This window comes from Miscanthus floridulus, chromosome 7 (assembly GCF_019320115.1).
Source record: "Miscanthus floridulus cultivar M001 chromosome 7, ASM1932011v1, whole genome shotgun sequence".
In the NCBI taxonomy this organism is placed as follows: domain Eukaryota; kingdom Viridiplantae; phylum Streptophyta; class Magnoliopsida; order Poales; family Poaceae; genus Miscanthus; species Miscanthus floridulus.
Window position 1 is genome coordinate 30176844 of NC_089586.1, and position 72089 is coordinate 30248932.

At 42.8% G+C, this 72089-nt stretch overlaps 1 protein-coding gene and 2 pseudogenes across 2 annotated transcripts; all 3 read left to right on the forward strand.

The window, feature by feature from the left end:
* Positions 1-29006: 29006 nt before the first annotated feature.
* LOC136466795 (uncharacterized) lies at positions 29007-39654 on the forward strand. Of its 2 annotated transcripts, none has more exons than XM_066465307.1 (14): positions 29007-29356; positions 30508-30589; positions 30705-30808; positions 30992-31118; positions 31207-31301; positions 31542-31665; positions 36483-36563; positions 37544-37642; positions 37801-37971; positions 38133-38220; positions 38313-38380; positions 38459-38533; positions 38801-38929; positions 39099-39654. In XM_066465307.1, the coding sequence occupies exons 1-14, from the start codon at positions 29316-29318 to the stop codon at positions 39324-39326; spliced, it is 1512 nt and encodes a 503-aa protein (XP_066321404.1). In that variant the 5' UTR covers positions 29007-29315; the 3' UTR covers positions 39327-39654. The 2 variants fall into 2 exon arrangements, with proteins under 2 accessions (XP_066321404.1, XP_066321405.1); XM_066465308.1 differs by having other exon boundaries at positions 38465-38533.
* Positions 39655-48223: 8569 nt separating this feature from the next.
* On the forward strand, positions 48224-51412 carry LOC136462956 (probable calcium-binding protein CML21; annotated as a pseudogene).
* A 2659-nt stretch (positions 51413-54071) lies between these two features.
* LOC136464938 (uncharacterized) lies at positions 54072-54727 on the forward strand (annotated as a pseudogene).
* The last annotated feature ends 17362 nt before the right edge of the window (positions 54728-72089 follow it).

Genomic DNA, 72089 nt, shown 5'->3' on the forward strand with positions numbered 1-72089 from the left:
GAAGTTTTTGCAAATGTGCTGGAGCGCACGGGCCTTCCCGTTGCAGGCCGTTGTCGCACGGTTGGGCCGTGCCCACATGGGCCGTGCCGCGAGATAGTGGGCCACGGGTTGAATTCATTTTTCTTTTTCCAAGGAATTAGTAGATGCTTTTCTAATTTAAATTGTGAGCTGATCTTTGGAAAATTATAGTAAATGTTGTAGGTGTCCAAAAATAGTGAAACAAAATTTGTTAGGTTCATAAAAATGATATCTATCTGTTGGTGTATTTAGTTTATAGTTATCTATAATAATGATAGATTCATTAATTCATTTAGGAAAGCTTAGCATTATTTAGCTTAATGTTTGTAGGAATTTTTGTGGAAAATTGGTAATAGATTTAGCCATGAAATTTTTACAGTAGGTTCATTGTATTATTATGTGCTCACTATAATTTTTGTAGCCTTATAATAGGTTGATAAATAGGATAGCTAATACTCCTTATTTTATCATATATATAGTAAATCGATATTAAGAGTAAGAATGCCTTTAGTTGCTAAGTTAATACATGAAATGTTTCATACCTATTTAGTGGAAATCATTGGCAACTTATCATCTTAGTTGGTAGAGCTAGCTTAGTGGTTTGATAGATGTATTCTTATTTTAAGAGTTGTTGTTGCTGTATTATTAAGTGTTACATCATCATTTCATGCATGTAGATACCGAGTTGATAGAGTTCATGCCTACGGGTGAGCAGGAGTATGAGGAGATCATTGAGGAGTATGAGGAGGAGATTCTTGTATAGGAGGGAGCCCCGGAGCCATCAGTTGCTGACTTTGTTGACACCCCGCTTGCCCAAGGCAAGCCCGGTGCATAACCCTTATTTTGAATGATATATATATATATATATATATATGATGTGCATTTATGTTACAAGCACTTTATGGAAACTACATGCAGAGATATACCTATCTATGAGTCCTACTAGCATAGGTTGAGTAGTTGTTATGCTCAGGATTTCGGTAGCGTGAGTAACCTGTCGTTGTTCACAATAGGTGATTATTATTATCACTCATGATAAAAATGGTAAAAGGGAAGTTGAGACTGGGCAAGGATATGATTTGGGTATTGGTGGGTGTGAGAGGTTGTCCCGCGACCAACGAGGCATAGCTTGGTTACACTGTTTCCCTGTCTGTGTCGATTAAGAATCGGCCATTGCATTGGATTCTAGGTAAGTCACAGACTTATTATCCCGAGCACATACTTGCATATGGGCGTAGGGAAGGCTTGTTGCTCTCTTGTCATGGGTTTCAGCTCTTTTTAGACTGACTAATTGGAGGCGGGATAGTGGAAGTCTAAGCACCTCACTGAGTCCGGAACTCAGGAGCAGGGGCTTGGAGTCCAAGTTTGGACGGGGACCTAGACCCTGTGATAGGAGAGTGGTGGGTTGGTCCTGCTTATGCCTAGGGTACAAGCGAGGCGTGTGTTTTGGGGTACCCAGCTGGGGACATTGATTTATGAATCGTCGGCGATCCAATACGGCTTGTCTACAATCTAGCACCGTAGTAAGAACTAAAAGAGGAAAGGTGGTGAAACGAAACTGTTTGCTCAACTCTTGCTTGAAAGTAGAACATGTGCTTACATAGAATGGTTAGATAATGAACCAATCATGAATGCTAATAATTAACATACATAAGGATTCACTATTAGTATTGCTTTATGTAAAAAGGAACCCAGCAAACCATAAAGCTTATCATATCCCTTGGAGTCGGGAAATTATTCCCACTAGTCAGATAAGTCTTGTGAGTATATTATGTACTCAAGGTTTATTTACCCCTGTTGTAGGTACTACTTGAGGAGTAGCCGTTGTGTGAAGGATTCTTCTGGTGGGCACAGGCAAATCCTTGTATATTATCGATAGATGTTTCTTTTTATTCCGTTGTTAAATTTTCGCACTCTGAATTTGGTACTGTAATAATATATTTCTAAGAACTCTGGATGTATGAAATGGACTAAGTAATATAAACTCGTTCTCATTATTAGATCCTGAGGGGAAAATGTGGATTATTCGGGCTCTCCCTTGGGGTGTGCTCGATAGAATCCGCCCACTGTAGCTCGCTCTCAGGGTAGTTGGGAAATAGGGAAATAACTCACACTAAATTTACTACCGCCGGTGCACCAAACGATCGTGTAGGGCCAGCGGCCATAACGCCTATCCCAGTTGGCTTAGCTTTTCATGCGATAGAGAAAATACCACTGCTACATCTATTATTAACCCGTCGATGGTAGAAGTTTGAACTACAGATTTTTAGGAGGCCTAGCTATCGGTCCAACCAACGGTGGAAGTATAACACCGTCGCTTCTATCGCTACGATAGTGAAAGTGGTGGTAGTGATAAATCAATCTATAGTAGTGAAGGAACAAAACAAAATTGGTAGCACAAGGTTACACTCAAATGGAAGGTCTTGACTTTAGAGAAACATATGCCCCGGTTGCTAGATTGGAAGCAATTAGAATCTTGCTAGCCTATGCTTGTGCCCACAACATCAAGCTCTATCAAATGGATGTGAAGAGTGGATTCTTGAATGGCTACATCAATGAGTTGGTTTATGTTGAGCAACCGTCGGGCTTTGAAGATGATAAGAAACCCAACCATGTGTACAAGCTAAGAAAGGCATTGTATGGTTTGAAGCAAGCACCTAGAGCATGGTATGAGAGGTTGAGAGATTTTCTCCTCTCTAAGGGGTTCAATATGGGAAAGATTGACACCACTCTTTTCACCAAAAAGATTGGAACTGACTTGTTTGTGTTGCAAATCTATGTTGACGACATCATATTTGGATCAACCAATCAAGACTTTTGTGAAGAGTTTGGAAAGGTGATGGCCAATGAGATTGAGATGTCCATGATTGGAGAGTTGAGTTACTTCCTTGGTCTTCAAATCAAGCAAATGAAGAATGGCACATTTGTGAGTCAAGGCAAGTATATCAAAGACATGCTCAAGAAGTTCGGAATAGATGAAGCTAAGGCAATTAGCACACCAATGAGAACAAATGGCAATTTGGATAGTGATGTAAGTGGCAACATGGTGGATCAAAAGTTGTATCGATCTATGATTGGAAGCCTACTCTATGTGACCACATCAAGACCGGATGTCATTTTTAGTGTGTGTGTGTGTGTGTGCAAGATTTCAAGCCTCACCAAGAGAAAGTCATTTGAAGGCTACAAAGAGAATATTGAGGTACTTGAAGCATACACAAAATGTTGATTTATGGTATCCCAAAGGAGCAAAGTTTAAGTTAGTTGGATATTCAAACTCTGATTATGCGGTATGCAAGGTTGAAAGGAAGAGAACATCAGGCACTTGCCAACTATTGGGAAGATCACTTGTTTCTTGGTCATCAAAGAAGCAAAATAGTATTACATTATCAACCGCTGAGGCCGAATACATATCCACCGGTAATTGTTGTGCATAAATTCTTTGGATGAAGGCCACCTTGAATGACTTTGGAATCAAGTTTAAGAAAGTGCCATTGCTATGTGACAATGAGAGTGCTATCAAGCTCACCAACAATCTGGTTCAACATGTAAGAACAAAGCACATTGATGTCCACCACCATTTCATAAGAGATCATCAACAAAAAGGGGACATTTTAATTGAGAGTGTGGGCACTAAAGATCAACTTGCTGGCGTATTCACCAAGCCACTTGATGAGAAGAGGTTTCGCAAGCTAAGGAATGAGTTGAACATAATGGATTTCTCAAATGTGTTGATGCAACCCAATTTATATGACATGCCTCTCCTTTGAATTAAGCAAGGTAAAATTGGTTGGCATGACATACATCCTTTGCTAAGGACTTGTTTAGTGCATCTAGTCATTCCTATCATGTCTTAGGCTCATTCATGAAAACCAAACTAATTTGATGCTTGTATGGTACCACTATTGCTTATGTGATTGACTTGATCTAGTGGTAGCATATGACATGTTTATGGGCTTATGAACCTAGTGTTTGATCTAGAAAATGAACTATAAATATTTAACTCAACATGGACAAGATAACCCTTGCTATGAGGTCTGAAGAAGCTTGTCCTTGGATTAAATTGAGCTAAATTTCTTTGGTAAATAATCTAGATTGAACCAAATTTAGGAAAATGATCCTCACTTTCACTCTAACCTATCTAAAATTGAAACTCACCTTTTGTGGTCATTGATGCTAAAGGAGGAGAAATAGATCACAAAGATAAGATAGGATGACAAGGGGGAAATATAAGTGATAGATGACAAGGGGGAAATATAAGTGATAGGGGGAGTTTGGACAAACAAAAGGGATCATTAAAATTTGAGCACACAAGTAGGGGGAGAAAGCTCATGAACTTGTTTGATGCATTTGAATGTGCATTCACATATGCTTGCTTGCATTTGTCAAATTTAAATTCGATATCCATGCTTGTGTAGTGTATGCTAGTTGTAGAATTGATTGATGAAATGAAAAACTAGCATGCTTAGGGTGATAGTTAGATGTGCCTTGCATTTGTTTTCACAAGTGGTGCTAGAGCATTGCTTATAATGTTGATCTCATGAGGTATATAGTGCTTGTGTTTTGCAAGAGCTATCTAACTAACCATGGTGCTAAGGATGGTATTATTTGTGCACTCCGATTGGTATCACGCTTTAAAGGTCCATCTTTTACACCTTAGCATCATTTGGTAGACACTACTCTCTCACATTTCCTATCTATGCATATGTGCAAGCTTCTATCCAAACTCTTAGCACATATGTAGGGGGAGCTAATGCTACCAAGTCGAGTTCATGAAACTTGTCCAAAATCCTTTACACATGGTAAAAAGCTTGGGCAAGAAACATGGATTCAAATTAAGTTTAATTCATATCTTTGTGAAAGGGTTGTCATCAATTACCAAAAAAGGGAGATTGAAAGCTCTAGTTTGGTTTTGGTGAATTGATGAAACCCATTCGGACTAACCCTATGCTCTAAGTATGAAATTGAGAAGGTTGGTTCAAGCCAAGTGGTGGAGCAAAGATAAAGTCCAAGGTGATGGTGTTGGACATGTGATGATGATCAAGCTCCGGACTTAGAAAATAAGAAAGAGAAAAATAAAATGGGCTCAAGGCAAAGGTATATTTGATAGGGCTATTTTATTTTGGTGATCAAGACACTTAGTCATTGTGATCATATTTAGAAAAGATAGTTGTACTATTAAGAGGGGTGAAACTCATCATGAAATGTGGTTATCAAAGTGCCACTAGATGTTCTAACTCATTGCATATATATTTAGATTCTAGTGAGTGCTAACACCCTTCAAAATACTTGTGAAAAATGCTAACACAGGTGCACTATGGTAAGACACTTTGTGGTTAGCAATATAGAAGCAAGGGTGAAGTGAATGAAGTTATCTGTGCTAGTCATGAGGTGACCGAATGCGTCCGATATTAGGACCTGACGTGTCCGGTGTTTAGCCTAGGCACGAGCAGAGTGGCCAGGTTGATCGGACTCTTGCTCAAAGTTGTGATCGAACACGGGTAGGATACTATTCATGCATCAGGTCCATGTGATGTGGCATGACGGAGGGTAGCTGGACAGGATCGGACGCCAGGCGCATTCGGTCACATGCGACCAGACACGTTCGGTCATAAAAAATGCTCTATGGACCCTTACTATAAACGACTGGACTCTAGGTGGCACAATGTTAGGTCAACATAGTGGTGTGTCTGGTCTCAGTATCGAAGGAAGTGGCGTGTAGGTGATTGGACTCGATGACGGTGCATCCGGTCATAACCCTGTGTGTACGGTTGGGGTCTGGCAGTGCATGTCTTGGGTAGCCATTGGGCACCAATGGTTACATACGTTTGAATGGGACATGTGGTGTGAGGTGTGTGATCGGACATAGCGACTGGATGCGTCTGACTAGTACGAAATCAGCCTAGTGAGGGGCATAACGGTTGGTTTGTTTGGGGCTCTATAAATAGAGCTTGGCCGGCTTGGGCTCACTCTCTTAGCCATTTCTATTGAGAATGCATCCTAGTGAGCCTAACCATTCCTCTCTAACTCACCTTACTTGATTGATTCATCATTTGGTGAGATTTGAGAGCATCTGCAATGCTTTGAGTGATTGCATCTAGAGGCACTTGGTAGTTGTGTTTTGTTGTAGGATTCGCTTATTACTCTTGGTGGTTGCCGCCGCCTAGATAGCTTGGTGCAGTGAGGATCGTCGAGCAGAGGAAGGTGCTTGTCTCTGGCTCTGATCGTGGTGATTGTGATAGGTTCTTGACCTTTACCTGACAGAGAGCCAAAAGGTACTCTAGTGGATTGCTCGTAGCTTGTGGATCCCCATCTTGTGTTGGCTGTGCGACATTTGGTTGTGGGTTAGGCGTGTGATGCCTATTAGCGTGTGAACGTCTAAGTGGGTGAATCTCTACAACGGGGACATAGCTTGCCGGCAAGCAAGTGAACCTCACTAAAAAAATCATTGTGTCAATTGGTATTCAGTGTGATTGATTTTTTGCTTGCCCGGCTCGGTATTCATCCTTCTAGCTCTCTTGTATTTATATTTGTAGAGATATCTTGTGTAGAGGTAGCTTAGCTAAGTAGAGTAGCTCTCTAGTGTAGCATAGAAATAATTAGTTGAATTACTTGTTTAGGTTGCTCACTAGTGGTAGAATTAGTGACATAGCCTTTGTGTGGTATACTAGAGATCATAGAAATTAGAATTGGTTAGGTGGCTTACAACATAAGTGTAGTGCTAGCATAAAATTCGCTTCGCCATCTTATTTACTAATCACTTGTTTTAGTGTTGTTGTAGAATTTTTAATAGGCTATTCACCCCTTCTAGCCATTAGGAACTTTCACCTTGGTGTGGACCGGGTAGGGGGTAGCTGTGAACCTACTAGGGGAGAGTGATGGGGGGTTGGCCATGGGGTATCATGGATTATGGACTCCGGGGGCGCTGGCGAGGCCGGCGGCCAGCGGAGGAACCCCACGGTTACTGCGCCGTGGAGCGCGATCACGGTGGAGCACAATTTTATGGCACTGCGCCTGCGGTGGAGAGCCTTCTAGAGAACAATGGAGCAGCAGGATAAGGTTAGAGGCGAGTGGACAAGGGATATGCCAATTGGGTTGTTGGTTTGGTGCCGTGGCTTGCAAATGCAACGTCCGGATGATCGAATGTCTTGACTAGAGCCTTACTGAAACCTTACGCCCCACGATAACTGATGTGTTAGAGTTATCCTAAATCAAGCTATTTTAAGTTCGATCATTTATAGAAAATAGTATCAGTATTTATAACATAAAATAGGTATAATATAAAAATATATTTTGTGATACGATAATTATTGAAATAGGGCGTCTGTCCACTCGAACACTTTCGTTGATGGGCTGCGACACCAGCCCAAATGATCCCCTTCTATCTGCCTGTCAACGTTGTTTCTAAAAAATCACCAAAGTGGAGGGCACATTCCACCCACGAAGCTCGCGGCTGCTGGCCAGGGTGGAGGCCGTCCGCGCTCATCCCGTGCTCATCGTGGCTACCCAATGCCCATGATCATCTTGGCCATTGTGGAGGTTCCCTAGCTCGCCACAGCCAGGGTGGAGCTCGCCCATGTGTAGGTCATGGTAGCCTGGATGGAGCCTACATGCACACATCTCGCGCTCCACCTGCCCAACTCGCCCTGGCTAGGGCAGAACTCGCTCACTCGCTTCTTGCGACGGCCGGGATGGAACTCACCCACGCACAGCTCACAACGGACCTCAACCCGCGCACAGCTCATGCTCCACCTGCACAGTGTGGAGACCCGCCACAACCTTCTCCACCAGATTTATCGTGGCCTTCTCCATCGGACCGGTAAGGTCTACGCTACCGGCGAGCTCTACACTAGTGAACTCCACACACCGACGAGCCTACATTCTCCCAAGCAGTAAGGAGATGTTGCACTAAAGTCACATGTTGCAAGCATATATTTTAAGCTTTTCATATATTTCAAAGGTATGTTGCAATTATTTCATATGGATGTTGCAAAAGTAGATTGGGATGTTGCACATATTGCAATGGTTATACACATATGTTGTAAATATTTCATCTGTTTTTTTAGACGTATGTTGCAAGTGTGTTATTTGGATGTTACATATGTTTCACACATATGTTGTAAATATTTTATCTGAACGTTGCATATGTTTTGGAATGACTTTTTCAAGTGTTTTATGTGCTTTTTGCAAGTGTTTCAGACGGGATATTTCAAGTGTTTCATCTTGATGTCTCAAAAGTAGATCAGCTGTTGTTGCTAGAACCCACCTACCTATTGATGTTTGACCACTAATAGCCTGCCATGGGGGTGCCCAGGGCAGTATGTTCAGACTTTAGCGTATGCGGAACTCGACGGTTAACGCAAGAGACAGTCGATTTATCCTGGTTCGGACCCTCGATCTTTGATCGAGTAATAGCCCTACGTCCAGTCGGCGTTAGCCTTTGTGTTGGATTGATTGTAAAGTGCGTTAGCCTTTGTGTTAGACTGATTGTAAAGTGTTGTGTTGTACAATTATTGTCTGAACTCCCGATCTAAGGAGCCTTACCCTCCTTTATATAGTTAGGAGGCTAGAGTCCTAGTCGGTTTACAATGAGAGTTCCTAGTAGGATTATAGAATAATACTACTACTAAGATTACAGGGGAAGAATCTTAGTTAGGCTAGTTCTTCTCCCTTCCTTACGGGGTATCCCATGGGCCCCGCACCGACAAGCCCCTGAGCACTTCATGGTTGAGTTCTGGAAGCCTCGTCTTGTTCCTTCAAGTCTTGTCGAGCAGGAACAAGCGTCGTCCGAGTGCTTTCTTGAGCGAAACCGTGTAGCGCTTTGTGAGATCTTCACGTGGTGTGTACCTTTTTGAAGAAAAAAGTACCCTCATTTGGATGTAGCCCCTGAGCCTCTTGCTGTTTGGCACAAGGAGCTTGAGGGTCTTTTCTTGAAATCTCCCTAATTCTTCGTTGAAAGGCTCCCGAGCATATACCCGGTTTCCTTGTTGAAAAGAGCTCTGATTTAGCTATGTTCGGGTTCTTTTTGTCGAAAAGAGCTCGGATATAGCTATGTCCGGGTTCTTTTTATCTTATGGCCTTGAAGTCATTTGTCTTGAAGAAGTGTTCTAAGTGGTGTGCGCTTTTTTGAAGGAAAAAGTGCACTCACTGAGTATAGCCCCCGAGCCTGTTGCTATTTGGAACAAAAAGTTGGAGGGTCTTGAATCTGAGTTATTCGAAAGAACTGTATACCTTTCCTTTTGCAGCCCCCGAGCATATATTCGGGTTGTTTTGTTTAGGAAGAAATCAGATGCAGGGTCTTGATGTATTCTCTGATAATCTACTGTTGTCAGATGTAGTTGTATGGTGGTGGTTGAGTGTAAATGCCTTTTGTTCATAGGTTGTACTATGTTGGTATATTCTTCCTAATATGCTCGTCTTTGAGTACTGTTCCCTCTCACCTGAGTCTTTTATTATTGAGCCCTGTCTTTTCACTGTGTCCTTTGTTAGGATTATTTCGTTGGTACTCCTAGTCCATGTGCACCGCTTCTTCGATCTATAAATACCCTCCTAGAGTGCTTATTTTCATCCATTGAACATTCTGTTAAAACTTTCATAGTCATGAATATGGTAGTTTATGAAGTAGAGTAGCCCCGGGCGTGTTTTGTAGTTCCTGTGTGTCTTGTCGTAGCTGGAGGAAGTCTTGTGATAAGGATTAGAGGTAGGCTAATCCCACAGCAGTAATGTACCAGGATGTACGTGGCGGTAGTTGGAGGAAGTCTTGTGATGTGGGCTTCGTTCCTTCATCTGGTAGTTATGGGTTGATCCTCGTCGCCTATCCTGAGACTATCTGGTGCAGATCAACACCATATCTAGCATCACATCGGTCTTGGGTAGATAAATGCCTACTGGCCTTCTCTGCTCCATGTTGTCCTGCCGTGCTGCTGATTTCCGCCTTGGATGCACTGCGTTCGTCCTTTGAAGAAAACAGTGTAGCCAAGGGAGATTTGTCCTTCCGAGTAGCAATTTGAGACACATAGTCATTCTAGAGCCTAGCCGTGTCGGGGTTCCTCTTTGCTACTTTGCTTTTCGTGGTACCGAGTTCGTTGGGTCTTGTAAGATTTGTAATCTTCTATTTTTGAAGTCGCTTGCAATGGAAAGAATCTTGTCTTCTGAGTTGTCATTTATTTTTCTACTGTAGTCCTGGTTGTTCATGAGATTCCTAAGTTCTTTCCGTAAGAACCGAGTTCTTATGTTCCTTGTAAGGTAGCTCTTCTTTTCTTCACGGTTGACGGGTTTTTTTGCAGTAATCTAATAACTCCGCCGTAGTGCTGGATGGATAAGTCTAAAATCTACCCGTTGAATTGTACTATTGTGTGGATTTGTGCCCTCCATCATTTTAGCTATGTCAGTAAATGGACTGTTATGTTCTCACACGGTGCTTTAACAGGCCTGGTGGGCCATTTTTATCGCTGTAAAATCTATTTAAAGACCCTTCATCTTCTTTTTCTTTACTGCCCTTCTCTTGCCTTGAAACCCTAGCTTTCAGAAATGCGCCATCGCCATTGCCGCCGCCATCTTAGCGCCGCCGTCCAAACCTTCTCTTCCCCTAGCTCCTTCTTGCCTCCATTAGTACATGGGTAGGAAGAAAGCTGCGAGCAAGTCCCAGGCAACCTCCGTGGACGAGGAGTCATCTCTTTCCATGATCGAGAACCAGGAGTTCATGGCCATGAGGGCTGCCTAGAAAGCTTGGCCGGCTCTGACAACAACTAAAGACTAGCTCTGCGAGCTTGCCAGTGATGGTCTAATCTAGAGCAAAGGCATTGCTGAATGGAGAGTTCCAGGCGAGCATTGGGTCCCTGCTCTAGGTCCTGGTGAGATTATCCTTTTCGTCTCTTTTATCCGTGCCAGTCTTTGCCTTTCTACTTTCGCCTTCCATCATCAATTTCTTGGTTATTTTGGTGTTAGTCTGAACCATCTAACTCCCAATGCCGTCCTCCATCTTTCTGTTTTCATACATCTCTGTAAAGCTTTCTTGGAATTTCTCCTTCTCTTTCTCTTTTCCGACACTTCTTTCGTTTGAAGCCTCAACCCCACCGTGAAGACACCAACGTTCTTGGTGGCTGTGGGATTCAGTTTCGCTAGGGTCTTAAAAGCAAGTTCTTTGACTATGACCTGGTTGATTCTATGGGGGATTGGCGTGCTGATTGGTTCTATGCCGCCAATTTGATTCGTTCTCTGGTCGTACATTCTAGATCTGGTCCCTCGGTTAACGATCAGTGGGAAAATGTAACACCTCTGGTGTTTTGACCTAGAACTAAAACTTGACATGTCATCATATGCATTGTAAAGCATTCATAAAGTAGAAAATTTTGAATGCATTCACTAAATAAGCTTTATTTCATAAGTTGTTATTTTATGTGATGTAATGTGATCCAAAACACTAAAAAAAGATCATGACCACAAGGGTCAAATTTCATGTGATAATGTGAGACCATGTGTCAATTGACTCAAATAACCCTAATGGGCCATGTAAATGGTCAAAAATCATAGTTAAGTAAAAAGGTAAACAAATTAAATTTGAATTCAAATTCAAATTATAACAGTCCCTTTTTGCCCCTTCTGTCTATTTCAAAATCCATTTAGAATTTGGGGGTGTGACAAAAAGCAAAGTTGAAGCTTATTTTATAAGGTCAATTTGGTATTCAAAGTTTTTAAAGTTTACATATAAAATTTGGAGTAATTTTGAAATGATTCAAATGCTCAAATGCACCCCAAATTCAAATTTCAAAATGGAGGCAGAATTTGAAAATGTTCATTTAAGAAAAGTTGTAGAACTTGAAATGTTGAGCAACTTTTATTTTTGGAGATTTTCAACTTCTTTAGAAAATTTGGGAGTAATTTGAATTTTAAAACGGATGGCAATTCTATAAATATGAGGAACAGTTCCACGACCACCGCCCCATCGCCGGCATTGTTTCTCTGGTCTTCCAGATGTGCCTGTGGTCGCCCTTGGCTTCACGCTGGCGCGGTGAAGGTCACTACGTGTCATCTCCTCGCTCTCTTGGCCACGCTATAAAGCTCCGACGCCATCGTCGACTTTCCTTTCTCTGCTCTGTTTTTCCCGTCGCCTTGCTCATCTCTTATGAGCCCTCATCGTCAAACCAGTGCCTCCTCCATCACAGCAAAGCACCCAGTAGTTTTGCCTACTCCTTGTGCATCCATCCAGCTAGCTTGGGTCATCTAATTTCATCGGGAACCCACGGTGTGAACTCTTCTTCCTCGCGGCCGGCAGCCTCTTCGTTGTGGCTATGCCGTCGCGGCCAGCGTCCTCCGGTGAGCCGTTGTCCTTGATCAGTGTACCTACAGCTTCGTCTCGATGATGTGGTGCTTAATCCATTGTTTCTTGATCGTTTTGTCCACTGCAGTCACTGGAACAACGTCATCGACAAAGTTCGCTCCGCCGTGTTTGCTCGGACCGTGGAACCACCATGCTGTTGCTCCTTCGGCTCGGTCTTTGACTCCAACGAGTTCGGGGTGAGCTACTGATGCTTCCTGGACTCTTTGTTTCACTGTTACTAGCCTTGTTTCGCCGGTGTAGCGTCGCCATGCCACCGCATCTGCCATGGCCGGTGTCAGCCTTGTATCGTGTCATAATTAGTCTTCGTAGTGCCACAAATCGGTGCGCCTAGTCTTTGTGAATGTTTTGATACTTTGGTCATCGCTGTTGGTCTCACCCTCGGTGAGTTTTCGCCGGTCAGTGTTGTCGCCGTCGTGGTCAGAGCTAGAGGTTAGGGATGACAGGTGGGACCCGTATGTCAGCGACTGTGCAGTTTGAAAATGATTTTTTACTTTTTCAGAATTGAATGAATAGTGTCTATTTTTGTTATTTTTGTGTAGATTTATTTAGAGCTCTAAAAATTATGAAAATTTTGTGTGGCCTCTCTGTGATGAATATTATTTAGGAAAAATATGAAATATTGAATTACAGTACGTTTTGAATGTGATGAAAATTACTCAATTAATTAATAAATTGATTTCTATGATTTTTCTAGGCTCAATTAATTATCCAAAAATTATGAAATTTGTTTTGCCACTTACTTATCATGTGATGAATCTTTTCTAAAATTTTGAGCTTAATTAGAATAAGTTGATTTATTTCATAATTTTGAATAAAAAATAATTAATTCATAAAAGCAAATAGTAACCTTTAATAATTTAGGTTTTGTTTGAAATTTTGGATTGAGTGATGACCTTAGGTCATTAGTTGATAATGATCCTTGGCAAGTGATGTATGTGTTATGAAAAAGATTTAGTTAGTTTGACTTGCAACTGTACCGCAAAGAAAAGTTGTATCCGAATTGTTAATTTTGCATCCATCATCGAGCATCATGTTTCGTATTCCGCATCATGTTAAACATAGCATTGTTACTACGTGTAGTGAACGAAGGTGAACACGTGGTAGTTAATCAAGTTATAGAGGAGGTTACTCCGTCTGTTGAGGTCGGATTAGATACTTGTGGAACGTCGCAGGAACCTAACTTTTCCATCAACAAAGGCAAGCCCCGGATGCATTTAACCCTACCTTGTGTTTTACAAATTTTATCGCTTTTGCTTTTCTATACTGCATTAAGTGGTTAGGAGTCAAATGGAAACCTAATTGGTGCATTACCAACCTTGTTTTTCCATATCTACCTTGATTACCTGTTTTATTCGTAAATGTTTAGTTATGCTTAGTCGGGTGATTACCTGTCACCTAAGAATTTTAAATGGATCTTTGGTTATTTAGGTTATCATGGGATATGAGCATGGAAGTAATAAATCTAGACCGGGCGGACTCGGCGTGTAAGAGCCACAAGACATGGAGGTCTTATGAGTGGCTTCTTTCCGCCTGTGTTGATTAAGGTCTGTCCATTGTTGAATTGCATGAGATGAGACTTTGTAGTACTAACCACATACTCCGGTAAACCTTAACTTGGTGATTCTATTATGAGAATGGCTAATCGCGCACTGGGAGTGGAGAGATGGCGGGAATAGCATGTACCCACGTGGCAATGGGCCAGATTGATGGAGTACTATATTCTTGGGTGGCGCAGACCCATTCTTGTTTTAGAAGATCTGAGGGTAGGTTGATATATGTAAGTCAGGGACCTGCATATATCGTGTGGTCTGGAATCCCCAGCTAGGTTTATAATCGATTCGAATTATCATTGCTCCTCGGTTATGGAGACTCAACTCACTATTCATCATCGTAGTTTAATAACTGAAACTTGAGAAAGGTTTGAGAAGAGTTTGATATGAAGTTCATGATCTCATTACAGATCATGGCAGATTCATATATTGTTCTTATGAAGTTTGAATATTGAAATACTAAAATTTTGTAAAGAGCTCTTACACAAAAGAACTTTGATTACTGCTAAAGCCAAACCTTGAAACCCTAAGCCTGCATTCCTGAGTCTTCTCAGTTTTATTTTGATTAAGTCTTGTTGAGTACTTTTGTACTCAGGGTTCTTTGACCCTTGTTGCAGGTGAGCCTCATGAGCAGGTCTATTTTGGACCTTGCTGCATGACTGTTGTTCCTGTCGATGACGATAAGTGAATGTGTGATCCTTGGGTAGGATGCTTATTTTATGTGTTATATTTATGTTAATTATGCCACTCCACTACTACTATGGTTTATAATAATTATCGAACTTAGTTTGTAAGGTTTGAAATAACTGGTTTGTAAATTAAGTTATCATAAGACTTTTGTTATTTTACTCTGATGCATATATTTGAATAAATGTTATAATACTGCAATGACTCTGTAATGTGATCCTTCTTGGAAATCGTGGATGATTCGGGGTTCCTCGAGGACACCCGACAAACTTCTTAAGTTACCAGGAACATATGCATAGTTGTCAAAGGTCGTTGGACAATGACAAGTGCATGTGGGTCCTATAATTTAGGAGGTTCTGCCATAGAATAGTATCAGAGTGATTGTTACAAAGTCTTTGTTGTATTATTTTACAAAAACTTCAAATGATTTGGGACAAATAGATATAACTTGTTAATTTGGTCCAAATTGCTTCTGGCTTATCTTATTTCATTCTCACCATTCCTTAATTGATTAAAAAAATTGTGTGGTGGAGTAGTAATCTTATTATGCCCTATATAAAAATAACTGTGGTTATGTGCCTTATAAGCTTGGATGTTTTTGTTCGTAAGAACGATTCATGCATCATGCATCATGATTAATTCATTTGTTACTTCCTTTGCCCTGCGTCTGGGTTGGGTAGTGAGTTTGGGTTGAGTTATGTAATCCATCCTGGCTGCTCTTTAGATTTTGGTCAGATTGTCTTAATTGGATTAATCTTGCTTCCTATAGTATGGCTCGCACCAAGGTAACGCCCCGTAAGTCCGCTGGACCTAAAGGAGTTCCTCGTCACCAACTTGCCCCTAGAAATGATGGTGCTGGCAGTAGCAGCTCTAGGCCTGATCCTCAGGCAGAGATATAAAGGCTTTCAACAGAGTTAGCACAGGTTACTAGGGATAGAGCCTTGGATGCCATTCGGGTGGGCAAGTTAAAGGATCAATTGAAGTGTAGCACCACCGCTCAGAAGAACTACGAACATATGTTAGTTCGTACGGTGGAGGGAAGAAATGAGGCTTGGCATAGGGAAGATATAGCTAGAGCTAGAACGCATGAGCTAGAATTTTATGTAGAAGATTTAGAAGAACATAATACTACTTTACATGAAGAAGTCCATAGGCTGAGCAACCTCCTAGACCCAAATCATGAACCTCAAGCTGATGCAATGGATCCTGGTGTCATCATTGCTGATGATGATGAACTTGAAGAGGAAGAAGAAGAAGATCTAGAAGAATTAGTGATGGTTGATGAAAGTGATAACGAAGGCGGAAATGTTTCTAGAATGGATACCGATCACGAGGATTGATGTGGTCGAGGAGAAGAGTAGAGTTGTTAAATAGGAGATCTAGTTAAGTTAAGTAGTCTTGTGTAGGTGTGGACTTGTACTTAAATAAGTAAACCAGTGTAATGTATTGTAGTACGCTCATTTATCTTTAATAAAAGCTTATGAGTAAAGTTTGGTTTGTTTTGAACAGATGCCTCATACTCGTGCTTCGGATATTCTAGGCTCTTCACATGAAGAGGGTGGCGTTCCTGATCCACCACTAGTTCCACCAACTTTAGCTGATGCTATAGCAGCACTGGTCCATGTGACGGTTGAAAATGCTCGATTGCTTTGAGAGATAGCTCAGAGTAATCAGAGTATGGTGCATAATCAGAATATGGTGCAAGGAAACCGTGGCCACAATCATAATAGGCAGGAGGCTATGTATGTTGATTTTACCGATACAAGCCCCCCAGTGTTCACTAAGGCAGATGAACCACTAGAGGCTGATGATTGGCTTAGGACCATGGAGCAGAAATTTGATCTTATTCCATGCACGGAGATGCAGAAACCTGTGTTTGCTGCCCAGCAACTTAGAGGTGCAGCAGGTGCCTAGTGGGCAAATCTAGTAGCTATGCAGCTAGCTAGCATTCCAATAACTTGGGCTGAGTTCTGTACTGCCTTCAGAGCTCATTATATTCTAGAAGGGGTGATCTCCATGAAGTTGGATGAGTTCCTTGCTTTGAAGCAAGGGGATCAAACAGTTATGCAATATGTGGGTAGATTCAATCATCTATCATAGTATGCAACTGAACATGTCAATATAGATGCCAAGAAAAAGAAATGGTTCATGAGAGGATTGAATACCAAATTATAGACAATGATGACTGCATGTGCCAATGTTACTTATCATGAGGCAGTGAATATTGCGATTGCTTATGAGGAAAAGTATCGGCAGCATAAGGAGAACAAGAAAAAGAAGAGTGCGTCGTCTGGATCTTTTGGTGGAAATCAAAAGAGGCAAAAGATAGTCTATCATCCAGTCAATCATTATCGTCCTCCTTATCGTCCACCACAATTCCAAGCTAGGCAATAGTCAAATATCCGTCCTGCTATAACTTACCCGAGTGCACAATAGACTAATGCTTCTAGTGTCAATGCTCCAACGTCCCAGGATCATAATTATCCATGTTACAATTATGGAAGGACCAATCATTTCTTCAGGGAATGTCCGTATCCTTGGTAGGCTAATCAAAATTACCAGAAGGCCCCTACCAATCAACAACAGGGTCAAGCACAGAATATGAGCCACAATCAGAATGCTCAGAAGGGCAAAGATGAGCGAAAGATAGGACAGGTGTTCCATATTCAAGCTAGAGAAATTCCAGAAGGGGAGCCAGTGATGATGGGTATGTTTCCTATCACCGATCACCCTGCTGTTATGATTTTTGATTCTGGTGCATCTCATTCATTCATCAATAGAACCTTTATCGTAAAGCATGCAATTCCAATTGGGGAAACAAAGAAAAGTTTCTTTATACAGTCGCCTGGGGGACATCTGTGTACTAAGAAAATGGTATACTAGGTACCCATAAACCTAGGTGGGCATATTTTTCCCACTACCATGATTATTCTCAAGGATCAAGATATAGATGTGATCTTGGGAATGAATTAGATGTATCAGCATAAGGCTGTTATATATGCTTTGAATAGGACATTAAGGGTGAGTTTGCCTGATAGTAGTTCTCAGCTTCTTATCCAACTTCCAACCTTAAGGAGATTAGTGGAAAGAGTTTATGCAACTTTTGTGAAGGAGATTAGGGATATCCCGATAGTTTGTGAATTCCTTGATGTTTTTCCTAAGGATTTATCCGGTCTACCACCAGATAGGGATGTTTAGTTTAACATAGAGTTAAAGCCTAGAACAGCTCTAATCTCTCAAAGAGCTTATAGGATGCCTCCAAAGGAATTAGCCGAGTTGAAGACTCAGCTGCAAGAGTTGATTGAGAAAGGATTTATTCAACCTAGTTCATCACCTTGGGGATGCCCTGCAATTTTTGTGAAGAAGAAAGATGAGACCCTAAGGTTATGTGTTGACTATCGCCCGTTGAATGAAATGACCATTAAGAATAAGTATCCCTTACCTCGAATAGACTTGCTTTTTGATCAACTGGCTAGAGCCAAAGTTTTCTCCAAGATTGATTTTAGGTCAGGCTATCACCAAATTAAGATTAAGCCTGAAGATATTCCCAAAATAACATTTACCATGAGATATGGATTATATGAATACTTGGTAATGTCTTTTGGTTTGATAAATGTCCCAGCTCATTTCATGTATCTAATGAATTCAGTGTTCATGCCTAAGCTAGACAAGTTTGTGGTGGTGTTTATTGATGACATCCTAGTTTATTCCAAGAACAAGAAGGAACACGCAGAACATCTCAGAATTGTCCTGGCCCACTTAAGAGAACATTTACTATATGCCAAGTTTAGTAAGTGTGACTTCTGGCTTAAGGAAGTACAGTTTCTTGGACATGTCTTATTAGCTGAAGGAGTTGTTGTTGATCCAAGCAAAGTGAAGGATGTGCTTGATTAGAAACCGCCAACCACAGTTCATCAAGTTCAGAGTTTTCTGGGATTAGCGGGGTATTACCGTCGGTTTATTCTAGATTTCTCTAAAGTATCAAAGTCTATAACTAAATTATTGAAGAACCAAGTCAAGTTTGTCTAGTCATCTGATTATGAAGAGGCTTTCTAGACCTTGAAGAGACTATTGACCACTGCACCAATATTAGCCCAACTTGATATTGAGAAGTCGTTTGATGTTTATTGTGATGCTTCAGGTATTGGTATTGGATGTGTGTTGATGCAAGAAGACGGAGTTATTGCCTATGCTTCTAGACAACTCAAGCAACATGAAGAGCACTATCCCACTCATGATCTAGAGTTAGCAGCTATGGTCCATGCTCTGAAGATTTGGCGACATTACCTGCTTGGTAATACGTGCTATATTTACACAGATCACAAGAGTTTAAAGTATATCTTTACTCAATTAGATTTGAACATGCGACAAAGAAGATGGTTAGAATTGATTAAGGATTATGACTTGGAAGTAAATTACCATCCTAGCAAAGCAAATGTAGTTGCAGATGCCCTTAGTCAAAAGAGTCATTGCAATTGTCTAACATTAAGAACAATGGGTTTGACTTTATGCCAAGAGATGGAAAAGTTGGGTATAGAGGTAATTCAACAAGGAAGTTTAACCAATATAACTGTTGAAGCCACTATTTGAGATCAGATCATTGCTGCTCAGAAAGAAAACAAGGGTATAGCCCATATCAAGGAAAGAGTTAGGAATGGAAAGGCGGAATGCTTCAGCATAGATGATGAAGGTGTGTTATGGTTCAAGAATCGCTTAGTGGTGCCAAAAGTTCCTGAGTTGCGTCAGTCAATTCTTGAAGAGGCACATACTACCAGATTATCTATTCATCCAGGAAGTAATAAGATGTACCATGACTTGAAACAAAGGTTTTGGTGGACCAAAATGAAGATAGAAATTGCCTGGTATATAGCCAAGTGTGATACTTATCAAAAGGTGAAAGCTATACATTTGAGATCTGCTGGAGAGTTACAGCCATTACCTATTCCAGCTTGGAAGTGGGAGGACATAAGTATGGACTTTATTGTTAGTCTACCCAAGACATCAAAAGGATTTGACTCAATATGGGTTATTGTAGATCGACTAACTAAGTCAGCACATTTTCTTCTAATCAAGAGTATATATCCTACTATCTAGTATGCCAAGATGAATCTAGCAAGAATCATGAGTCTACATGGAGTACCAAAGACCATAGTGTCAGATTGGGGTACACATTTTGTTTCCAGCTTTTGGAAACATTTGCATACTTCATTAGGTACCAAACTACTGTATAGTACAGCTTATCATCCACAAACCGATAGTCAGACTGAAAGAGTCAATCAAGTACTTGAAGATATGTTAAGATGTTATGTCCTTAACTATTCCAAGAAGTAGGACGAATGTCTGCCGTTGGCTAAGTTCTCATACAATAATAGTTATCAGGAGAGCATTAGAATGGCTCCATTTGAAGCACTCTATGGTCGTAGATGCAGAACATCACTGAGTTGGTCTGAACCTGGGGAAAGACGATTCTTTGGAGTTGACCTTGTGAAAGAAACAGAAGACAAGGTTAGGCAAATACAAAGTAATTTAAAGATAGCTCAGTCCCGACAAAAGAGTTATGCAGATAAATGACGTAGACCATTGGTGTTTAATGAGGGAGATTTTGTATATCTGAAGGTATCACCAATGAAGGGAGTTACCCATTTTGGTGTAAAAGGCAAGTTGGCACCTCGATATATTAGACCATTTCAAATTTTAGAGAGGTATGGAAAAGTGGCATATCGCTTGAAGCTACCCAAACATCTTTCAGTTGTACATGATGTGTTCCATGTTTCTCAATTGAAGAAGTGTCTCCGAGTGCCTGAGCAGAATGTTGAGGTTGAAGGAGTGGAACTTGAACCTGATTTGACTTATTCTGAATATCCTATCCGAGTTCTGGATTAGAAAGATCGTGTCACACGAAGAAGGACAATCAAGTTTTACAAGATACAATGGAATCAACATTCCAAAGAAGAAGCTACTTGGGAATCTGAAGATTACTTGCTAGAAAAGTTTCTAGAGTTTCTTGCGTCAATATAGAGTAATGTTAGTTGAACTCGGTTATTGCAAGTTGTGTTTGTAAAGAGACCTTAGCTGTTTTATGGACAGATTTTATATGTGTTCTCACGACACATTTCCTTTTCCATTACTTTTCCTATGGCTTTGAATCTCGGGACGAGATTTCTTTAAGGGGGAAGGGTTGTAACACCTCTGGTGTTTTGACCTAGAACTAAAACTTGATATGTCATCATATGCATTGCAAAGTATTCATAAAGTAGAAAATTTTGAATGCATTCACTAAATAAGTTTTATTTCATAAGTTGTTATTTTATGTGATGTAATGTGATCCAAAACTCTAAATAAAGATCATGACCACAGGGGTCAAATTTCATGTGATCATGTGAGACCATGTGTCAATTGACTTAAATAACCCTAATGGGCCATGTAAATGGTCAAAAATCATAGTTAAGTAAAAAGGTAAATAAATTAAATTTGAATTCAAATTACAACAGTCCCTTTTTACCCCTTATGTCTATTTCAAAATCCATTTGGAATTTGGGGGTGTGACAAAAAGCAAAGTTGAAGCTTATTTTATAAGGTCAACTTTGGTATTCAAAGTTTTTAAAGTTTACATATAAAATTTGGAGTAATTTTGAAATGATTCAAATGCTCAAATGCACCCCAAATTCAAATTTCAAAATGGAGGTAGAATTTAAAAATGTTTATTTAAGCAAAATTGTAGAACTTGAAATGTTGAGCAACTTTTATTTTTGGAGATTTTCAACTTCTTTAGAAAATTTGGGAGTAATTTGAATTTTAAAATGGATGGCAATTCTGTAAATATGAGGAACAGTACCACGACCACCGCCCCACCGCCGGCGTTGTTTCTCCGGTCTTCCAGACGCGTCTGTGGCCACCCTTGGCTTCACGCTAGCGCGGTGAAGGTCACTGCGTGTCGTCTCCTCGCTCGCTTGGCCACGCTATAAAAGCTCCGACGTCGTCGTCGACTTTCCTTTCTCTGCTCTGTTTTTCCCATCGCCTTGCTCATCTCCGACGAGCCCTCATCGTCGAACCAGTGCCTCCTCCATCACAGCAAAGCGCCTAGTAGTTTTGCCTACTCCTTGCGCATCCATCCAGCTAGCTTGGGTCATCTGATTTCGCCAGGAACCCTCGGTGTGAACTCTTCTTCCTCGCGGCCAGCAGCCTCTCCGTTGTGGCTGCGCCATCGCGGCCAGCATCCTCCAGTGAGCCGTTGTCCTTGATCAGTGTACCTACAGCTTCATCTCGATGCTATGGTGCTTAATCCATTGTTTCTTGATCGTTTTGTCCACTGTAGTCGCCAAAACACCATCACCGACGAAGTTTGCTCCGCCATGTTTGCTCGGACTGTGGAACCACCTTGCTGTTGCTCCTTTAGCTCGGTCTTTGACTCCAACGAGTTCGGGGTGAGCTACTGATGATTCCTGGACTCTTTGTTTCATCGTTACTGGCCTTGTTTCGCCGGTGTAGCATCGTCGTGCCACCGCATCCGCCATGGCCGGTGTCAGCCTTGTATCGTGTCGTAATTAGTCTTTGTAGTGCCACAAATCGGTGCGCCTAGTCTTTGTGAATGTTTTGGTACTTTGGCCATCGCTGTTGGTCTCACCGTCGGCGAGTTTTTGCCGGTCAGCGTTGTCGCCGTCGTGGTCAGAGCTAGAGGTTAGGGATGACAGGTGGGACCCGTATGTCAGCGACTGTGTAGTTTGAAAATGATTTTTTCCTTTTTCAGAATTGAATGAATAGTGTCTGTTTTTTCTATTTTTGTGTATATTTATTTAGAACTCCAAAAATTATGAAAATTTTTGTGTGGCCTCTCTGTGATGAATATTATTTAGGAAAAATATGAAATATTGAATTACAGTAATTTTTAAATATGATGAAAATTGCTCAATTAATTAATAAATGGATTTCCATGATTTTTCTAGGCTCAATTAATTATCCAAAAATTATAAAATTTGTTTTGCCACTTACTTATCAAGTGATGAATCTTTACTAAAATTTTAAGCTTAATTAGAATTAGTTGATTTATTTCATAATTTTGAATAAAAAATAATTAATTCATAAAAGCAAATAGTAACCTTTAATAATTTAGGTTTTGTTTGAAATTTTGGATTGAGTGATGACCTTAGGTCATTAGTTGATAATGATCCTTGGCAAGTGATATATGTGTTATGAAAAAGATTTAGTTAGTTTGACTTGCAACTGTACCGCGAAGAAAAGTTGTATCTGAATTGTTAATTTTGCATCCATCATCGAGCATCATGTTTCGTATTCCGCATCATGTTAAACATAGCATTGTTACTATGTATAGTGAACGAAGGTGAACACGTGGTAGTTAATCAAGTTACGGAGGAGGCTACTCCGTCTGTTGAGGTCGGATTAGATACTTGTAGAACGTCGTAGGAACCTAACTTTTTCGTCAACGAAGGCAAGCCCCAGATGTATTTAACCCTACCTTGTGTTTTACAAATTTTATCGCTTTTGCTTTTCTATACTGCATTAAGTGGTTAGGAGTCAAGTGGAAACCTAATTGGTGCATTACCAACCTTATTTTTCCATATCTACCTTGATTACCTGTTTTATTCGTAAATGTTTAGTTTTGCTTAGTCATTCTTAGTCGGGTGATTACCTGTCACCTGATAATTTTAAATGGATCTTTGGTTACTTAGGTTATCATGGGATATGAGCATAGAAGTAATAAATCTAGATCGAGCGGATTTGGTGTGTGAGAGCCACAAGACATGGAGGTCTTGTGAGCGGCTTCTTTCCGCCTGTGTCGATTAAGGTCCGTCCGTTGTTGAATTGCATGAGATGAGACTTTGTAGTACTAACCACATACTCTGGTAAGCCTTAACTTAGCAATTCTATTATGAGAATGGCTAATCGTGCACTGGGAGTAGAGAGATGGCGGGAATAGCATGTACCCACGTGGCAATGGGCCCGATTGGTGGAGTACTGTATTCTCGGATGGCGCGGATCCGTTCTTGTTTTAGAAGATCCGAGGGTAGGTTGATATATGTAAGTTGGGGACCTGCATATGTCGTGTGGTCTAGAATCCCCAGCTAGGTTTATAATCGTTTCGAATCATCGTTGCTCCTCGGTTATGGAGACTCAACTCACTGTTCATTATCGTAGTTTAATAACTAAAACTTGAGAAAGGTTTGAGAAGAGTTTGATATGAAGTTCATGATCTCATTACGGATCATGGCAGATTCATATATTGTTCTTATGAAGTTTAAATATTGAAATACTGAAATTTTTTAAAGAGCTTTTACATAAAAGAACTTTGATTATTGCTAAAGCCAAACCCTGAATCCCTGAGCCTGCATTCCTGAGTCTTCTCAGTTTTATTTCGGTTCAGTCTTGTTGAGTACTTTTGTACTCCGGGTTCGTTGACCCTTGTTGCAGGTGAGCCTCATGAGCAGGTCTATTTTGGACCTTGCTGCATGACTATTGTTCGTGTTGATGATGATAAGTGAATGTGTGATCCTTAGGTAGGATGCTTATTTTGTGTGTTATGTTTATGTTAATTATGCCACTCCACTACTACAATGGTTTGTAATAATTATCGAACTTAGTTTGTAAAGTTTGAAACAACTGGTTTGTAAATTAAGTTATCGTAAGACTTCTGCTATTTTACTCTGATGTATATATTTGAATAAATGTTATAATACTGCAATGACTCTGTAATGTGATCCTGCTCGGAAATCGTGGATGATTCAGGGTTCCTCAAGGACACCCGACAGACTTCTTAAGTTACCAGGAACATATGGATAGTTGTCAAAGGTCGTTGGATAGTGACAAGTGCATGTGGGTCCTATAATTTAGGAGGTTCTGCCATAGAAAAGAACTCCCTGATGCCGGTTGAGGTTCAGGCGATCCAACCATTTCTCGATAGGATAAGTACTCTGAAACAGTAGGGTTTGACCGGCTTTGGTATTGTCTTGAGCTTTCTTCGTCGCCGTGTTCAGCCTCTGAAGGAGCGAGAGAACCTTGGCTTCGAGTACTCTGGGGCTGAGGATCCTTCACGCATGGTCCCTGCCCTTGAGTTGACCGATGAGGAGGTAAGTCGTTTTCTCTTCGTGCGGGTACTTTCTGTATTTCTTTTGCTTTATCTATTTTTGCTTAATTTTCCTTATCATGTTGTTTTATTCTTTTTGTAGGAATTGGGGCGCAACTTTGTTGACCCCATCCCCCTTGATGTCCTCCCTACCATGGTGAATACTAGGGAGAACCTTGCTGGGGCTTCTGTAACCAGTAAGTTCCCAATCACCACCATGTTTCCTGGAGTTTCTTCCAGAGTTGTTGATGTATATGAAGAATATGTTCCTCGTCCAGTCCCTCGAGGTCCTCATAGTGTCTCGAAGAGGGGGCAAGCGGATGGTTCTTCATCTGGTTTACCTGCTTCCAAGAAGTCTCGCTAACCAAGTACTCATCTAGGTACTCCAGTTGTAGCTAGCATGCTCTTAGGTGAGCATATTAATACACTATGTCCCTTTGTCTTCTTGTTTTTGTCTTGAACCAAGTACTTTTGTTCTTTTTTCAGCTAGTACTATGGTGGCCTTGGTCGAGACTGAGAAAGAAGAGGGCGATGATGCACCCCTTATCACACGGTGGTGAGTTATTTTCTTGTTTTGCTGCTACAGAATCCCTCCTCTTTGTTTTGACTTTGGTCTTGATCTTTTTGTAGTAAGCGGTCATCGGGTACTAGTTCTTCTGAGGCTCCTGCACCGGGTTTTTCTATGGCTCCGGTACTAAGTTCTTCCATAGCTCTGGTACTGAGTTCTTTCGGGGCTCTGGTACCGGCTATACCGCTCCTGCCGCCTAGTGGCGGGGACATTTTTGCCGCCGTGGTTCCTCCTGCGAGGTCTTTTTTTTTGTTTTACGAAGAAGAAGATAGCTGGGTGAGTGAATTCTGGTTTCATCTCTTTGCTTCTATTCTCCTTTTCTCTTGTTCTTATTGGCGAGTTCTTTTATCAACTTTTAGGCCTTCGTCTTCTCTCGTCCCTCTGTCGACTTCTTGCCAGCCCTCTATTGTGCAACCGAGTACTGAGCCTCAGGACTCGCAGTGCACTGTTAGTGAAGTGGTTGTGGGGGCAACAAGGCCTTCTGGTGACGATGCTGCTGCTGTCTTGGTTGCCTCGGAGGTGACCATGGCCATTGCGGTGGATTCATCTAGGGAAGTAGCTGGGACTTCTCATGATGTGTCCTTGATCTTGCCTTCTCCGCATCGGCCGTCTTCTCCCTCCGCTCCTCTTTCTACTGAAGATGTGGTTCATCAATTTGATGCCACTCATCGGTTGTCAGAGTTGACCGCTTCTTGGGGAGACTTCGTGACCTTTGCGACTTCTTTTGGAGAAAAACTCCAAGTAAGTTTTCTGAAGTTCTTTCTTTGGATGTCCGTCTTTCTCCTATTCTTATGCCTTCTTTCTCTCTTTCTTTTTTGTTCAGTCCTTCTCTCGGGACCATACCATCTTCTTCTTCTCGTCGGAAACCGAGAAGAAGTTGTCTTCTGAGTTGAGCGCCCTGAAGGCAGAGCTGGATCTCTGTCAGGCCGAGATGGAGGCTGAGCATAAAATGCATTAGAAGGAGGAACACGGTCTTTGTACCCGGGTTGTTGAGGCCGAGAAGCAGAGGGATGCTGCTATCCAGGAGGCTTTAAAGAATTCGGAGGCCATGAAGAACTTGGAGGCCATGAAGGAGTGCAACGGTACTGTGGGTTCTTTTTGTTTTCTTCTGCATTCAAACTCTCCTTTCTGCTGACTTGTTGTTTGTTGCCTTGTCTAGCTCTCTGAGTTGAAAAGCAGAAGCTCTCGGAGGGCGTTGATGAAATGAAGACTCTTGTTCGTTCTAGTCACAACAAGGCTGAGGAGATAATTACTCATGCTGAGAAAGAACTTGTGCTTGCTAAGTTGATTAGGCATGGAGCTGATAGAGATCTTGTGCAGGCCCAAAAAACTATTGAAGACTTGTCTGGCAAGTTGGCGATGGCTACTGAAAACTAGAAAGCTTTGTGGAAATCCTTTCGTTCAGTAGCCGACGTTCTCCGAACTCCAGCGGATGATGGGCAATCTTGGGCTCAGTTAATTCCTCGAATTCCGACTTGTTTCCAAGAGTTCATGAAGAGGTGCGCCCAACTGTGTACCAAGAATGTCCTGGCCCAGGTCCGGGTCCTTGCTCTAGTGGCTCCTTTGTCCAAGATAGCAGAGGAAGCCGATAGTCAAGAATACATTGATGCCATTGAGAGGATGGAGCCTGAGGTTGAAGACTTAGCTAGTAGAATTATAGATAATCTTAATATTGTTATCTCTTCTCCTGATGATGACGCTTGATGTATTTGACCTTTATGCCCGTGCCTTGTAATATGACATTATACTTCTTTTTGAATGAAGATTTTTTGTTGATGTCTTCTTTGCCTGGATGCCTTGTTTATTCCTTGGATGATTTATCCAATTGGTCAGAGTTACTTGACTTACCGAGTACTTTGTCTTGCTTTCGTCTTTGCCTTGTAAACAACTCTACGCGCTATCTTGACAAACTTTCTTAATTTGTCGAGTACTTTTCTGTCTCATGTAAACAACTCATTATATATAGATCTTTGTGTTGACAACCTTTCTTGATCTGTCGAGTGCTTGTCTGGCCTTCTTTTGTGCCATGTAAACAACTTGTTATATGTAGATCTTTGTGTTGACAACTTTTCTTGATCTGTCGAGTGCTTGTTTGGCCTTCTTTTTGTGCCATGTAAACAACTCGTTATATGTAGATCTTTGTGTTCTTAGGTATCTCTAGTATAGCCCCTGAGCCTCTTGCTATTTAGAACAAGTAGCTGGAGGGTCTTGTCTTGAAATTGCTATGGTCTATGCTCAGGCTTAGTTTCAGTCGTTTTGCTTTTTGTTTCGGGTGTTAGCTTGTTAGCTACCCTCATCGGCGGGCTCAAGCATCTTTTCAGCTATTTTGCTTCGGCCAGGATGCTCAGGCGTATTTTCAGCCATTTTGCTTTTTATTTTGGGTGTTAGCTTGTTAGCTACCCTCATCGGTGGGCTCAAGCGTCTTTTCAGCTATTTTGCTCTAGGCCGGGATGCTTAGGCGTATTTTCAGCCATTTTGCTTTTTATTTCGGGTGTTAGCTTGTTAGTTACCCTCATCGGCGGGCTTAAGCGTCTTTTTAGCTATTTTGCTCTCGACCGGGATGCTCAGGCATATTTTCAGCCATTTTGCTTTTTATTTCGGGTGTTAGCTTGTTAGCTACCCTCATCGGCGGGCTCAAGCGTCTTTTTAGCTATTTTGCTCTCGGTCAGGATGCTCAGGCATATTTTCGCCAGCTGTCGATGTTTGACCACCGATAACCTGCCACGGGGGTCCCCGGGGCAGTATGTTCGGACTTCAGCGTATGCGGAACTTGACGGTTAACGCAAAAGACAATCGATTTATCCTGGTTTGGGCCCTCGATCTTTGATCGAGTAATAGCCCTACGTCCAATCGATGTTAGCCTTTGCGTTGGATTGATTGTAAAGTGTTGTGTTGTATAATTGTTGTATGAACTCCCGATCCAAGTAGCCCTGCCCTCCTTTATATAGTCAGGAGGCCAGAGTCCTAGTCGATTTACAATAAGAGTTCTTAGTAAGATTACAGAATAATACTACTACTAAGATTACAGAGGAAGAATCCTAGTTAGGCTAGTTCTTCTCCCTTCCTTGCGGGGTATCCCGTGGGTCCCGCACCGACACTGCCGTAGCCGTCTGTTGCAGCTGCTGGGGCGCCGTCGAGCTGGCGCAGACATCTGGGCAGGGGAAGCGGAGGGGCGCGAGAGTCCCCACGTGGGGTTGGGCGGCATGGGCGACATCGGGCGGCGTGAGCCCCGTGTGGGCGCACATAACGGAGTGCAGGCGTGGGCGTCCAGATATACATGTCCGTCCGGACGTCCGGGCGCGAGCGCTGTCGTTTGTGATAAATCTAATAATGCTTAGTTGATATTATAGGCATCAATAGCTTTTTTTATTTAAATTTAATCAATCTTGAAATGGTTTGACTTGGAACAAACGTAAAACATACTCTATAAGTTATTATAATTTAGTTAAAGTTGAAATAGTTTGATTTAGAATAAATCTAAAACAATAGGTATTAAAAATGAGCAAGTAACTTATATGAATACAAATATGGAATGTTGTAAAAAACAGTACGAATGTTTTTTTCACAAAATCCACAGCTAGAAACCAGAGAGGGTATGCTTGCAGAGTCGTACCAGACGACCAGAGAGGGTACGCTGCACCTGGCCTACACGTGCAAGGCTGACCATCAATGACTAAGACCCGAATTAAACACGACAAAAAGAATTCAAAATTAAAATTCCCCACGATTACCTCCGCTTCATTAACGTTCTAATCATCACTCGTTCGCTCGTCCACGGCCATCGCCCCCCTCTCCCTCCATCCCTCATCCCTCTCGCTCCTTTTCCCCCGCCTCCCCAACCACCGCCTCCTCCTCCCGGATCCCCTCGGCTCGGGCAGCCGGATCCGGCGAGGCAGAGGGCGCGGCTCCCGCAATCCGAGGCGGCTCCGCCGGGGATTCGTCCGGTTTCGATGGGCTCCACCTGACAGGCGGCGGGGGTCGTAATTCTGAGAGGACGATGGAGCCGGGTGGTGCATGAGCGCTGGACCACGGCGCAGGCGCGCAGCGTAGGAGCACCGCGCGCCGCCGGGAGGCACCATGATCGAGCAGTTCGTTAATTTCGTCATCCGGCCGCCCCGGTACGCGCTGTCCCGCCAGATCTCCTGAGCATAGTTGCATTTGCTGCTTGTGTCCTATTAGGCATCAATTACGATGCTGCATTGGATGTGACCAACCGTATTGTTTTGAATTGGAGAAGAGGAGCGGGATCAATGCTACCGTTAGTTCTCTGGTAACTGCATGTCCGGAAGCGTTGTTGAAATGCTGGCGTATTAGCTGTTTATGTACCGCTGTCAAGAGGCATTTAGGACGAAGGATACCTGGAAATGCACAATTTGAAATTTCCAATGGAGGGTGAGATCATGATGATATTGGGTTACTGGTTTCAGCTAGTCTGTATGATGGTACATAAACTCTTGGTTATATTATTGCAAATCTGTACCGTGTGCCATTAAAGCTAGGGTTAGGTAAAATTGCAATATTCATTGAAGTTGTCAATTCGTCATGTTATGTGTACCTGAACTTTCCTAAGCATGTGGTAGGCGCTCATAGCTGTCAAGGGCGACTTTTGTGTTAATGTATGCATATGACATTATTAAAAAAAACGATTCAAGGGTAAATTTTAACTGTCTTGTTAGTGTCACCTTCTGCTTCAATTACCAATTTGAGATCCTCACTCGGAGGAGGGATCATGTGAGATTTGCTGCCTGCTACCACTTGATGTTGTACCTTTTTGTTCTGGTTGCAATGTTCATGCTTTATGTGCCTTTTTGGAACACTGCTGTAAAGTGTTGCTTTGTTGAGGATGGACGAGTATGCTTTGTTCTGGAGCATTAATTGGAACATGGAATGCTTCTTTGTTCCCCACACCTGGTTGCAAAGATGATTTAATGTAATGATAAAATTAACTAATCAATGGCTTTGCACCTTTCACATACCCATTGGTATCTTTTGTACCTTCTATATAATCCTGTTTCTCAACGATGGTAGCTGTCAGCCTGTGTGCTGTGATCTTGGCCATGGGCCATGTATAAAGTTGATAAATTTCTGCTGCTTGTACCTGTTGGGGAGGCAGTTAACTCCATTTTTTGGGGATTTGAGGTGGTTCCATACGTTCTGGTCCCTCTGCAGTGAGAAGTATGGATGCTAGTTGGGTGGGCTCTGTGACATTGATACTTTGAACTCGCTGTGGTTGTAATTTTGAACTCGCTGAATGAGTGTTAATTCGCAGGTCAGAATATAATCCAGATCAGTATCTATGGGAGAAAGAGTTTATCCTCGCAGGATGTAAATACAAACGGCTAGACTTGGAGGCAAGTACGGAGACCATTTATAGAGGTTTCTTCTGTCTTTTATTTGCTGATGGCAAGTTTGATGGCAATTATGAGCATCTTTGTTGATAACCTTATTGTAACTTGCTCCTGGCAGCTTACAAATGCAAGAGGCTATATCTTAAAATGCAGCCACTATGTTCCTGCTTTTATCCCAGAGAACACTGCCCTCCCATGTGTGGTCTATTGCCACGGAAATAGGTACTTAACTTTTATGCTCCATGTTTGCATATGTTTGACGATTCATAGGGTGCTTCCTTCTTTTAACATTTTTAAGACTTAGTTACAATTTTTTTCACTTCTTTATTTATATGATTTAGAAGCTCAAACAATCACTGGTATCTTTTGGAATATTAAACAGGATTTTGCTTTGACTCAATGCAGCGGATGCCGAGCAGACGCAAATGAAGCCGCTGTAATACTTCTTCCTTCAAATATCACTGTTTTCACACTTGACTTTTCTGGGTCAGGTCTATCCAGTGGGGATTACGTCAGCTTGGGTTGGCATGAGGTATATAATCAGCGTTGTTCTTCGCTTATTCTACATTCATATTTTGGGCGATCACACCTTTCTGAAATTCCCAATAATTTACTTCTAGAAAGAGGACCTCAAATGTGTAGTGTCATGTCTTCGGGACAATAAACAAGTTTCCACTATAGGCCTTTGGGGGCGATCAATGGGTGCTGTTACATGGTAATTGGTAGTTTTGGATAAAGTTTGTGCTCTTTTTACTTGGTGCAAGATCTCTCTGTTTCATTTCATGCAATTCATTATCTTGAGGAGCAGTTTGCAAGTTCTTCCATAGCACTTTTCAGTTGATATGCTTAAGATTGTTTTCAATCTTTTAAGTTTATGTCAAGGCTCAAATATTTCATCACCATTTGATGGTTGTCCCCTGTAATTCATTACAATATTTTGTATACAAATGTACAGCCTACTCTATGGAGCAGAGGACCCCTCTATTGCTGGCATGGTATTGGATAGTGCTTTCACTAACCTGTATGACTTGATGATGGAACTTGTTGATGTTTACAAAATTCGAGTTCCTAAATTCACGGTATGACCAGCACATCTGCTGCATGCATTACTTTTGTGTTGAAATGTACATTATGGGAATGGTGATGGGAGCTTATGTCTTAATATGATTTACAATTGCTAACTTTGAAGCACAAACCAATAGGACTTGCTTTGTTTTCCTTTGTATTGAGCTTTACCTTAGGTTATTAAGTTCATAGATGAATCCACATGCTCGTTATTGCAATGAATTTGTGGAATGTGTAAAAGGATAATGTAGTTGTTAGATGATAGGGCTAGGATCCCTACCGGAGCCGCTACGCAGGTTGTACGGATGCGAGACGGCTGGACGTGGGCGAGGACGGCGCGAGGGCGCCGTGGCTGCAACTGCTGCTGCGAGAGAGAGGAGGCGGCTAGGGTTTCACCCGGCTAGGGTTTCTCCCGGCTCCCTGAGGAAGCCGGAAACAATAATATGTTTCTGCTTAATTTCCCAAATAGAGTCTTACAAATATTTATATGTCTCTCTAATAGCGATAATTATAAAATAACCCTCTAGAAATACTATAATTGCGACAATTATATGGGCCATAGCCCTTTGATGGCCGGCTCCCCTCCTATCCCTTAGCTGGGCTGCGACGGCTGTAGGGGATGCCGGTCATAACATCTCTCCCCGCCTGCAAAAACAATTCGTCCTCGAGCTGGAAATCGGGGTGCTCGGCGCGGAACTCCTCGAGTGACTCCCACGTTGCATCATCTGCTGGCAGACCGCGCCACTTGATCAAAATCTTCCAAACACCCCGGCGCTGCTGAGCGCGCAGGGCGCGTTCCGGGCCGGCAGGACCCGGCCATCCAAAGCCGGTGGCAGGACGCCGGCGGCAGTGGGGGGATCGCCGCGGTGCTGCTTCAGGAGACCCACATGGAAAACATCGTGGATGCGGGCGTCATCGGGCAGCTGGAGGCGGTAGGCGACGCGACCGATGCGCTCAAGCACGCGAAACGGTCCCGCCCAGCACGGCCCCAACTTGCGCTTGGAGCGAGGGTCGAGGGACTGCTGCGTGGTGCGGTGAAGGAGACGCAGCCAGATCCACGACCCCACCTCGAACTCCACAGCCCTGTGGTTGGCGTCGTAGTAGCGTTTGGAGAGCTACTGGGCTTGAAGGAGCCACTGACGGACCTCAGCGAGCATCTCGTCGTGGCTGCGGAGTAGGGCGTCGGCGGCCTCGGTACGCGCCGTCCCCGGCTTGTACAGCAGGATGGGCGGCGGGGGTCGGCCGTAGACGACCTCGAAAGGCGTGGCGTGGAGGACGGTAGACAAACGCTGATCAAGCAAAAATTTGAGACTGTAATGGTCAGTGCGAACCAGGAAGGGGCGCCCCCACAAATACGGGCGCCAGTGGCGCACAGCTTGCACCAAGCCGATGAGCTCGCGTTCGTAGGCGGCGAGCTTGAGGTGGCGAGCTGCAAATGACCTGCTGAAGTAGGCGAGGGGTCCCGCGCCCTGGTGGAGGACGGCGCCGAACCCCGCGCCCGATGCATCGCAGTCGACCACGAAAGTCGCGTCGAAATCCGGCATCTGAAGCACGGGCCCCGTCGTCAAGGCGCGCTTGAGCGCCTCGAAAGCCGTCGTCGCGTCGTCGTCCCACACGAACGCGTCTCGCCGCAAGAGACGCGTGAGCGGGGCCGCGATGATGCCGAAGTCGCGGATGAACTTCCTGTAGTATCCCGCCAAGCCCAAGAAGCCGCGAAGGCCCCGGGCCGAGCGAGGTAGAGGCCACGCCGCCACCGCGGCGACCTTGTCGGCATCCATGGCGACACCGCCCTCGGCGATGACATGGCCAAGATAGGTCACAGATGGCGCCCCAAACGAGCACTTGGAGTGCTTCAAGTGGAGATGGTGCGCCCGCAGGGCGCTGAGGACGATGTTGATGTGCTGCAGATGCTCGGCCCACGACGAGCTGTAGATGAGGATATCATCGAAGAAGACGAGCACAAACCTCCGGAGGTAGTCACGAAGCACATCGTTCATCAGGGCCTGGAAGGTGGCCGGGGCATTAGAAAGCCCGAAAGGCATCACCAGAAACTCGAAGTGGCCGTGGTGAGAGCGGAACGCCGTCTTGGCGATGTCGTTGGGGTGCATCCGCACCTGATGATACCCAGAGCGTAGGTCCAGCTTTGTGAAAAAGCGAGCTCCATGGAGCTCATCGACCACCGGAATCGGAAACTTGTCCTTGGACGTCTTGGCGTTGAGGGCGCGATAGTCAATGCAGAAGCACCACGACTGGTCCGCCTTGCGCACCAGCAAGACGGGCGCCGAGAAAGGCGAAGTGGTCGGCCTGATGATCCCTTGGGTGAGCATGGCCGCGCACTGCCGCTCCAGCTCGTCCTTCTGTAGCTGGGGGTAGCGGTAAGGGCGCACCGCCACCGGCGCGGTGCCCGGTAGCAAGTGGATGCGGTGGTCGTACGCTCGCGCCGGCGGAAGGCCCGTGGGTTCGGTGAAGACGACGGCGTGCTGCTGGAGTAGGACGTCCAGCAGCGGCTGCCGTGGGTCGGAGGCAGCCGCGGCCAGCAGCTGTGCCGAGGGGGCTAGAGAGGGTGCAGCCGCCCCGGCCACCCCCTGCCAGGTGACGCGGCGGCCCATAGTATGGGGCCCAAGGTGCGGATGAAGTCGAAGCCGATGATGAAGTCAAATCCGCCCAAGTTGAGGGCCGACACACGTGATGGCGAAGTCCTCGTCGTAGATGCGAATGGGCACGTTGCGCGCGATGCCCTCACAAGGCATGCGGTCGCCATTGGCCACCGTGATCCGCAGGCGCTCCCCACCCGCAGGAACGAGCCCCAGGCGGCGCATGGTCTCCCCCGACACGAAGTTATGGGTGGAGCCCGTGTCGAGGAGGGCCAGGAAGCGTTCGCCCTTGATGACGACGGGCAGCAGCATGGAGTTGGCGGCCCGAATACCTGCAACAGCCTGGAGGGAGACCACAAGGGCGTTAGCGGCAGCCATCTCCGGGCCGGCCAACTCGCTGGAAGGGGTGTCCTCGGTCGCCTCCACGGGAGCCTCCACGATGTAGTCGTCGGCCTCCAGGTAGAAGAGGCGCTTGCACACGTGCCCGCGCACGTAAGGCTCGTCACAGTTGAAGCACAGCCCCTGGCGACGGCGCTCCTGCTGTTCGGCCGGAGAGAGCCGACGAAAAGTGGGCGCCGCCGGGGTCGGTGTAGGAGCGGCGGCCGCAGGTGTAGGACCCGCACTCGGCGTCCGCTGCTGCGGAGTCCAGGTCGACCGCAGGGGCGGCCGGGCGCCGCGAGGCTGCGGTGCAGGTGGAGATACGCATTCCTCGAACGCCCGTGCCAAGTACATGGCGGACTGGAGGTCGGGCGGTGCGCGGAGCTGAACCTGCTTGCGGAGCTGGTCCGGCAGCACGCCCACGTACAACTCCGCCTTTTGGCGAGCGGAGAGGTTGCGGGCATGGCACAGGATGGCATTGTAGCGCTCCGAGTAATCCTGCACGGAAGAACCAAAAGGAAGGTGGGCAAGCTCCGCCAACCGTGTGCCCAGAACAGGAGGCCCGAAGCGGAGCGAGCATAACTCGCGGAAGCGCTCCCAAGGGAGCATGCCCTTGTCCTGCTCTAGGGCGTAGTACCATGTCTGGGCAGCACCCCGAAGGTGGTAGGACGCGAGCCATGTGCGCGCGGATGCTAGCGTCTGTTGGCCGCGGAAGAACTGCTCGCACTAGTTCAACCAATTCAGAGGGTCTGCCGAGCCGTTGTACGTAGGAAACTCCAATTTGTAGAATTTGGGCCCCGCCTGGGCGCCCGCGAGGCCAGCACCAAGGCCCGGGTCAAGGCCCCCCTGCTGCTGGCCGCCCGAGGAAGAGGGCGCCCCGAAGAACAGCGAGCCGTCCACCCCCCCCGAAGAGAGTACCGCCGGCGGAAGGCAGGGTGGAAACCGCTGTCGCCGCGACCGTCGTGGAGGGTGATGGGGTTGTCGACGTGGCCATCGAGTAGAGCGGAGGCGACGCCGGTATGGGCGGCTGCAACCAGTCAGGCAGCGGTGACGGCGAGGCCGGCCATTGCAACAGATGGAGCGGAACTCCGGCCCCCATCGACGACATGCCGTAGGGGTAGGATGTCGGTGGCGCAGTCGGGATCGGTGCCGTGGGCACCGGCGGCGGAGGCAGTGGTGGTGCGGGAAACGGCGGCGGCGGAGGCGGTGGCGCAGATCAACCTTGGCCCCCAGCGATTCCAACGTCAGGGGCTGGGCAGAGGCGGCGGACGCCTCCGACAACTCCGACGACGCAGCGGGCAGCGACGAAGTGGTCACCGGGATGGAGGAACTCAGAGGAGCAGTCGTCATCGAACCAGGCAATGCTGATACCAGGTTGATAGGGCTAGGATCCCTACCGGAGCCGCTACGCAGGTTGTACGGATGCGAGACGGCTGGACGTGGGCGAGGACGGCGCGAGGGCGCCGTGGCTACAACTGCTGCGAGAGAGAGAGAAGAGGCGGCTAGGGTTTCACCCGGCTCCCTGAGGAAGCCGGAAACAATAATATGTTTCTGCTTAATTTCCCAAATAGAGTCTTACAAATATTTATATGTCTCTCTAATAGCGATAATTATAAAATAACCCTCTAGAAATACTATAATTGCGACAATTATATGGGCCATAGCCCTTTGATGGCCGGCTCCCCTCCTAGCCCTTAGCTGGGCTGCGACGGCTGTAGGGGATGCCGGTCATAACATTAGATCTAGTGAAAGTTCCATACTATCTTACATCCTTGCTAGCACAAGAGTCTATATAATCCTAGGGGTCATTGCTATAATTGTAAAGTTTTACTGGGTTGTTCTGAAATCTGCCCTTTCAGGTTAAGATGGCTGTACAGTACATGCGGCGAATCATTCAGAAAAGAGCTAAGTTCGACATAATGGATCTTAATGTTTTAAAGGTATACTTCCTAAAACATTATCTTTCCATAACATAATTTGACACCTTGAAGCCTTAATGTTGGAATATAAGTGAATTGCCCACCTCTCCTCATTAGCTTAAGCTTTTGGGTTGAACTGGTCGGTGCATGCAACTTAATATGGTATCAGAGCCAAAGGTCTCGAGTTCGAATCTTGGTTAGCGCAATTAAATGAAATAATTGTTGCTCGCTCCTATTCCACGTCTGAGGCCTAAGGGAGCCTCCACGTGAGGGGAGTGTTGGAATATAAGTGAATTGCTCACCTCTCCCCATCAGCTTAAGCTTTTGGGTTGAACTGGTCGGTGCATGCAACTTAATACTTAATACAAAACAAAGAAGAATTCAACTCACGATGGTTGCAAAACTGCCTTTTGGCTTGTACAAGTCATGTTTATATTTTGCATTGCATTATCCATGTCATGCTGATGTAAAATTGAATATAATAGACCTGATAAATGATAAAAATAAGCTATTTGTTTAATTGCTTTTAATATGGTAGTGTCATAATAATTTCCTTCCGTAGATCCTTTATGCAGTTAGAACCACTTCTTCAGATTGGCATTTTCCATGTAGGATGTTTTATAATTATAGAATTTCCAGCAAAATTCTGGAAAACCTCGTTTCTTTCTTTGTCTGTATTTGGCATGTATTTATTGAGAATTTTCTTAAATAGGTCTGAGCAATTTTAGTGTTGAGGTTTTGCATTATGTGTTCCTTTTCTTTTAACCCAAAGACTGCTTAGTTTGAGAGTTTCTACTTTCTAGGTTGCCAATAGTGACCAACTGACCATCTGGTTATTGCCAGGATTGACAATTTTACACTTCTCTGGTCCTTTACTAGTCTGAGTCATTTATTGTTGAGATCTCTGTATGTTGTAATTCCTGCACAATTCCTGTAACTTTGAAAGAACCTGCTTATACTTCACGTCAATCTAACTTCAGTGTTCTCTTGTTCATAACCAGTTGGCTCCCAAGATGTTTATCCCTGCATTATTTGGACATGGTTTTTATGATATGTTTATTCAGCCTCACCATTGTGATCGTATTCACCAGGCATATGGGGTAAATGTTTACTTAGCTTCCTTCATAAAAGTTAACTGGCATATGGATGGCAGATCATATTTATAACAAATAACATGGAGATTGGTAGTCGACAATTCCTGCTGCAGATCATGCTAGGCATTCTGTTAACCATTGCCTCATTACATGTTTGTGTGCAGGGGGATAAAAATATAATTAAATTTGAGGGTGATCATAATTCCCCAAGACCTCAATCATATTATGATTCAGTTTCTATATTCTTCTATAAAACTTTGCGTCCTCCTATGCTGCCTGCAGCACGATCAAAGCTTCATATGGGAGCATTTAAAGTTGGTAACATAACCAATGAGGTAAATTAACGGAATGCCCATTGCAAAACTCCATTTGAACCTGAAAAGTATCTTATATGGTTTGGCTTCTAAGGAACCACCTTTGCCCGCCCCCCGCCGCCCCCCCCCCCCCCCCCCCCCCCCCCCCCCCCCCCCCCCCCCCCCCCCCCCAATTCTTGCAGAATTTCTTCTTTGAAATCATCAACGGACTACGGTCAGCAAACACTGCAGCCTGCAGTTCATCAACAGATGCACCTAACATCCCACATGGTTTGGTCTCAGCTCCCTGAGCTACTTCCTTGTAAATGGTAATATTGTAACAACTGGTTTTATACTGATTATTTTACCTTATTTTGTTTCAGATAGCACATCTGTAGTTGAATTGTTGTCTAGCATGAATCAACTGTCCATTAAGAATGAGAATGACTTGGTAAGTTTCTTGATATTTTGTCTGTGTCTGATGTGAAGGCCTTTTTCCTTGCTCGTTTTCTTATCTGTATTCCATTAGCTGCAGGACTTTCTTTTAGATGAAAACCGCAGCCTGTCAGAGATTGATGGGGATAGTGTTGGATCACATTTGCAGGTAAAGTTCACTGTATAACTTCAAGTAAGCTCACACGCAATTTGGACCCTGTATATTTTTTAGTCAAGTTGAGCAATTTTATCCATGCAATGCATTTTCTTGATTCCACTGGATTGTCCATTGTGTTAAATTGTTTATTGTAATAGGTGTGATACAGAGATGTCCGATCAGTGAGGGTCCTAAGGAACACATTATAAGTGTTGAGAACTGAGGCTCATATACTTCTTGCCTGCAAATTGTCTGATCAGAAGCCTTCCTTTCTTATAGGATAAAACAAGTAGGCGCAATGAGGAGTCATGTTCATTCACAAGCTCTAACAGAGAAAGTTGGGGCAGATGTTCATCTTTAGGAGCAGCCAGTGATGAATCATTCTCAGGCCATAATAATGATAAGCAGGTGGTACATTGCTTTAATTGCTTGACAATTTAGTTATCCAGTGGCTGATGTATCTTATCAAAGCTATTGTTTTTACTAGTTGGCTTCTTTCTTACTTATGGCATCTACCACTTTGATATGATCAATGAAAAAAGATTATCTGATCTGGTTATTGGTCTGTGCATCATAGAATTTGACAGTCAAGGCTTTGGCTACGCCTCTAAGACAAAACCAGAGACAAAGCCAGAGGAAACCGATCGAGAAAGCTAAGCAGAAGAAGGTTCAAGCACTGTGGAAGAAGATTAAGCGTGAGAAGGTGGAGATGGGGGATAGCCTGTCTTCGCGTTTGAAGATGTGCCTGGGGCAATCTCCGCGGTACAAGAGGAATAGATCGTCTGGAGGGATTACAACTTCATAACCCTGACAAGTCTACTTGAACCACTGTTTGTCCACCGCAGATTCTCCCTTATTCTGACCTACTGTTGTCATTACCATGCTGTAACCTATATAACCCTAGGTGAATATATGTTACACGACCGCAATGTAGCATGCCAGGATGCTCGAAAGCTGAGAAAGCACGCCCTTGTATCATCTCTTGTAATTGCTTGAAACAAGTGTAAGTGCCATCTCTGGCTCGCTGTTCATGTAATTTATTTCCCCCACTTGCATCCTGTAGTTTGCAGTGCTGCAATGCAACATCGCCTTGGTGGTGAAATGGAAATGGGGTTTGGTGTTTTCATCTTCAACCGCCATTGTTCGTAATTATTTGGACGTCCTGTTATTCCGTGCTGTCTAGAGGATTTGTTGGACACGATTACACCAACTGCGTGACAGCCTACTTGAAGCATGAAGCAAGCAACGACCACCACACAGGTGCCCATCAAATCCAGATTGCTCTGATCAAACTTTTGTGATAGACTACAATTTTTTGATTGATAGATCACACTGCTCCACTGCAATTTTGTGATCGATTGCATTGTTTATCTGCGCTGCTATTGACTTTTCTGGATATCACGCCGTCGTCAGAGCTCACGATTGATCCAGATAAGAGAAGGTGATGCGTGTACGAAGTTTTTCCACCAACGAGCGAATGGTAGACGGAAGAGAAATCTTATACCATACCTTAAGACACCAACAGATAACATCGTCTGGAGCCATGAAGAAAAGAAGACATTCTGCATCAGTTCTATGCTGAACTGCTGGGCACCAAGGTGGAATGCACGCAAGTTCTAGACTGGAACCGCCTACAGCTTAGTACAATTGAGGATGATGCTATGGACAGACCTTTCTCGCAGGAAGAAATAGAATACACTCTCAAGATGCTACCTGCAGAGAAGGCACCGGGGCCAGATGGATTCACAGGATCCTTCTATAAGCGATGCTGGCAGACTATCAAAGGGGATATTATGGAGGCAATGAACTGCTTCTACCACCTCCAAGCTGGACCCTTGGAGCATTTGAATGGTGCCAACATAGTACTGATCCCAAAACTTGAAGTTTCAGAATACGCAAAGGATTTCAGACCAGTGGGCTTAGTCCACTCTTTCGCTGGGCGATTTGCAAAAATGGGACTCGAAACATCGGTCGTTTGCAATTTTTTCTCTTTCGCCAAGCTGATAGCAAAGACGCTAGCCATCAGACTGTCAAGGAACATGAATCATCTCATCTCATCATCGCAAAGTGCCTTCATCAAAGGCCGTTGTATACAGGATAATTTCATGTATGTTAGAAGCTTGTCCCGGGCATATCACCGTACAAAAACGCCTGCTCTACTTTTCAAGCTGGACATATCAAAGGCTTTTGACACGGTCTCTTGGGAATATATATTAGAAATGATGGAACACCGTGGTTTCAGTGCAAGATGGAGAGATTGGATCACTCTATTGCTGCGCACCTCACACTCGACTGTGCTGCTAAATGGGACAGCAGTTGAGCGAATCCAACACGCCAGAGGTCTGAGACAAGGAGACCCACTATCCCCTTACCTGTTCATACTTGCCATCGACGCGCTACAGAAGGTGCTGGAGCTCGCAACACAGGAAGGAATCATTTCCCCCCTAAGAGGAAGATTTGCAAAGATCCGGCTGTCGCTATATGCGGATGACGCTGTGATTTTCCTAAACCCAGACCAACAGGAGGTGTCATCTCTTCTCAATATTCTGACACAATTTGGAGCGGCAACGGGACTCAGGCTAAACCGGACAAAGTGCTCGGTGGCTCCCATCCGATGTAGCGGTATCAATTTGGATCACATACTACAGCCTTTTGCTGGTCGACGGGTCAGTTTTCCAATCACATATCTGGGTCTGCCCCTAACTCTAGGCCGACTGATAGTGGTGCACCTACAAGGAATAGTGGACAAGGCGAGAAACCGACTGGCTGGCTGGCTGGCAGGGCCGTCTGCTAAACCCAGCAGGAAGAAGGGAACTGGTGCGATCAGTCCTAAGTGCTATCCCAACATATTTACTGACGTCGATCCAAGCACCAAAACAGCTATTAGAAGACTTGGACAAGGTACGGAGGCGCTTCCTTTGGGCAGGGGACGCCGAGATCACAGGGGGAAAGTGCAAAGTGGGCTGGACTCTAGTAACCAGGACGGTGCAATTCGGAGTCCTCGGCATTCTGGATCTGGAGAGGTTTAGCAGAGCTCTACGACTGCGGTGGCTAACGTGGAGCAACGCGCAGAGACCATGGGTAGGGATGAAGCTTCCGGTTGACAATACGGACATTGCCCTTTTCAATGCAGCCACAAGAGTGACAATCCATGATGGTAGGAAAGCCTCTTTCTGGTTCTCTAGTTGGATTGATGGACGGTCACCAGCATCCCTCTTTCCGTTACTATGCCGTCATAGCAGACGTAAGAACAGGACGGTGCGAGAAGCAGTGCTTAATGGCAAATGGATTAGCGACATTGCACATAACCTGAATGCAGGGATCTTGAATGAATTCTTCGAATTATGGCAACTTATCAATTCGCTACACCTAGATCTCACAAACGAGCAAGAGGACCATATCATCTGGATTTTGGAAAGTTCCGGGGAATATTCCGCAAGCTCCGCATATGCAATCCAGTTCAGTGGTCAAATCATCTCCAACTTCCCAAAGCTCATCTGGAAGGCTTGGGCCACACCACGCTGCAAATTCTTCTTGTGGCTGCTACTGCAGGACCGAGTATGGACAGCAGCCAGGCTGCAGCTCAAGGGATGGAAGAATAACTACTTCTGTGCGCTATGTGAAAGGAACCTGGAGACTGCCATTCACCTCTTCATAGAATGTCCTTATTCGAGGAAAGTATGGTGTCTGGTTGCATTGTGGAGCAACTGCGCAAACCTGCAACCTTCTGGCTGGACCGAGGAGAATGATATGGAGGATTGGTTCATGGCGATGACGGCCGAGGGTACAAAGGCGGCGCACTCAATTGCCATCCTTACTCTATGGCATATATGGAAGGAGAGAAACGCCAGAGTTTTCAATGGTGCTAGGTGCGCAGAACAGGCTGTGTTCACAAAGATTAAAGACGAGTGCTCTGATTGGATTTCAGCAGGGGGAGGGGTACTTAGTTACATAAGGATTGCTCCAATTTCTATGAGTAATTAGCATAGTCGAACCCGGGTACCTCATACGGCGGTCTGCTGTGTGAGGTAATATTGCAACTCTTTATTAATACAACACCGGGTAACCGGATCTTTCAAAAAAAAAAAAAAAACTTTTCTGGATACGAGTTCTATATATGTGTCTTGTTTAAACGTTTGTTGTTTAGGCATGAATTCGATCTCTGTTTCCATGATTCCTCTAAACAGGAGTGGTGAAACGCTAATCTACTGCAGTGCACCGAGGTGAAGCACGGCCCACGAATTCTCTGTCTCAGCGCACTGTGCTGGGTACATCGTTACATCTGCGCATCGGTGCATCACTATGCCTTTGGCCGTCACCTGCAAAGTACGTCGGTCATCTGTCAATATTACTGCTACTCTGATGTTGCATCCAGTAAACTTCATCTATAGTACTACTGTTGTTCTGAATTTCTGATGTTTGATTCAATCAATCATTTTCAGTTAACCTGATATCAATTGATTGCTTGCAGTGTAGTAAGTGATTTGTTGTTTCTTTGGAGGAACCACCCTGAGTAGCAGTAATTGCTGTGTCAAACACATGGTTGATGCTAACAGAGTGGAGGGTATAAGAAAATTACATTAGGCTGATAGAGGATCCTGATTAAACACCACGGTAAACAAAAAAATAAAGGGACATACCTAGTGCCGGAGGCTCCCACATGAGTGGGCTCTGGGTAAGGGATAAACCGAAGCCTTTCCCCCATAAAATCTGCGGAGAGGCTGCTTTGAACTCATGACCTGGTGACTCAGTGAGACAGCTCTCACCACTACACCAGGCCTGCCCTTCACGGTAAACAAAAAACACATTAGAGTTTATAATTAAGAATCTCAGTCAAAGCTAAAAAAACTTGAGACATTGCCTATATTTTGTTAACAAATGAGGCACTGACAGATTTACAATATGCAGTGTTTTATGATGATCGTATTTGCTAAATTAATGGCTTGTTGCTCCTGTACTTTCATCACAAAAAATGTATGGAGTATAGTCAATAACATTGACAACTTTGCTGGCATGAATTGGTTCAAATTCTCTTGTACTTTCATCACCAAAAATGTATGGAGTATAGTCAATAACATTGACAACTTAGCTGGCATGAATTGGTGCAAATTCCTTGTCTACCAACTATGACATTCTGCAAACAAGTGGAAGGAACCAGGTTGCAGCAAAAAGACGCGTATGGTTGCCCTGCTTTGCTTCTGGTGAGCATATTGTGTAGTAACTATGTATTTTCTGTGCATCCACAGCTTGGTTCGATGATGCTTTGTGCAGCTGTTGAACTTCTCGTGAACTTCTCGAGGATGTTTTGAAGGACCAACAGATATCAAATATTGTAGTTCTAACTCTTTCGGTGTGTCCTGTGAAATTATAAATGTCTTTCAAATTAGATCAGTGTTAATATATCTAACTCGATGTATCATTGTTTTTTAGTGAATCTTAAACATACCACATCTATGTTTTGTTACTAATGCATATATTATCTTTTGAATATTTGATTTGTACTACTAAAGGTCATTGTAGCGTTAGTACGGGCAATATACTAGTGAATGAAGTAACCCAACCGTTCTTGCATCGGTGAAAGTTCCAGGAGGTGAAACCACAACTTTCTGATCAGGTAGTTTATTGGTTGTTCGGCTTGAGAAATTATGAACACATTTTAGCTAACTCATTACTTACAAGCACGTGATTATCTTAATAATAAGAAATGGTTTTATCCCACCATCGGCAGCTCATTCCTTACAAGCGCATGGTTAGCTTAATACTACGAAATGACTTTATTTCACTAAAATTCACATGGCGAACACTGATTTTCCGATTGACCATTTCACTCGGTGATTTTTCAAACTAAACATCCCTTTACGGTTGCATGCAAAGATAGACATACAAGTACACAACCAAGCAATACTATACAGCTACAAACATGTTGATTTGAACTTACCAATTACAGAAGGCCCTTAAAATTGAATTAATTCTAATAATTATAATTTAGGTATAGATTAATTAAGCTAATATGATTGTATATGAAATATATTTGTATATTATTGTTAGACATTCAAGAAAGATACTTATATGTTGCATCTCTACTATAAGGAAGCAAGTTGAAGACCGTGCTATAAGTTGGAGAATAAAAATATATCATGGTGATCTATAGAATCAAATTCCATCTCCCACCCTATAAATTTAAGATAGACTATACGAGAACTTGGAAAAGTTGTGGAATGCCAAATTCCAAATCAAATAACATAATTCATTAAATAGATTCCAATTCCACAAAAATGAAAGGATCCAAATGGCTCCTTAAGTTTTCATGAGGTAGTCCATGGTCATTGTTGTATACATGAAAAGAATAATAGTAGATTACCCAAAAGCCCCATTTAGATCTCAAGCTTATCTATGTGTAACATCCTGGCTCAGGGCTTAACAGGATTAATAGAATACTCATACCAACAAGTTGCAACTTCTTTTCCGAAAGCCCATCTCTAAAGAACTCTGAGGTTAAGTGTGCTTGGCCTAGAGCAATTTCAAGATGGGTGACCGATCGGGAAGTCTTTCCCGGGTGCGCACGAGTGAGGACAAAGTGCGCAGAAAAACTTGTGTGGGTCTGTGAGGACAGTCTATGTCCTAGAAAGCTGCTAGATGTAAACGGGCCCGGCCTTACAGAGGCGGGACGTTACACTATGCGTCATGCATGAGGACGGGTGGTGGAGAGGTAGAATGCGAGTGGCAACAATAATCCTTCGTCTTCCTCATCTGGTGGTTGACAAAATTATTGCAACTCCCAGGTGCCACTACCACCATATTTTTTCCTTCATGAAAGAATCTCGACTTCTTGTATGATTTTACGATTAAAATAAAATGGTTTGATTCTACGATTTACTACGACGTTTATAATTTTTAAGTTTACTAATCTGATTTAAGATTGTACCATTTTGACAATTCTCTTTTATAAAAACTGATTTTTATTTCTGCGTTTCTGACTATAAATATTTTATGCCCAGTGAAGAGAACTTTTCAAAAAGCATAAAATGGAGGGACCAAACAAAACTAATCAACATATACTACACATAAAGCCTAGTATACGGCCACTCAGTCTTTGGTGTAAAGTTTCATTGCTGTAGTCTCCATCTAGCATTGCCATCTTCAAATTGGGTTGATCGACTTCCTTTTGAAGTGTAGACTACGATTGTGAAAATTTCGATGGCTACTAGCCCCCATTGTTAGGCTTCACATTATATATTCAAAATATAAGTTGTCATATTCTTTCCATGTTTTTTTTACTTAGCTGCCCTAGCCAATGAGAGAGGTATAGTATAAGGTCGGCTTGCGACATGTAGCATGGTAATATTTTTTCTTAATTCTTGAAGTTCAAAACATAAAGATATTCTGTTCATTTCAAATTATATTCACTTTAATTTTATCCATATTCAAACCCTCTATGACTTATGCACAAAAACCCCTCTATAACTTTAACTAAATTTATTAAAAATACACCAACACCTACAACATATTTTTTATGAAAAATGTCTTGATATAGCCTATTTATTTGAACTTATAGCTGTTGATAATTTTTCCTAAAGTTCGGTCGAAATTTCAAAAGTTTGACTTAAAACAAATTCAAAGTGAACATAAGTTAATACTGAACAGAAGAAAAAGTACACTCCATCCCTCTATCAAAAATATAAATCACAATCTAACTTGGTGTGATCTTTAAGATCACATTTTGATAGCTTATTTCTCTCATCTATATCTAATCTAATATTAAAGAGTGAACATTTCTTTCTTTCACCTCTCACTCTCTCCCCTATCCATCCCGTCCCCACTATTTTTCATCCCTTAATCCATCGCCACTCACTCTCATCCTTCTCGCTTTGAGTTTAGAACCGCAAAATATTCGTTGATGCCACAACACTCATGCCATAGGCTGGCCGCTAGAGCTCGTTTAGTCACGGCACGCGTGTGGCATTCTACTTTTTCCCGTCTTTCACCCTTTTTAAAAACTGACAACATGTGCACAAAATAGCCAACTATTTAAGTTTAGTCAACCTCATGTCAATTTTTCATACTGGATTAGTCATTTATTTCCCTAGAATTGATTAAGGGTATTCAAATTTAGTTGATTTAACGTTGGGTCCAGCCCAACTAAATCTAATAAAAATTGCTATCTCATTATTATTGGCACGAGCACTACACAACAAAACTTTTATTTCCCGTTGTAATGTAAATACATGTTTTCTAGCAATATACAATTAATGACAATAAAAATTTGATCATTAGAAAAACATTTCTACGTAAAAAACCCAAAGTAACCACTTATGTGGTATCAACTTTTCAAATGATCAGAGCTCACGCTAATTGGTATCTAAATATCCGATGTGATAGAGACTAAAGTTTAGTCCTGACCCCTTAGGGATCCAAACACCTCCTAATATCCACCACATATGACATCTAAAATTTGTATTTTGCTTCAGTGGTGCACCACTTTCACTTTGATGCTTCATCATATCATATGATTAGACTATTTGTTGATAAAAAAATAACAAAGTTCATAAATTTTAAAATACGTGTTAGGATGATTGCTAGTGGGCATCTTAGCAATGACCGGGTTCTGCTTGTTAATAAAACTTGTTAAATGACACTTTTGGAACTTCACGTTATCGTTGTGCTATGATGGCATCAGCAGCAGGAGGAACATGCGTTGGAATTGGCGCGACGCGGGGCGTTTCGCGCGCCGCGCGCATGCGTTACACTCTAGGCTGCCCACCGCCCTCGGCGCCGGACACGGCTCTCTGCTTCTCCTCTCCATCCCATTTCCATCCACTCCACCACCAGATCCCCGCAAGCGCAGCCTCTCCTCCTCCCCTCCCAAGTCCCACCGCATGCGCAACCCGCGCCTCCCTTCCCGGTCCCTTCCCTCCACCACCCGCCCGCAGGCGCAGCAGGCGTCCCCCGTCGATCGTCGCCCCTCGGCCCTGCCGGTGGAGTGAGTGCCGGAGATCCTTCCGGAGTTGGGATTTCTCCTCGGTAAGGATGCTATCCAATTTTCCTCGGCCCTGTGCGGTTGCGCCCTTTTGTGGAAAGATCGTTCTTTTTGTGCCGCGCGCGGAATGTTGATCTTTTCGCTGCTGTATGTGAGCCCCTGAATTCTCCGGTTCCTTCTTAACGTTCTTTCCGATCCGGTGGCCGATTCGTTGCTGCGTCGGTCGGTGTATTTTTTTTTTTTCATTTCCCCCCAAAAATTGGGCCATTGGTCATTGGTAGGCGGTAGACGGCAGCCTCCAATTTTTTTTTGAGGGGAAGACGGCAGCCTCCATTTGCAACATTAGTTGTTCTTTTATTTTTTTGTTCTTTTGTTGCATGTTACAAATGGTACACGTTTTGTATTTTTTTATACTTTCAATGCATGCTGCTTCCATCGTTAACTACTTTCCACTTATTTGATTGATAAAAATTAAATTTACTATGTAAAAAAACTGTTACGTTTATGAGGACAAGATCTTGTTCTTAGCAGCATGGTTCTTAGATCTCTTATATTTCATCTCTTGATCTTTATGTCTGCCAAAACTGTCTTTTATTGTTTTTGAGGTCAGTGCCTTTCATTGTGGCGGTACTAGCTTAGTGGCCCCCCTAACATTAATTCATCTCAAATCTAGGTTATAGTGGATATTGTTAATTTCTCACGATGAATATTATTTATATCTCCAGGCAAGGAGGTTTTTGGCACCATACAAGATCGTCAAAATTGCGGAAATGGGAGGTGTAATTAGTGGTGACTCGCCAAGGCACAGCTCACCGGCATCGAAGTTAGAGAAGAAGATGGTTGAAGCCATGCAGCAGAGAGCATTAAAAGGAACCTCTGTGAAATCATTCAATAGTGTCATCATGAAATTTCCTAAAATTGACGAGAGTTTGAGAAACTGCCGGACTATCTTTCAGCAGTTTGGTGAGCTTTACCCATCTATCTGAACCAGCATTATGGTACCATGTCATTTAAAGGTCAAAACTTGACATAAAACTGGATGTATAGTTGAAATATGTAAATATAAATTTAATCAGAGGCAGCCGTGAACAAGTTATTAACTTTGGGTAGTCTTTATCCTACAATATTATTTTTGGATTATAGTGATACCCAGAGATACTTTTACTTCATGTAATGGATAACTACTGGTCAAAACTAGCATGAACAAATTGTTTCGAGTGGATCTGAATGAAATGTTGTTCCACCTATTTTGTTTATCCAACTAAAAACAAAGACATTTCTCAAAGAGTAGTGCTCCACGTAGAAAACATTCTTCTAACTCTGGTGCAGTGCAACCACACCATGCATGCGCACTGGGTTTATAGGACCAAAGTCTCCTGCTGCCTTTGGTCTAATGAGGTCAGATAAATGACTCGTGCACATAGCAGTTATCTTTCTCCAAATTTACCATGGGTTCCTGTGCATTGCATTATGCCAAAGAGTGATTCAGGTAAATCCACCAGATGAAACTTAACACATCCCTTGTCTTTTTGGCAAATTTAGGGAAAATGTACCTGCAAATTTCAATCCATTAAAATAATTGAGCACGAGATAGATCTCCCAATTTCTGGCTCATTTTACTTGCTTTTTGTCTTGATATGCTTTGACACCCATGTGAGAAATTTGTTGTCATCTGCATGAACTGGTCCAGAATCATGACTTGCCCTGTCTAAATGAAATGTAAATACTGACTACAAATTGTCTTTCATTCTTGAGGTGTTTCATCGAACCTTTTTTAGTGTTCTGACAAAAAAATTGTATTTATGCAGATGAAGATTCCAATGGTGAAATAGATCAACTGGAACTCGAGCATTGTTTTCCAAAATTTGGGTATTGAATCAACTGATGAGGAGATAAAAGATCTGTTTGAGGCATGTGACATTTATGAGCACATGGGCATGAAGTTCAATGAGTTTATTGTCTTCCTGTGCCTCGTTTATCTTCTAAATGATCCTGCAGTGTCTGAAGCAGTATCCCTTGACACAGTACAAAAATATCTACTGTTCGAAATTCACTTTCTCTTTCTTTAGCGCTGGAAATCCATATAATGCGTTATTTTTCTAAAATTTCCAAAGTCTGATTCTTTCTCTATCTTTATGGAAAAATAAGATATTAAACTTGTGGTATGTATTTACCTGAGATTTGGAACTAATCATGGTATACTAATGTCTCTACTTTGTTGCATCCAGTAAGGCATATTAGTAGATCACATCAAGTTTTTCTGTAAGGTTTTCAAGATAAAGAACTTTGAAAAGAATTTTAATAGATAAAAACAACTTATTGAACTTTCTGGTATGGATATTTTGTATTTCATCATATAGGAGGATACATTAGAGTATATATTAGAGATGCCTCAAGTTGAGATCCTATTTTACGTATTTTTTTATTCTGTCCCTTTAGATATTGTATGTCCTTGACATGACGCTTTAGAGAAAAAGAATGGGATTGGGTAGCCTTGAACCAACATTTGAAACATTGGTGGAGTCATTTGTCTTCTTGGACAAGAACAAAGATGGATATGTCAGTAAGAGCGAGATGATACAAGCAATAAATGAGACCATTGGAGGAGAGCGCTCTTCTGGGCGCATAGGCATGAAAAGATTTGGTGAGTTATCTCCTCTGGCACCATCATCCATACTCCCTAATTTCTACTCTATTAGTTTCTCAATAAAAAGGTCAGTTGGTTTTCACTACAACCATCATATTGGTATGCCACTACTTGTCCAGTCCTCTTTTCTTGAGACACCATTGCTTGTTCTTGAGAAATCAATGATGTGAATACCTTCTTTCCTTGGTCTGGCTGGATAGTTCTTTACTCGTTTTGAGAGCAAGGTAGGAAGCTTATGTAGGCTACAAACTGTTCATAGGATGTTCTTTTTCCTTTTTTCAGCTGTGATATGGATTCAGTGTCCATTAATGAAAATGCTTACCCCAAACTAATTGTCATAATTTTTTTCGCGAACGTGCATTTGCACGTTTTTCATTAAGAAGAGTTTAGAGAGCATACAAGGCGTCGGTACTTCGAACCATCCAGCCTGGAGTGCGAGCCACATCCTATGTTGATGCACCATTTCTTTATTTGTCCTGTTTTCTAGGAACGCCATTATCTTTTGGTTGAGGAAAACAGCAATCCGATACCTTCTTTCCTTGGCCTGGATAAGCAGTTCTTTCTCACTCTTTTTTGAGGGCAAGGGTAGGTTAGTTATGTAGGCTACAACTGTTCATAGATTTTTCTTTTTCCTTTTTCCTTTTAACCTGTGATGATAATCAAAGACAGGTAAGCATTTTGATAAAAAAAATGAACTACGATCAAGTTTCATGCTTTCAGAGATTTCGAACTTATTTTTCGACTTTTAGTCCCAAGACCGCCCACTCTGAATATTCATTCTTACATTTGGAAGTTTCCCCTGTCGGCTTAGAATTCAGCATTGATTAATGAACACACTTTACCCCGGTCCAGTCACGGTTGTTACCTGTTTATATGTTTGCACTGATATTTACTCCTTTGGTGAATGCAGAGGAAATGGATTGGGACAAGAATGGAACAGTGACCTTCAAGGAATTCCTTTTTGCTTTTACTCGCTGGGTGGGGATCGATAATGAAGACGACGACGAGGATGACGAAGAAGAAGAGTGTGTCAACTGAAGATTATTAGGCGTTCTGAATTGGCCAAGTCAGCCCCTCAGGAGGCCTCAGCAGCTTCCTCCTGCCGCGGATCAGAAGTAGTAGTTCATGTTCTTTGTGTGCCGAGCTTATGGTAGATGTTCATGTTCCTATAAATAGAATGAACACTAGTGTTGCTGATAAAAAGTTACACTGGTCAGATGCTGTTCAGTTAGGTTACCTTGTCATTAAAAAGTATTTGCACTGTGCTTGTTGAAAGTGTAAAATTGTGAATGGCAGGAAAATGCTCTTTACTTTGAAGCTGGCTGTTTGCTTCTTTTCATTTTGTGGAAACACATGCCCATGCCCTTGCCCATTAATGTTGCAGGACGGCTGGACGGGACGCACAACAATGCCTACCTTTAAATGGAACTTTGGTCCCTGCGAATACAAACTTGGAGTCGCTTCAGTAGCAAAGGTGACCGAATGCAGGAACCCAAGTTGCTTGTACTATTTGTCACAAGAATTTACTGATAAGAAGTTGCAATGTGAGTTTGTGTTCAGTTAGCTAGGTAACAGCTCTGTTATTTATTATGAAGTTTGCAACTTGTTAAGAAAATACAGGATTGCCAAGGTTTGGGTGGTGCTCTTTGCTTTTGAAGCTTGCTGTTGGAGGACTTTTGAAGTTTGCTGTTGGAGGACGAGCAACACCTACTGTTCCTACACGCGTGCTTTCAGTCTCTTCATCGGTAGTAGAGCAAAGGCATCAAAGTGGTGTCGTAGTCGTAGGATAGTAGGGATAGTCTCATAAGGCCAATAGGCCATGGCCCATTGAGTGAAAGCGCCAAGCTGCAAAGCTCCAAGCTCATGTGACGGACGGCCCTGCGCGGTTGACGGACGGATTGGTGGAATCTTTCCCAATCTGGCCACTGGCCAGAGCCAGACCCTCTCGTTTCTCACAGCAATCAAGCACTCCTCGCTACAGTGCAGCCCCCTTTTCAGTTTCAGTGCAAGGCAGCGAGCTCGGCACCGCTCCGCACTGCACCTGCATGCCTACACCTAGCTACCTAGCAATCTCCACCAGTCCACACCACCGGCAGCTTCTTCTTCTTCCGTTCCCTAGCTCTTCGCCGCGCCACCGCCGTCTTCCCTCTGCCTCGTGGTCCTTCCGCCACCGCCACCGTCCCGAGACGGCCATCACCTTCACCGACGGCGGGGCGAGGGTCACGTTCGACTCGACCTTGGAGTTCGTGCTTCCTTTCGTCGTCGGCGTGTGCATGGGCTGCATCGTCACCGTGTACTACCCTGCCCTCGCAGTCGCAGACCTATTCATCCACGCCGTCGTCGCCACCGGCCGGGTGATCAAGTCGCTGCTTGTTGTCCCTGCTGCCTTGGGCTGGGGCGTCGTCGCCTGATGATGGGTGTTCTTGTGTTTCCAACTCTACTGGTATCTGGTATCTAGTAGCAGTTCAGCAGTACCATCTTCCTGCTGGGTGGTACTGGTATGTGTCATCAATACATGACTGATCTATTTCCTATATCTATTTCTCGCCTTTTTTTTTTGAACAGATTAGATATTGTGGGCAGTAGTGAACCATGCGTATCAGCCTGAAAATGGTTTTGTTCATCATGTTATATATGCAATGGGTTGTTCAGCTGAAAATGCAGATCAGTGCGCCAGTCAAGAACATCCCACCCTGCCATGTGCCATGGTTAGGACTTAGGAGCATGGGCATGAGCATGCATTTCTCACTTCACTTGCCTTAATTTGTCAAAACCATTGACCTCAATGAGAGAGAAAGTGAAAAGCAATCAAGAAGCTCATGGCTGTATATATGCTCTTGTTGAGATGGGATGAACACAGGCCTGATTTGCTCAATTGCTCTGCTTCCGGTCGTGGCACGAAATTCATTCAAGAAACATTATTACATTGGCGACAGTAGATTCTCGTTGTTGGGTCGCAGAAAATCTGAGAATTTGTTACTTGGTGACCAGACATGCCCATTTAGTCGACTGTTTATTCCATTTAATTGACCATGTAGCCCGTTTTAAGTGGTTGTACGTGTCTTCGGAATAAACGCTAAACATTAGGTGTTTAACTACCGTTTAGCGTTTTGGTGAATGTCAATTCAAATACTTTTTGTTCATATATAGTCTATATGAATCTGACTAATTACTACTTTATTTGGAGATTTTAATCACTAATTATTTTTGTGAAATCAATTAGTTACCACTTGAGCATCTTTCTAAAGAATTATTTACAATAATAGTAAAATAGTTACTGCTTCACTAGCACATCCAGGGATTTTGTTCAAACATCATATTTTCAAATTCAAAAATATCAATTCACTACTTGCCTCACATTGGTTTCTGAAATCATGGGAAATAAGTGAGCTAGAATCACATAACCGAAATTGTAACTACTACAGGATAACCTTTTGTTTTGGCTAGAAAAAAAAGCTTAATATGCAAACATAAAAAGTCATCAAATACCACATGAGCAGTAGTAAAACATAGCACTACTTTTGGAAATTTCTACTTGATTATGAGTTTTCACTGTTGCACATAGAAAAACAATAAAATGGTGTTGTTTTACTGGTGCGCTTTTCTCAAATTACGCTTGCATATACTGGGTTTTGCACCGAATTTACTACTGCAGTGCTTGCCAAAACAAAACACAAAAATGTGTGTTATGAATAGACGGTTCAACTATGTTTATATCTTTTCCCTTCTATATATATATATATATATATATATATATATATATATATATATATATATATATATATATATATATATATATATATATATATATAGTATTATTTATAGAAAACATTTGAATTATTTATAGAAATCATTTGAATTGCAACTTTGAGCTAGTAATATATTGCCTATCAAGCGCAAAGCGCCGCCGCCGCGGTACGTGATCGATGGCGGATAAGAGCCCGCTCCGGCGGTGGAAGCCCTTCTTCCCTGCGTTCGGCGCCATCGACGCCTGCATCGAGGCCGCCGCTCCCGAGGGCTGCTCCCGGGACAAGTACCGGCAAGTGAGGGGCGACATCGTGGAGATGCTCTGCGACGCCGCGGGCGACGACGGCCGAGCGGAGGAGCTCTGCCAGCTGCTCGACGTGGCGATGGCCGAGGCGCTCGAGACGCTGCGGGTGGTACCGGTGACGCCGGCCATGCTGACGACCACCGACGTCGCCAAGGCCGTCGGCGGCCTGCTGGGGCACGAGTCGGTGAGGGTGCGCGGCCTCGCGCGGGCCGTCGTGAGCGGGTGGAGGGCGTCCCTGGAAGCCGCCCTGGGCACGCTGCTGCAGATATCGCTTGATGAGCACGAGGTGGCCGCCGCCGCTCCTCCCGTCACGGGATGCGTCCGGCCGTCCGCGGAGGCCCTGCCCCTGAGACGACACTGGTTCAAGCAGGAGATGTCAAGCAAGCTGCCAGGATCTCAGACATGGAGTGTCCCAACCCGACGAAGATGCCTCCTGGCGTTCCCTGGCCATGGCGACGATCGCGTCAGGAACGAGGAGACGACAGCCGACAGGTGCAAACACCCATACCAGGGATGCAAAGCAGAAGCTGATGACGTGATGCGGCAACGCAAGTAGGGACGGATACGGATTCAAATACCATTATTTACCATATTTTAATCCAAATTTGAATACGAATGCGGATATCGGAAACTAATGCAAAACGGATATTTCGAATTCAGATATTTACTTTGATTTTGAAGATAATATGTGTCTATTTGCTTATTGATAGTTTCATAGTATAATATAATTATAACGGATGTAGGGATTTAAAATATAGGTATATAACACCGGGGATAAAGACGACTACCAAAAATAAAATATGTTAATCAGTATTTCAATAATAGATATATAAAATATAAGAAAATTATAGATAATATATATTAATTACTGAATTCAAATAAATAAAAAATAATATTATAGAAGTATATAAATAAAATAAAATACTAATTAATATGATTAGCCATATTAAAATTAATTAAACTTATATACCGCTAATAATATTAAAATTACATTAACCATAGATAACTTTTAAATAATGATACATATCATCTATTATATTAAAAAAATTCATTTACTTAGTTAATTGGTCATAATTATAAGATTTAGATGGTTTCAAAAATAATTTGTACTTCACGGGTACGGATAATATTAGATATTTCACATTTTTGTTGGATACGAATGTGGAATCGGATAGAGAATAATCTTCGAAAATGAATGCTGATATATCCATTTAAACTCATTTAAATCAAATACGAATATGGATATCCATATTTACACTAAAATGGATACAAATATCTGAACATTCGCATCCATCCTTAACACACAAGGTCCCGGTGGTGGTGGAGCACAGGGCGAGGAGGATGGAGTTGGCCACGAAGAGTAGGAGCCGGGTGAGCCGCTGGAGATCAACGGACAAGAGGCGCTTCTGGACGTCAATGCGTCACACGAAGGTTTAATTTAGGGTTGTGTGAGAATCCAGGGTTGTCCAACTTTAATTTTGACCTTGTTTATGCTCTTTTTATTTTTCCTTGATGATGCCCAGAAGTTAATTCTGTTGTGTTTTGTATGTGCAAAATTCTGCAAGTTAACTCTTATTCTTGTTATAGAGCATTCATCCCATTCCGCAAGCACCATCTTCATCAATCAATAAGAAAAAAATATCCAAGAAGCAGATTTGGATAACTGGATCCCACCGATCGTGTCCTTTAATTTCATAATTGTCGCTTATATAATATTCTCGACAAACACAGTTGTAGCTTATATAATACTAGAGGACACAATCAGTGGGATCCCGTTATCCAAATCTGCTTCTCGACAATCACGTTAAGATAATAAAGTTCAACATCTTGCTAGCACTCTGGGCTGTGCTGAAGGCTCCCTCCCCTTCACCTATCTGGACCTGCCTCTTGGCCTACCGAAGTCAAAGGTGTGAAAGAAGGCTAGCCAACACCTCAACTTTCCTCTCCCAAGCTGGCAAGCTAGAAATGACAAAGTTGCCCTTAATGCATTACCCACCTTCCACCTAAGTGCTCTTGCCTTACCAAAGTTTGTCATCAAGCAATTAGACAAGTTCAGAAAACAGTGCCTCTAGAGGAGGAGAGGGGCAGCATGGGAACTAGTTTGCCTCCCCAAGGATGAAGGAGGACTCGGAGTTATAAATTTGAAAAAAAAACACAATGAAGCCCTGACGCTGAAAAATGTAGATAAATTCTTCAACAGAAAAAAGGCATACCCTGGGTCTCACTTGTGTGGGAAAAACACTACTCTAATGTCAAGCTACCAGGAAGCACAAAAAAAGGCTCCTTTGGTGGAAAGACAATCTAAAACTCGTAGAGAGTTTTAAGTCCTTTTCTTCATCTTAGGTGCAAAATGGAAGAAACATGTTCCTTCAGGCAAGATAGTTGGCTACAACAGCCCCTTAAAGTGGACTTTCCAGAACTATATTTCTTTGCTAAGCAAAAATTTATTATGGTGGACATATTCTATGTAGTAACAGAGATTCACACATGTTTTGATCTGCCCCTTTTAGAACTGCTTATAATCAACTGCCGAAAGTACGCACATTTATTCAGCATCGACCTCTAACCTTAGATTAGGACATCTAGACATCTCAGCTTGGGGAAACATCTCAGCAGCAATAGCCTACTTGAACATGATTGAGCAAGGCCATGTTCATCAGGCTTTCAAATGGATCTAGGATTGCTACTGTCAGCCAAAGCACAAGGTTTTCTTCTAGCTTCTGCTCGTAGACAGGCTAAGCACAAGAAACTTTCTAAGAAGAAGAAATATGTAACTAGAATCCTATAATTGTGTCCTTTTCCAAGATCAGGTAGAAGAAATAGCTCATCACCTGATCACTCATTCTTTCACCAAAAACTGTTGGAACCTGGCTCATATAAATTCGGATGATGAAATAACCTTCCCAAAGGCCATAGAAACTATCAGAGCTCTGTCCTATCCAAGGTTCTTCATGATGGTAGCCATATTGATGACTTGGGCCATTTGGAATACAAGAAATGATTTCATCTTCAACAATATACAGCACATCTTGGAGTCAGTCAAGTTCAGCTTCAAAAAAGAAATGAAGTTGCTTTCATTGAGAGCAATGGCCAAATATTCAGCAATTTTTGACTTATGGATCCAAAATCTGTTGTAATTTTCATTGGTGATCACATTTTCTTTATTTCTTTTTGGGTCTCTTGAGGCCCTTTTAGTTTCCTTTTGTAATATCTTGTAAACTATTTTTACCTTTCAATAAAATTCCTGTAGGGGCCTAGGCCCCTCCAGTTTCATCAAAAAAAATTGGGGCCTTTGTGCAACGGCGATGGGCCGGGGAGACACAAGAATGGTATTAGGGTCTTGTGGTGCAGTGCAACTATTATGGAGCTAACTAAGTCAGGGTATGTTTGAGTAAATTGCGTCCACCATACAACAATTTGATATGTTGGTGCAAATTGTACCAACAACCGGTAAACTACTCAAATAAGCACAATTGGTGCATATAAGGTCCAAACATTGCCAGATATGGCAAAGTACTTACTCACAAGTTAGGCGCTAGAATTAATAGATAATCTAGCCAGTATGTGAAAGAAAATATGGGAACCGATAACCTTAACCCTCTAGGGGCACATAGAGACCAAAAAAAATTATAGCTGGGATTAACCCTCTAGGGGCACATAGAGACCAAAAAAAATTATAGCTGGGACAGGATAGAGTCCTAGTACTATCCGTATTCTAACACTCCCTCTCGATCTAAACTAGAGGTGGAGCTAGGCCCCTTTATTGGGGGTCAGCTGATCCCTATGATTTTTGGTAAAAAAACAGCAAGAATTCAGTGTTATATACTGTTTATAAATTATAACATGAAAAATCTTAGACTGCAATGTTGAAGACCTCGATGAAGTTTTCTGTTGGCTTCACCTCTGATCTAAACTCTACAGGTTCAGGTCATTTCTAAATTTCGAGCCTAGGACTTTTGTAAAGCCATCAGCCAGCTGATCCGATGACAATAGATGTCGGACATCCAACAACCCTGCTGCCACTCTTTCATGAACAAAGTGGTAGTCAACTTCAACATGCTTAGTTCGAGCATGGAAAACAGGATTTGACGTCAAGTATGTCGCACCTATATTATCGCACCATAAAATAGGCGCCTTCAGCTGAGGTGTATTGAGTTCTCAAAGCAATTTCTGATTTCAAATTACTTCTGCAGTTGCATTGGCAAGAGATCTGTATTCCGCCTTTGTGCTAGAACGAGATACAGTTCACGCTCCAAGATATGAGCTTTATACCGCTGCAAAAACCTCCCATTGAACGTCTGTCATCAGGACTAAAGACAAGTCATCGTCAGAAAATGCACTTATACTAGAAGATTGACAAGAAGATATTGTAAGCCCAAACTTAAGACTACCACTCACATATCCCAAAATCCTTTTTGCTGCCGTTCAATGAACAATAGTAGGAGAGTGAAGAAATTGGCAAACCTCATTCACTGCAAAGGCTAAATCTGATCTAGTTAATGTTAAATATTGCATGGCTCCTACAATACTTCTATTAAAGGACTAGACAAGGCGACCAGAGCGGGGGGTGGGGGGGGGGGGGGTTGAATGGGAGCCAAATCTAGTTTTCTTCCGATTTTGTCCTCTGCTCCGGAATCAACCCCCAAATCTCTAGAAAACTGCTCGAGAAGCTCACACAAATCAACTAGTGACTAGATGAACCCTAGGAGGTACCAAGACATCACCGGAGAAAACATGGAAGCAAAACGAGCAAGGAACAGTGAAATGCGCGAAATCACAGTTCACACCGAACCGGTCCGGTGTGCGTGCCGGACTGGTCCGGTATGAACCTGACAGCACAAGTTCCTTCGGGACAAAAAGTGAAAACCCTTCCAAACGGTGTAAAAAAAATATGAAATTTTAGACACAAGCTCACAACACCTTAGGGAAGTTGTAACAACCCAAGAAATCCAAAGAACCAAAAATACCAACTTCAAAAAAATTTCTAACAAAACTAAATGTATGGTGAGTGTACATACTAGGAAAACCCTCTATAGTTGCACAAGTAGATCCCAAGTTAGCATGTTTGAGCATATGCATTTAAATAACCATTTGAGTTGCTTCTTTTTGGGTTTCATGACTTGTTGATAAAATGAGATCAACTTTCAATTAATCAAACATGATGTGTGAGTGCACCAAGACCCTAGTCAAAGCTTGGACTTTAATGGACCTAGAGGACCCACCTATAGGGGGTATATGATGAGGACATGACCTCCATACATATGACCATGCTTGGAGAACCATATGGAGACCAAGGAGATCAGCGAGGGTGTCCTAACCGAGAAGGAGGCCCAAAGCTCATCCGGTTCGAGTCACCAAGGTGGAGGCCCAAATCAAATTCGAGTCCATCTCGGCCTCCAGGACCAGTCTGCCTTAAACTGGTCATCCAGGACGCATTCGGACTCCGTTTTCGATGATCCACATATGGATGGAAAGCTAATTGGATAAGGAAGCCAATCCAATTGGTTTCACATCAAAAGTCCTTCGGAATCAACGGGAATCGTCGAAACAAGTCAGCATCCAGAATCTATCAGGGTGCTGCGACACCGTCTTTTGGTCCGTTGGACCGTGTATCGTGTTTGGGCCCATTAGGGGCCACGTCCAGGGGGTGACGCCCAAGACTCTATAAATACCAGCCGTCGCTTTCCTTAAGGTTTGGGTTTTATTTAGTTCTTGATTTTCTTGTGAAATAGACATTGTTTTGCTGCAACTGTGCCGCCAAGGCTGCTTGCTGTGAACCAGGGCCCCAGTTCTTGATCTTGTTCGCCTGTGGCGATTAGTCCTTTAGAATAAAGACTTGAACTCCTTGTTATCATAAGCCTCATATTTATTTACAATTTTAGATTGCGTTCATCTCGTTCTTGCTTGTGTTCTTGATTCGCTTGCAGGAAAGCCTTCTCGGCGAGGTCAATCGCGTTCGCGTGGTTGATAACCAACGGAGCAGTGGTGTAACAGTTGCGGGGGTCCGAATCAATCTTGGTTCGAAGCCTAGATCATGAACGTCGAGTCTCCACCAATCGACGCTATCATACCTTTCGAAAGATCGGGCCTAGTCTGCATCAAGTGGTATCAGAGCCCTTGTTGCCCGTTAGGTATAACTTTGTTTCCCCCTTTAGATTATTACTGTTTTTGTATTACCTACAGTCCACAAAAAGCCAAAAAAATATACATCGTCATATATTCCCTGTCCTATAGCCTCATTGTGCCGTGCAAGTTCGTCTCTGATTTGCGTTGTTGAGTTTGTGCCCTAGGTCAAGTTCTTGTTGCTGGTTTTAGATCATTTTTTAAGTCCAGTTTGTGTTTTTCCCTTTGTTTTTCATCATAATCCGTGAACACCTTCAAGTATTGCTGTGATTCCTTTGTATTCATAAACCCTAGTCCACGCCATCTTACTTGTTACACTTGTCTTCACTGTTTTCATTAAATCCTTGCTGTCATGACCAATTTTGCGCACATTGTTCCCGTTTTGTCCTCTAATTCGGAGTCCGTTCTTAAAACTGGTCTAGTTTTTGCATACGAACTCCGTTTTTTATGTTCCATATATGCAAATCGATTAGAAAAAAATTTCGGATCCGTCCATCCCTGGCTTTTTGATGTTCGAAATTTTTAGATTGGTCAAAAAGTGGTCACAAGATCCTCGTTTCGTGGTCACAAGGTCTTTGTCGATTTCGAGCACGTCTTCTGGAAATTTCACAGGCCACGTCTTTCACTTGTTTAAGCTCAAATTTTCTGTGGTACTTCTTTTGTGCTCCTAAATGAAGAAAAAATATCAAAAAAAATAAAAAGAAAAAGTCAAAGAATCCAAAAAAACAACGACAGCCCAAAAATAGAGAAAAAAGAGAGGGGCAAAAGTGGAACAATATCTAGAGGAGCACATAGAGAGCGCCATTTGAGCTGTATTTGCGTGTGCTGATTTCTACCTTGTTCCTAATCATATTCTTGCTATCCACATCACTTGATACATCTGGTACTTGGAACATGAGTAGGCCAGCAACTAAGACAAGTACTTGGGATACTTATTCAGCTTTGCTATTCAGTTGCGAATTTTGCTATTCCTTGCTACTATATTGTGCCTGTCCAAGCTCCACTTTTTTCTAACCAAGTACAGGTTTGCCTTACAACTGTTACACTCAAGCTACAACGGTATCACAGTCACCGACCGATTGCATCGCCTGTTGCTTTGGTAAGAACACTTGTAAGACCGTGGTAAGACGCTTGAGAGTTGAGTGTCTTATTTTTCCTTGTCCACAACCTAAGTAGTTGGTAGGGATAATACTATTTGTGTTGTCTTTTGCTGTCTTCTAACAATGACAGGTTGTTCGTATCCACCGACTTATGATGGTATGGGTGCTGATGAGTACATGGAGTGGGAAATTGCCATCGATAATATTTTTGCTACTCGCTTTATGTGTCCAAAGAGGAAGGTAAAAAATGCAGCTTGTGTTTTACGACATTCAACTTTATCTTGGTGGGAGTCTTTAGATCCTTCTGATAAACCTCAAACTTGGAATGATATGAAACTTCTTATGCGAGAAACCTTTGTTAATCCACCTCCTGTTTTGACTTCATATGATGAGGTGCACCATTTAGAGGAAGAGTCTGTTGTTATTCCTCCTGCTATGCCTAACCTTTTGCAGGACAATGTAGAAAAGAGCGAGGATGATGTGACAGAAAATGAGAAGCTCACAGTCTCATGTGAAAATTCAGAACCATCAACTATTACCCCTGCTGAACATGAGAGCAAAGGTAATGCCCATGATGCTAAACTCATAGAAGGTGAGAGTTCTCTTGATGTGCTAAAATTTTCCACCAATCATGCTATGATAGAGTAAATTTTAGTGGAGCATTCGTTTGATTTACCTTTGTCACAAGATGATTTGCTTGATGTTTCTTGTGATGAAGATGATTTGCATGATGATATTTATGTTATACCCATGCAATCAATAAAGAATGATCACGCTACATGTGTGATGAAAATGAGAACTTGTGCTGAAAATAGACTTGTTATTCATAATGCTAGTGAAGTTGATGAGCTGAAATTATTGTCTTCTTTAAATACTTTGGGTTACATTGAATTTGATGTTCTATGTAATCTTAGTTCTTTAGAGGAGAAACTTTATGCATATGCTAATTTACCATGGTTCTCTAGACACACATATCATGTTTTTGGTAAATATAACAACCAAGGGCAATATTTGACACAACGAGTTTACATTTGTACAAATCTGAATTCTCCTTTTGTTGTGCAAAGTAATGATCAACTAGAGGATATTAAATCAATATTGTTGTTATGCCATATTCCACTAGTTTTGCTTTTCGAACACAAGTGGAATCCAAAGAAAGGGAGCATATGTTTCTTGTTAGTACTAATCTTTTGTAGGATAGTATTGGCAAAGATCGTGTGTATTTCAATCGAGCAGACTACATGTCTATAGGACAAGACATCATACAAACCTAGACATGTGGTCATATTCTTTCTCACAACATTGTCCATTTTCATTATTTTGGAAACCTCGATTGTCCTCATGTTGTGTAGGATCGACTTCAAACAAAATTGACGCCGAGGACGGCTTTTCGTCAAGAAATGGAGGATGATGAGGACATGACCTCTATACATATGACCATGATTGGAGAACCATATGGAGACCAAGGAGATTAGCGAGGATGTCCTAACCGAGAAGGAGGCCCGAAGCTCATCCAGTTTGAGTCACCAAGGTGGAGGCCCAAATCAAGTTTGAGTTCATCTCGGCCTCTAGGACCAGTCTGCCTTAAACTGGTCACCCAGGACGCATTCGGACTCCGTTTTCGATGATCCACATATGGATGGAAAGCTAATTGGATAAGGAAGCCAACCCAATTAGTTTCACATCAAAAGCCCTTTGGAATCAATAGGAATCGTCGAAACAAGTCAGCATCCAGAATCTATCAGGGTGCTGCAACACCGTCTTTTGGTCCGTTGGACCGTGTATCGTGTTTGAGCCCATTAGGGGCTACGTCCAGGGGGGGTGACGCCCAAGACTCTATAAATACCAGCCATTGCTCTCCTTAGGGTTTGGGTTTTGTTTAGTTCTTGATTTCTTTGTGAAATAGACATTGTTTTGCTGCAACTGTGCCGCCAAGGCTGCTTGCTGTGAACCAGGGCCCCAGTTCTTGATCTTGTTCGCCTGTGGCGATTAGTCCTTTTGAATAAAGACTTGAACTCCTTCTTGTTATCATAAGCCTCATATTTATTTGCAATTTTAGATTGTGTTCATCTCGTTCTTGCTTGTGTTCTCGATTCGCTTGCAGAAAAGCCTTCTCGGCGAGGTCAATCACGTTCGCATGGTTGATAATCAACGGAGCAGTGGTGTAACGGTTGCGGGGGTCCGAATAAATCTTGGTTCGAAGCCTAGATCATGAACATCGAGTCTCCACCAATCAATGCTATCATACCTTTCGGAAGATCGGGCCTAGTCTATATCAGTATACATGTATTGGATACATGTAGACATATTTTAAGACACTAGAATGCACAATAATGTTTAGATTTGGAACTAGAAATAGAAAAGGAGAAGGGAATAAATAGGAACAGGAATAGGAGAAAGCAGCCCAGCCGGCCAGATGGCCTAGCACCGCGCCCCAGCGCTAGCGCCTGTGCCTGTACCTGCGCGGACCAGGCCGCAGCCTAGTGCTAGCACCAGCGCTGAAGGGTTGAGATGGCGGACTAGAGGGGGGTGAATAGTCTTTTCTAAAATTAATCGCGTCGGCTAACCGAAACAAGTGCAGAATTAAGACGATCGGTCTAGCCAAGACTACACCCATCTATCTATGTTCTCTAGCACCTTCCTAAGATACTAATCAAGTAACAAAGGTGCCGAGCTAGCTAGAGCTCACCTAACCAATTCTAGGAGCAAGGTCACAAAAACCTATGCCACTAGTACTTTAAGCAACAAGGGAGCTCCTACACATGCTAGTAAGTAAAAGCACAAAGCCAACTAAGCTCACTAGCAATGCTCAATAACAAGGCAACCAATGCTAGATTAGAGAGCGCAAATACTTAGCTATACAAACTAAGTAATGTGACTAACAAGGTTACACAAACCAAATTAGCCATGCAAGGGAGCTACTTCTATGCTACACAAGCAAGAAGGTAATTAGCAAGCTACACAAGCTATCTAATTACAAGAGCAACTACATAAGCTTAATATGTATAAAAGTAATTGCAAGCTTGTGTAATAGAGATGCAAACCAACGGGAAGAACAAGGTTGACACGATGATTTTTCTCCCAGGGTTCACGTGTTTGCCAACACGCTAGTCCTCGTTGTGTCGACCGCTCACTTGGTGGTTTGGCGGCAAATTAGCATCACCCGCTAAGCCCGCACGTCGGGCGCCGTAAGAATCTACCCCTTGAGTGAGGGTAGCTCAATGACATGCTTTACTAAAGTTGCTCTTCACGACTCCTACGGGGCAAGCATAATGCCCCTCACAAGCTCTTCTCCGGAGCTCCGCATAAACTTCTTGCAGGCTTCGATGGAGACCACCACCAAGCCATCTAGGAGGTGGCAACCTCCAAGAGTAACAAGCACCACCGGCTTGCAACTCAATCACCTAGTGCCACTCAATGCAACCTCATGATGCAATCACACTAGAATCGCTCACTCACACAATCGGATGATCACTATCAAGTATGTGTGAGATGGAGGGCTCCCAAGCACTCTCAAGCATGGACACAAAGTCCCCCAAGGTGCTCAGCTACAGCCATGGCTAAAGGCCACTTCTATTTATAGCCCCAAGGGCTAAACTAGCCATTACCCCTTTTACTGGGCAACTATCGGGTCGACCGGACGCTCCGGTCATGTTGACCAGACGCTGGTCCTCAGCGTCCGGTCACCCGATGACAGCCATGTGTCACCTGCGTTCAATGGCATTCTTCTGATCTCAACGGTCATCTTCTGATCGGACATAGAAGCTTCAACTGACCGGACGCTGGACCTCAGCGTCCGGTCGTTTATAGTAAGGTACCGACCTTGACCGGACGTGTCTGGTCGCACGTGATCGAACGTAGCCTAGCGTCTGGTCACACTCCAGCTCCTGTGTCACCATGCGTTAGCCTAACTGGACATGCCCTGCCAGCATCTGGTCACTTCTAGTGCCAACGTCCGGTGCACCCAGTGAGACACTATCTTTTCTGTGTAGGGCGCCGGTGGCACCGTCGGACTGTCCACACTCTACGGGCGGACACTCCGCCGGTGGAGTTTCTTCACCAAGTTGATCCACTTCAACTCCAACCCCATCTCCTTTGTAAATGTACCAACACCACCAAGTGTACACCACCATGTGCATGTGTGTTAGCTTTTCACAATCATTTCCCAAAGGATGTTAGCCACTCAACTTGCCATGCCACTCGATTCTATCGATGATGCAAAGTTAGATCACTCGAGTGGCACTAGATGACCGATATGCAAACAAGTTTGCTCCTCTTGATAGTACGACCATCTATCCTAAACCCGGTCATAATCTTCTCTACACACCTATGACCGGTGAAATGAAATGCCCTAGGTTATACCTTTGCCTTGCGCATTCCATTCCATCTCCTCCAACGTCGATGCAACACATGCACCAACACGATCAACAATGATATGATCCACTTCATATCATCACGTGATCATATTGGTTCATCGATCTTGACTTTACTTGCTCTTCACTATTGCCATCGTCCATCGGTGCCAAGTCTTGCTCAAGCTTTACCGCCACGCGGTCCATCACTCCAAAGCCTTCGACTTGCCCTTCACGCTTGCAACCGGTCCATCAAGCCAAGTCTTGTCTTGATCTTCTCCACCTTGATCACATGACTCAATGTCATGTCTCATGTGCAATGAGCTCCTTCATCATCACATGTGTGAGCTTTGCAACATCTCCAAGCCATTTTCATCTTCATGGCGTATGTTGCTCACACACATGTACCTATAGACTAATCACATGTGTATCTCACATAAACATAATTAGTCCTATGCATGCTAGTTATCAAATCATCATTCAAGTTCTACAACTAGCATACACCACACAAGCATGCATATTGAATTTTAAAGCTTATGCAATGCAAGCAAGCACATGAATATGCACATATCAAATGCAATCAATCAAAGTTCATGAGCTTGCTCCCCCTACTTGTGTGCTTCTCTTGTCCAAGAATTTTGATCCATCTCTTTTCTTCAATGTTGCTCCCTCTTTGTCCATGTCCAACCTCTATTTCTTTTATATCTACAATCTCTCTCCCATTCAATCAAGCTTTTATATCTTTGTACAATCTCTCCCCCTTTGTCATCAATTTCCATAAAAGGTAAGTTTCTTATTGATGCAAGGGTATGCATTTGGGGTAGATGGTTGAGGCTTGAGTCTTGTATTTTTTATGGACATCTCTTTGTTTGTTGGAATGACACCACTTGAATATACCACTTGTAACTTGTGTAGGGCTTCTTGAGATACCACACATAAGATTTTTGATCCTGTGATCAATTTGTGTGACACCTCCCCCTATATGATAGCATGGGTCATCCATTTTATACACTTGAGCTCTTGTAGTTGAGGGATGCATTCTTCATTTGATGATCACTTAAAGTTGAGGATCACTTGTGGAACCATCATCTTGCATGATTGATACTATGTATAGATACCACTTGTAGGAAGTGAATACCATTTGAAAGAATCTTCTAGTATGGAACCACTTGTTTGATTTATCAATAAAGGCCATTTCTTGAACTTTTGCTATCTTCATGAGTACCACTTGTAGGATATCACTTGTGAGTTGATCTAGACATCACTTATGAATTCTTGATGAAATACTTAAGTCTAGATACCATTTGAAACAAACAAACTAGATATCCATTTACATTGTTGTCTTATGCTTGTACTCTTATCACTATCATGAGCTTCTATGGTTGACTTGAACTAAATTGATTTGCCTAAGCTTCCAAGTCCGGTTTGAACCAATGACAAGCTTCTTCACACCTCTTGCAAGGGTTATCTTGCCAATGTTGTACTTATCACTTGTTAGCAATCCAAGTTAAGTCAAGTACTTGGGTTCACTAGCTCATGAATAAATTCATGTACTAACCACTAGATCAAGTAATCATTCAAACAATAGTGGTAGGCTATGAGTTTAAACATTTCATTTGTTATGCATGATCCTATGAAGCATGTACTATATGCACTAACCACATACTAGTAATGGATGAAATGATCATGCACATTACAATGATACCTTTGCTATGTTGGAGTAGAGGATAGTCACACAGATTCCAATTCATTACTCCAATAGCAATATGAAGTCCAATTATAAGCTTGGTGAAGACCAATTGATACCATGTTGAATTTCATTCTTCACCCATATGAAATGAATACCACTTATGATCAAGTGCACTTTCTTGTTGTGGTTGACTTGCTTTATCTTTTGATCTTTGCTTGCATGAGAGTATCAATTTGAGAATACCACTTGAAATATCATGATTAGCTCTCTTTTGGGTGTTGCTTGCTTTTCTTGATCAACCCTTTTGATTGCTTCAACTAAGCATCTTAAATGTTCCTCGGATCACCACTTCCATGTTAGCCTTGCAAGTACCACACTTGGTTTACCTACACATAGGCGGCAAGCCCCTATACTAGGGAGAAGTGACCTCTTTCCAAGAACCATTGTTGATACTCACTTGAAATAACTTGATTGATTGATCCAAGTGATGGACTTAACTTGATGAGTGAACTTGATTCCTTCTTTAAGTCCTTTTCTTTCTTCTTGTTTAAGTTCTTTTCTTTCTACCAAATGATTTCCAATAGTCACTAGAACTTAATCTTTCAACTTCATCTTGAGTTTGATCTTGATCTTTCAATTTGAGTACCGAATGTGTGCAAAGTACACTTCACAATCAAATGGCCTTGTACTCATATCTTGTCATGCTTTTAGATCATCTCAAAACCAAACTTAGGTACCTCAAACACTTGTAAACATGTTTCCAACTTGAGGACCTTTCAATCAAAGTGACTCTAGATCAATCCAACATTTGTCACTTTTTTGACAGATTTTGTACCCTTCAAAGAAATAAGCATATCTCCCAAAGTACAAATCCAAATACCACGAAATTTAGTGGAGATGTTCTTTACTAAGTTATCTAGCAGCTGTAAAAATTTGAGCTTCATTTTACTTCTAGATTGCTTCCATATTTCAATTCTTCCACCACTGCTACATGCTGAAAACTGCTGCACTATAGCTGACAAGAACCACTCCAAAACCGAAGCATTTCTTATCCAATTTTTATGAAATTTCTACAGCATCTTATATCATAAGTCTAGAGCATGTACACCAATTTTTATGCCAATCCAATAAGTTATGATCACTCAAACATGGCTAAGATCACATCTAGCTCAGATTTTGCAATATAGGATAGATTTCATTAATTGAGCTATTCTTCATCAAATATGAATCAAACTTGATACTAACTTGTTTGAATACTTCCATAAGATATATATCCATTCAAACCACTTACTAAAAGTCATCTCATGAATTTATCCAATACAAATCAATCCAAACTTGATTACTAAGCAATTATCCATTCAAACATCTCATACCAAGCAACATTGCATATTTATCCAATTCAATCAACTCATATGCACCCAAATGAAATGATCAACAAGAGATATACCTTGGTTAGCTCATGATCATCCAACTAGCAAGCTTCAACTCAATTATTTGCATGTCATCAAATATTCCAATAAATCACCACAACTTGAATATGACACTTGTATGTTGTAGCACTTGGACTTTATTCAATTTTCATTTAGCATTGGGTTAGATATGCACTAAGCTTCAATGCTTGATTCAACATATGATGATTAATATGAACACAATTGAATCAAGTCTCCAATGCCGATGGTACCTACAATCAATCATCCACTTTTTGATGGTACCCAAACAAGTTTGGGTCCTCTCAAGTTAGGAGCAACATACTTAGGCATAGCCTTAGTATGAATAGCGGGATGTTTTGCAATTGCAACCAATGAGGTACCATTGCCATCCTTTCTAAGCATATTATTATCAACAATTGAAATAGGCTTAGAAATATCACCTAGGGGACATGAATGTGCCATGTGTCCCCTTTCCCGGTATGAGTAGCACTTTCTCTTTGCTTGAGCCTTCTTCTCAAGCTTGGTAGGACACTTAGAGGCAAAGTGTCCCATACTTCCACACTTGAAGCACTTGATGTGAGCATAATCTTCATTCTTGCTCATCGTCTTGGCATCTTAAGTTTGCATTGGATGCCTTGCCTTTCCACCCCTTCTTGTTTTCTTCTTCTTTATCATCAAATCACTACCATCTTCATGGTTGATCTTGATTTGAACTTGGGGTGTCTTCTCTTGCTCAACTTGTGGCTTTGGTTGAGGCTTCACTTGTTGCTTCACCAATTGCTTGGTTGGGCATATTGAGGTAAGATGACCCCAAGTGTGGCACTTGAAGCACTTGACATGCTTTAGCCTCTCTTCTTCTTTATATTCTTGAGCTTCTCAATGTTTGGGCAACCATTTGCAAGGTGTCCCGCTTCATGACACCGGTAGCACATGGTATGAGAGAGCTTTCTTTGTTGTAGCTTCTTCATCTTCCTTTCTCTCTTTATTTCGCCCTTTGTCATCTTCTTCTTGAAGCCAATGCCACACTTGTCACCATAGTTTCTTTGAGTCTTCAATATGTGCTCAAAGGTGACTTTTGAGTTGTAGCACCTCTCTAACTTATTGCTCAATTTCTTCACTTCACTTTTGAGCTCATTGTTCTCCTTCAAAAGGTTAGTCTCACAAGACATTGAAGTAGAACAAGCATCTAATTGTGAAGAGCATGGCATATCTAATAAATCATCACAACAGGTGGATACATGCTTCTTTTCTACATCATAAGGGTTAGCAACATTTTGCAATTGATCATTTGATCCATGTGATGAGCTCTCATTATTTTTAAGTTTCTTTGTAAACACTTTAATGAGAGAAGCATGTTGTTCTAATAATTCATCATGAGATGCAAGTAGTGTCTCATGATTCAATTTTAGCTCATCATGTGAAGATTTATAATCATCAAGTAATTTCTTATGTTCTTCACAAGAGTTCTTTAGAAATGAGTTTTCATTTTCTAAGCTCAATGTTTTAGCTTTCTCATTTTCTAAAGACATGGTCATGCTAGCAAGTCTACTAACAAGCTCATCATATGAATCAACATGATCAACCACATTATCATTTGTTACCTTAGTGTCACCTTGTGACATGAGACAATGTGGTGTGGTTGGAGAGCATGTAGTAGCATCTTCATCATGGCTTGAGCATGAACCATCATTACCATCAAGTGTGCATGGGGTAGCATCATCACTTGCAACACTTGTGGCATCATCATCAACTTTGTCAAGTGAACTTGTAGTAGATCGATCATCATCATCACTTGACCATGAGGTGGAGCAATCTTTCACAATCACCAAATTGTGATCATGCTCAACACACTCATGCACCTCCTTCTTGGGCTCATCCTCCTTCTTGAATTTGCCATCATCCCATGTGGAGGAATCGCCGAAGGTTTCCTTGATGGACTCCCATATCTCACGAGCGGTCCCCTTGTAGTTTACTTGCTTCATCAAATCAAAATATAAAGCATCCAATAGAAAACAGCAAGCATGTGCCTCAAATTCATAGAGGACTCTTTGAGCTTTGGTTAGAGTTCTATGATCCAAGACATGGGTGAGACCACTAGTGACAACCCACCAAAATTTAGGTCCCTTTGCACGAAAATGATCAAGCATGTGATTTTTCTAAAGTGCAAAGTTTGTGCCATAAAAAATGTGTGCCTCACAAACATCTAGCCTATTAGATGCCATCCTCTTGGGTCGATGAAGACCACAAATAAGAGAACAGGCTCCGATACCACTTGAAGGGTCGAGATGGCGGACTAGAGGGGGGGTGAATAGTCTTTTCTAAAATTAATCGCGTTGGCTAACCGAAACAAGTGCGGAATTAAGACGATCGGTCTAGCCAAGACTACACCCCTCTATCTATGTTCTCTAGCACCTTCCTAAGATACTAATCAAGTAACAAAGGTGTTGGGCTAGCTAGAGCTCACCTAACCAATTCTAGGAGCAAGGTCATATAAACCTATGCCACTAGTACTTTAAGCAACAAGGGAGCTCCTACACATGCTAGTAAGCAAAAGCACAAAGCCAACTAAGCTTACTAGCAATGCTCAATAACAAGGCAACCAATGCCAAATTAGAGAGCACAAATACTTAGCTACACAAACTAAGTAATGTGACTAACAAGGTTACACAAACCAAATTAGCCACGCAAGGGAGCTACTTCTATGCTACACAAGCAAGAAGATAATTAGCAAGCTACACAAGCTATCTAATTACAAGAGCAACTACACAAGCTTAATATGTATAAAAGTAATTGCAAGCTTGTGTAATAGGGCTGCAAACCAATGGGAAGAACAAGGTTGACACGATGATTTTTCTCCCGAGGTTCACGTGTTTGCCAACACGCTAGTCCCTGTTGTGTCGACCGCTCACTTGGTGGTTCAGCGACTAATTAGCATCACCCGCTAAGCCCGCACGCCGGGCGCCACAAGAACCTACCCCTTGAGTGAGGGTAGCTCAATGACACACTTTACTAAAGTTGCTCTTCGTGACTCCCATGGGTCGAGCACAATGCCCCTCACAAGCTCTTCTCCGGAGCTCCGCACAAACTTCTTGCGGGCTTCGACGGAGACCACCATCAAGCTATCTAGGAGGTGGCAACCTCCAAGAGTAACAAGCACCACCGGCTTGCAACTCGATCACCTAGTGCCACTCGATGCAA

What these genes read in the sequence shown, in the direction of transcription:
- LOC136466795 (XM_066465307.1), top strand. Translation starts at nt 29,316, where the DNA reads ATGATCGAGCAGTTCGTTAATTTCGTCATCCGGCCGCCCCG. An exon ending in TTCGTCATCCGGCCGCCCCG is followed by an intron (nt 29,357 to 30,507) that starts GTACGCGCTGTC and finishes GTTAATTCGCAG; the next exon opens with GTCAGAATATAATCCAGATC. An exon ending in TGCACCTAACATCCCACATG is followed by an intron (nt 38,221 to 38,312) that starts GTTTGGTCTCAG and finishes ATTTTGTTTCAG; the next exon opens with ATAGCACATCTGTAGTTGAA.